This window comes from Cyprinodon variegatus, unplaced genomic scaffold (genome assembly GCF_000732505.1).
Source record: "Cyprinodon variegatus isolate N-32 unplaced genomic scaffold, C_variegatus-1.0 Scaffold360, whole genome shotgun sequence".
Taxonomy (NCBI): domain Eukaryota; kingdom Metazoa; phylum Chordata; class Actinopteri; order Cyprinodontiformes; family Cyprinodontidae; genus Cyprinodon; species Cyprinodon variegatus.
In genome coordinates, this window is record NW_015150813.1 from 48,961 (window position 1) to 100,255 (window position 51,295).

At 38.0% G+C, this 51,295-nt stretch overlaps 2 protein-coding genes across 4 annotated transcripts in view; one reads left to right on the plus strand and one right to left on the minus strand.

Annotated features, from left to right (window-relative positions):
- LOC107091971 (solute carrier family 41 member 1-like) overlaps positions 1-2,238 on the plus strand; it is a 46,390-nt gene extending 44,152 nt beyond the window's left edge. For all 3 annotated transcript variants that reach the window (XM_015386226.1, XM_015386228.1, XM_015386227.1), the window contains one exon: positions 217-2,238. In XM_015386226.1, the coding sequence (XP_015241712.1) occupies positions 217-390 (174 nt within the window). In that variant the 3' untranslated portion in view covers positions 391-2,238. The remainder of the gene's footprint in view (positions 1-216) is intronic.
- A 13,400-nt stretch (positions 2,239-15,638) lies between these two features.
- Positions 15,639-38,449, minus strand: LOC107091973 (carbohydrate sulfotransferase 11-like). The gene is made up of 4 exons (XM_015386232.1): positions 38,180-38,449; positions 20,447-20,523; positions 19,237-19,404; positions 15,639-17,241 (listed from the first exon to the last, which is right to left on the minus strand). Exons 1-4 carry the CDS (start codon positions 38,274-38,276, stop codon positions 16,558-16,560), a joined length of 1,026 nt encoding a protein of 341 aa, XP_015241718.1. The 5' UTR covers positions 38,277-38,449; the 3' UTR covers positions 15,639-16,557.
- Between the last annotated feature and the right edge of the window lie 12,846 nt (positions 38,450-51,295).

Genomic DNA, 51,295 nt, shown 5'->3' on the forward strand with positions numbered 1-51,295 from the left:
TAGCTCATCAACATTTTATATTTGTCAATGATGTTTGAAGTTATTATTGGGTCAAAACTTGAAGCGGTTGAAGAGTAACTACTGTATCTAAGCTTGTAATGTTATCCATTATTGCAGCTGAACACCTCTGTTGTCGCTTACTTCAATCCTCAGGTGTTTATTTCCTAAACATGGCCAGCTCAGGTAAGCTCTCTCTTGTTTTGTTTTTTTGCCCAGGTGGCCATCCTTCTTTATGTTGCCGATCTCATCGTCCGTTTCATGTGGAGAAGAAGTCTGGACCCCGACAACTTCTCCATCCCTTACCTGACAGCTCTGGGGGACCTGCTGGGCACCGGCTTCCTGGCCCTCTGCTTCCGCTGCGTCTCTCTGATCCAGAGTTTGGGCCTGTGAAGTTTTTTTCCACTAATCTCTGAACACTAAGATTCTTATAAAAGTTTTATAGTTTCTTTACATCTTTACCACTGAGCCAGTTCAAACCGAATTGTTTAAAATCCTCGTCTTTATTTTACACTCTAGTACCTCCATGTTGTTCTTTGCCTCAATGCTTTGTTTGACAAAGCGTCTGTCATCGCACTTTTATAAACAAATAGACCTCCTGCTATAAATATTTCAGTTTGGTTTCCTCTGTTTGCCGGAGGAACATCAAGTGAGTCACTACAGTGAGCAGCTGGTGCATTTTTGGACTTTGAAGTTGGCTGCTCAGAAAAGCAACTACTTTGATTGATTATCTCTACATGCATCGCATTTAAACCATATCTACAGGAGGACATACAGACCTATCAGTGAGAGTAGGAAGTTTTTAATCTCACTGGTGCACATCTAATTACTGGAACAGTAGGTAAAGTAGATAGGAGATGTTTGTTAAAGGTTCTAATCTCCTTTCCTTACAAATCCGACTTTATTCACTAACAATCATCAAAACGATCAAATCAAATTGTATCACATGATAAAAGAGACAAATAGAAGAACCAGCTGTTGACCTTAAATGTTTTTTTCATCCTGAGCGGCGACCAGTCGTTCAGAGATTTTAAAACCGAATCTGTTTTTAATCGAGGAACACAAGTTTTTATTATGAAGAATAAAAACTGTAGTAGGAAGCCTATCAAAGCCGACGGCCGATTTGTCGTTTTTCTTCCTTCCGATTCCAGCAGCAATTGCAGCTCACATCCTGATCAGGATTTGGTTTTGATTTTTTTTTTTTATGCAACCCTCCATGAATTTTTTTAATGCTTTGTTTCCTTACCTGCAGTAGACAGATGTCATATCACAGTGAGCTTTTTGGAAATCCTGGTGAACAGCTGATCAGACAGAGAACGCCTGTTCTTGCTCCTCATTGTCATTTAAACCAATCAAATATGAAAATGCACCACTGCCTCAGCAGATATACTCAATCGAGTGTTATTGCAACAGATTTGTATCTTTGATGGAGTTTTTTTTAACCAGCCAAGTCTTTTTAAAGCTTTATCGATTGATCTCTTCCTGCGGTATCGATCTGTCAGATCTGCTGTCCTAAAAACAGAGTAAATTATTCATCGTTTGGCAGCAGCATCAATGATGTTTGAAGGTGATCTGACTGACTTCCAATCAGCTGATCAGTCAGACTGATGTCTGATTAGCTTGTTAGCATCCATCTCCTCAGGAGATACCATTTACCATGTGCAGAAACTTTAAACAATGTTTTACAACATCTTTGTTTTAGAGTTAATGTAATTATCATGATATTAACTTCACAACACTAACTAAGAGCCAATTTAACGCGCTTCATTCAGGCTGCTTCAGAGAGCCGAGCTTCAGCTCTAGCTGCTCGTTTGGCAGCGAGGCAAAATATTTCAGCCTAATATTATGACAGCATTGCTGTTATTTATTTATTCTAGGGTTTTTTGTTTTTTTATTTAGTTTTTCTCTTGAGTGTCCTTTTTTTGCCAATATAGCTCTGGGAATAGATGTCACAGAGCTAGATGATAGCTAACAGCTTTGCTTTCATAAGCAGACCAGTAGGACTGTTACCATAAGGTTCCAGTTCATACTCTTATGTCAAACTTCATTGAAAATTATTTAGGGATTAAAATATAATATCATTTTAAATGGACACAGAGGTGGAAAGTGAGATGAGAAAGAAATAGGGGATAAAAACTAAGGGGATAAAGATAGAGACAGGAAAGAGAGAAAATAAAAGCAAACTGCAAAAATAGACAATACAGAAGATATACAGTAACTGCTAGAAGTCTGCTTCCTGTATGAGACGACAAGGAAAGAAAACATAACAGCGAAAAAAGGGGACAACCAAAGTAAAAACGTTGAAGAGCAGCGGATATCGTTTAGATATCCGCGTGTGCCGAAGTCAAAACCTGTTCTTTTTAGTTCTTAATATGTCTGATGTCAGATCTGGGATCATTAGCAGCCTTTTGGGAACCTCAGAGTTCAAATGAGGGTCAATATTTTCTGCTGTTATTAGTTCTAATCTTGCTAGTCCCCAAGACAAATACTGATGGCTGTATTAAATGTTAAGGGAACTTTTCTGCTTAAAAATCAATTATTGACTCATTACTGCTTTCATATTTGTGTTTGGAGAAATATGGAAAAAAAAAAAAAGAATTCTGAAATCGGACCCAGATTTAGTAGGTGTATCTCTAATAAATGTCATGACAGAAATATACATTCCCTGGGATCTAAAAAATTAATAAAAATAATTTAAAAAATAATCATACTGATAAAAACTAAACTTTTTAGGCAGCAGTTGGATGAGGTCATGGAAAGAGGGAGGAGCCTTTATTGTAGGTAGAAGGATACCTACAGGTTCCCTCACTATCCCATGCAGGGTAGCTGTATATGATGACTGTTATCATGATGAGAGGGCTAAACTGATATAAGATGCAAAGAGGCTGGATGTCATGACATTTTCTCTCTGAAGAGAAAAGCCAAAATGATTTTTAAAGCTGAGAATGTTTTGTAGGGAATTTCATGTCTTCACACCAAAACCTTTTTAAAGATGTTCACTGTTATTCACTGCAGACCATGAACCATCTCAGTATCATGAATAGATGCGTTTATTGTTGTGCCTTTAGCCTCAGATTATCAGGAATCTCACAAACAATGATAACAGGAAAGAGGGCTTTGGTGTTAAGTACAGCTTCTCTGGTTTCTGTTTTCATTGGGAGATTTATTTTATTAAGAATTTCCACTGAAAGTTTGAGTGGTTTAAGATGTTTAGTCTCACATGTTCCCTGAAAGCAGAAGTTGGAAAAGCTGTCAGCTAAACGAAAGCAGGCAGCGTTGAACAGTTTCCTGGAAATCCTCTGATTTTGGAGCAATAAGTGAGAAAGAATCGAATCGAATGGGATGAAAAATGACCATAAAGATCGTTTAATTTCACTGTACCTCTCTAGAAACACTGCTCAGCCATACATTCTTGGTTGTGCCAACTGAGCAGTGCCAAGCTACTGAATATATTTCTATGCTTTGAAAAGGATCAACAGTGATGGTGAAAAGAAAGCACAGCCTCATCATTTTTTTCAAGTAGCAGCAGTCTTTATTAGGTCTTATTTTTTTTATCTGACCTCAGGTGTACACTAATAAATGAGACTCCATCAAGTCATCCATTGTCTATAGCAACTTGTTTTTCTGACGTTCGCTGGATGAGAGGCGGGTAGGCGTACACTCCTGGGCAGGTTGTCAGTCCATAACAGGGCAACATACACAAACACTTACAGATTAGAACAATTTAGGAGAGCATTTTATTTATTAATAATGTTTTTGGACTGTCTGAGGAAGACGGAGCACCCGGAGGGAATCCGTCCACACTGGGAGAACATTACAACTGCATGCAGACAGAGCCAAGGACAGGATTCAGAACCAGATTTAAACAGTGCCTCACCATGCACCCCTGCAACACATCCCAACATGTCTTCATTTAATTACCAGCAGTGAAGGTAAACCCATAAAGTAGAACTTGAGCACTCTATGATTTAAAAGAGGAAGGAGCGTTGGCAGCAAAATAGTTTTTAGGTTTGTGCTGTCATGGAGGACTGGATTCTTTGAGGTATTCAAAGCAATTTATTATTGCATGACTCCATTTTAGCCAAGTTTCAGCAGTAAGACAAACAAGAGTCACTTCAAAGTGGGTTCATTGGCGTGCTCCCAAGAAATTGTTTTTCAATTCCATTAATTGAATCTGCTCCTTTTCAGAGTCTTAAGGGGCAAAAGCAACATCATTGTGACTTTTGCACAGGCTAGTCGGCGCATTTCTCTGTTCCTCTTTCCCATGCAGACATTTCAGGCATTATAAACATGTAAACCTGATTTTAATGTCATCTTTCTTTTGAGTTTTCTATCTACAACTCGCTAGAAATATGTCAGAAAAAGCATTCCAGTGGAATTGAAATTAGTTGCTTTATATTTACTTCAATATTTAAAATAGACACCCAGATGTCTGTTACACTATTGTGTAGATAATAGTGCATAATCTGTTCACTATTGTTATGGTTCTTCAAATATAAAACATCTCACAGTTTTGTGGGAGATCTAAATAATAGTTCTACATTCAGTTTTAGTGTATTTAAGAGTTTATATATCTCAATTTAGGCAAAATATAAGTAAAAAAACACAGAGGACATGACCTGGGTGTCCTGAATGTAGTTACGGCACCAGAGAAAAAAAGTGTAAATTTCCATGTAAGCAGAGGAGCTTACAGTTGAATCATTGAATGCAGGGTAACATTGTCTGCTGAAGAAGCCCAAACTATCACCCCTCCTCTTCTGTGCTTAACCATTGGTGTCTGGTGCGTTCATGCTGAAAGCGTTTCCAGGGGCCAGAGCAAACAATTAACATGTAGGGGTGCGTTCAGGAGGGATGCTATAAAGTGATGGTTGCTGAAGTTTTTTGTTTCTTCTGGCTTCTGGACAACGAATCAGGAACTGTGTGGCTGTGAGGTGAGGGAGCGCAGCAGAGTCGTAGCTGATTTCAGTCCTAATGGAGGATGGAAAATCTAATGTTAATGTAGAATGAAGTAAGAAATGAAGAAATAGATGGTAGTTTTAAAAAAAGGCCACTTTATTTCAGCCCCAGAGGGTCTGCTAAATAATTAGTTACCCATCTCTCTACCTTAGCTCCAGAGCCGGTCCCCGCCAGCGAACCATCAGACGCTTTCCTCCTTTAGCTTTAGATCAGGGCGGAGCCAGCTGGCTGCACTCTCTGCCAGAGTTCCTGCTCTGATCTCCTGCTGCTCTTGTCTCACCTCCTGATCTCTGCCTCATCTTACCTCTGCTGTCTGGGCGATCCTCCCCAGAGGGGGAATAGTTCTGGGTCCTGGTCAGATAGAAACATTGTAATCCAGCCTTAGCTGCTGGAGTCTGAACTGCAGCATCTGGAGGATCTAGTGGAACCAGAGATGCCAGCACCGCCGTTAGGCTTCCCAGCATGAATAAAGCACCATAACTCAGTTGATAAAATCCGCCCCTATTTGATGACGCAGTGAAGCTAAAGGAGTACAGCTTTCTGCCTGCCATATGAACAGCTGGTGAGCGACAGCAGGCAAACGCCATGACTTTGTAGCTGACTTTAGGTTTAAGGTTGTCAGGCAGGTGTAGATTTATGCCAAAACCTTCTAATTTTGAGCATAAGGATGTCCATGGTGAACTGTTAGACGTTTGGTGATTTATTCACTAACTGCCTATGAACATCTAAGATAAAGACTGGAGTTTCTATTTTGTTTTCTATTTTTCATTGTCCCATATAGCGTAGCTACTGTAGCAGTCCATCACCTATCAAGACTCTAAATGGTTTATTATTCTGTCGTTATTGTCTGCATTTCATTTGGATGAAACATTTCTGTTTCCTTCCAAAATATGTCTTTATACTTTCACAGCAACCTCAGTAGATTGATCCATTTTTTCGGTAACGGTTGCCATCCAGGTGTGGGGTATTTTTCATCACTGTTGAGTAAAGTTTTATCCTTTTACGGAAATGTTTATAAAGTCATATCTTAACATAAATATCCTGTCTAGGCTAACACCACAGCATCTCAATTGGTCAACATTTTGACTAGGCCATTTTGAAACATTTTTTAAATGTATTTAAGTTCTTTCGATTTAACCATGATATTTTGGAGATTTAGCCTACTTCCTGTTGTCAAACAGCTTCTATTTAGGTGAATAATTATTTCCCAAAGTTTCAGTTATGTCAGTGGAATCCAACTAAAATATAGTCAGGATATTAAAAAGGAGACATTTCTCCTATTCATTTTATTTTTCTTTGCAAACAGTATTTACTCAGATTATCTTTGTCTCCTATTGGAATCAGTTCAATAATCTAAAATGCTTTTTATTTAGAAAGTAAAAACAGAACAGATCTGTATGGATCAAATGCTATTTAACCGCTCTATATAGTGTATTTGCACAGCTTTTAAGTCCAAGTTATTTTTGTAGATCTCAGCCTCTGAGTGGATCCTTTTACTTTGCCTCTTGGTATTTCCTTCCTGTCTCTTCTTTGTCTCCTCTGTGTATTTATCAGATGGCTCAGCGCCCTGGATGAATTAATAAAGACTTGAATTAGATTTATTTGAACCAAAACTTTAAATAAGAAGAAAACTTATTAGAACTTATTGTTTGATTCTCAGAATCTGAAACTTCCATTAAAGGTGAATAAATATCTAGGATGAAAAAGGAGAAAACATGTAATCTGTAAATTACTCTATAAAAGCCCACATGGAAACAAAATGCCATCACAGTTTGCTGATGTGCTGCAAAGTAATTGTGCACGCTTTAATCTAAACACAGGCGCTAAAATGAGACCAAGACCTGCATCACATCCTGTCCTACCTGTCGACTGAAGGTTTAAAATGAGATGTTTATCGTGCTTTGCTACAAGCTTTTAGCGTGACACAGATGCACCCAATGTGCTGCTGCTATATATTTCACCTACAGCGTGACGTCTGTCTGTTAACTGTGATAATTAGACCACAGATAAGGATGTATGAGCACAAATATGTCTTCATAAGCAGAGCTGGATGATAAAAACCTGAACTGTAGAGCTATCTGCTGCCAATTACTAGTCTGTGTGTTGAATCAGATGAGTTTTTACTATCAAACTGTTTTTTTTTCTAATAAAAGAAGTATCGTAGAGTATTGTATCGCCTGAGTAAATATTCATACAGCTAATTTGTGAAGGTCACAGTGGTTACCACAAGAACATTTTCTCCTATCGCTGCTTTTTCAGACAGAATACAGATAATAAAACATCACCAAGAATTGCTTCATTTTAATTCATGCGGATTTTTGGAATATTGCTATTTTTCGGATGGAATTTGTGAGATTTGATCCTAAGATCTGGTTACAAGTATAGAGGAAGATAAATGATTATATTCAGCTTGATTAGCACATTTTATGATTAAACTGAAATTATTTCCTTTCACAATTTGTTGCATTTTCCACCAATATAGTATAAAAGAAATACCCTTATCCCCACTGGGGCACTAGTTGTGCAACTGGAGTGTCAACATTAGCTGCTTATAACGAGAGGAATGCTTTTAAAACAAGACCAATAAGGAAATAAGAACCGCTGCTGGTGGGTTGTTTGAATACAGCTGACAGCAGGTAGAAGTTTACATGTTTACTACAGACCGATGAAGATGACAACGGCGGCTACTCGGAAACACAAAGAATACGGGTTTCAATACAGAAGCTGTGGAAGGGATTAAGTTTTGAAATTACTTTTTTTAAACACCGGCATGAAGAGGAGCAAGCCTCCCGCTTTTTCTCCCTGAAAGATTTCTAATTCCTCTTTTAGACAGATCAAACCTCGGTCCATCAAATAGGAGCCTGTCACCATTCAGTATGAACTGCCGATTTGTTAAGAAATGTGCAAAGTTAGAATTCAGGACCAACATCTTTGAACAGTACAAAACTATCGGCATGTTAAAAAAAAAGTTGAATTGGTAACAAACAACTAACCTGACTCCGCCAGATGGATTTGCTCTGCATATCCATCTGGAAACCTTCCGTAGAAGTAATTTTGGGAAGGGGTGAAAATACTGGTTAGCTGATTGGCCTATGTTGGTGATAGACGGGCCAAATAAACCAATCAGATCAACGAAGCATATGACGTAACAGAGCGACGACGAAAAGTAGCCAATTGATAGATCAAACTCTTGCCGAAACCAGACGGGAGAAGAGCGTCACACCTCAACCCGCCTGAAAGCCAACACTGATTGGACGTTCGTTTGGTGAACGGCTCCAAATTTTCTTCAACGGAGAGTCTCCAGACTGATTAGCGAGTGAAATCTTGAAAGCTATCAAGATCAGTATGGTCACACGAGGCTAACAAACAACTTCATACAGTTGAAATAAAAATCCAAAAATGAATCAATTCGTGGCTATCCAGATCATCTGTCATCTGTGTGGAATCACAGCAAAAGGGACACTGCAATAAAGGCTCCCTGGTCGGAGCAAACTTAAAAGTTTTTGATTTATATGTAAAAGATCACTACAGCACATCCCCTCTGACTCACCAGCCCTACAAAGAAACATGGCGGCTTTGGTAGCATCATGCTATGGGAACGCTTCGACTTCAGACTGGGGTGGACGTTTACCTTTAAGTATTACAACCATTTTAAACATACCACTAGAGCTATAGAGGATGGGTGTAGTTTAGAGCTGCACAGTTTATTAATTAACGACCATCATCAAAATATGAATTAGCGTAAAATCTCTAACAGAAAGGACGGCTTGGTTATAATGTGTGGTCGGTTATTACAGCTAAAGCACCTTTTCATTCTCTACTGGCTGCTGCTGTATTAAAGCTCAGGATCGATAAGAAAACGATGGGAAAGATAGAAAATAGGTAAAACCTGAGAGAAATAAAAATAACAGCAGAGTGTAAAACAATAATTTAAAGAGGCCATGTTTTCTAAAGTGTTGCAGTTTAAGTTTAAACCAAAACCCATTTGAGTTTTAATGTCACAGTTTAACAAAAGTTTAGATAGATATGAAAATCGCTGTTTGCCTTCCGTAGATAAAAGCTGAATCTCTGTCAGATGGGTTAAATATCAAAGATGTGAAGCAATCAACAAGTTTTAGTCACAACTTCAAACTCCATGGATTCCAGGATTGAAAACAAACATACACCACACTTTTCATTTTATTAGGTGCAACATTTAAAGAAAAATACGCTTCCATTTTGATCGTAGAAACTCTTTATGTGTGAAGGAATCTAAAACCTAAATCCAGAAAATGACTTTTATCTGATTAAGTAAATAAAAACTGAAGCAGGAAAACCTGCAAATTCAGTATTTTATAGAAAACTGGTTTTCTTCATTGTATCTTTTCCTGGACACTTCAAAAATAAACAGATTTACTGTTCTGGCAGAAAATCTGCTAAAATGTATGATAAAAAAAAAAGAAACAGGAAGATTATATAAAGTGTTTCTGGGGTGAGTTGTTTGCAAATTCATGTCATCTAAAGTCTGTGACTCGATGCCCTTTTACCTGATAGAGGTCAGAATGTCAGCAATGAAAATGTTCTGTAGATATCTGCTTCTAAAAAATTAAAATCAGGTGTTTTCCTAATATTGAGCAGACCCGTTTAGTTCGAATCTTACTTTCTAAAGAATTGTTGCTCTGTGGCACAAAGAAACTCAGCTTTCACATGGAATAAATCTTTTTCTTTTCCTAATATTTGAATAAAACTAAACAAACTCTTGAGCAAACCGATAAATGAAGCTAATGTGGCTGAATAAATGCAGGAAAAATAAAACGGAAAGCTGGAGGGAAATATTTACAGTATGTCACAGCCAGCTATGATGTGCTAACCCTAAACGTTGTTGAGCTGTTTTATCAAACTGTGTCTAAAGCAAAGCAAGCTCTTCTTTACATGCATTTTTTTTTAACCTTCTGAAATGCAGTTTATCATCCAGCTCTGTTTCTTACAACAGTGAGTGTGTTTCTGTCAGATTTAACTTGCACATTTGTTTCCGAAATGTTGATGCACCAGTCAGTCTCAGCAGATCAGCCTGATTTTCCCTGATTGTCTCTGTTCAGGAACCGGCAGTTTAATTACCCCTACTGGAAAATATGAATCACAACGTAAATAAACAAGCTTTCTGTATTTTTTTGTTTTGTTTTCCTAAATCTCAATTTGTCTGTATGTTACTGTATTAATTGCAAAAAAGTAAAAAAAAAACAAACCTACTGGACGTTGTTTTCCAAGTTAAAAGCCGTTTCGCTTCCCATCCAGGAAGCTTTTTCAATTCAAAATTCAATTAATTTTGAAAATTTCACTTTTGAATTGAAAAAAGCTTCCTGGATGGGAAGCAAAACGTCTTCAAACTTGGAAAAGAAGTCCAGTGGTTTTATTTTATTTTTTTTACTTTTTTGGAATGACTGAGAATCTTCTCCAGCATCTTAGTTTATTAACAACAAAGGTTCATTTATTCATCAGAATGTTTCCTACATGAATGGAGATAATTTTGCAATTTTCCCTTCATCCTCTGTTGGACTCATAGCCACTACCTCTATAAGGGACAGTTTTTACTGTTATAATCAGTGTTTTTTTTAACATTACAATACTGATTTCAACAAGGTTTACTCAAATGATTATGTACTGTAGTCCATCAGAGGTGGGAGGTCAGGGGTCAAAGGGAAGGAAATGATCAGTGTTCAGCAGTCAGAGCTGCTCCGTGTATCTTTACTCATCAGTGGCATAAAGTTGACTTGACATCAAAGTGAATGTTAACTGTTTCCTTACTTTCATTTCCTTTAGTTAATGTTTGAAATGTCACTAATGTAATGTTCCTGTAGACATAACCTGTACTGCATTGGTTGTTAACACTGCCATGTTATGAAATAAAGTCCTTTTGGAAGGCGCCGCCTCAGCGTCTACACCATGCTGTTTTATGTCTTACCTGTAAAGAGCTTGGTTATAATAAAAGCAGCTGGGTGTGCTACTTGGCAACCATCATCTTTATGAGTTAAAACATGTGAAGAATTGCAGAAAATGCACATTTTCTCTGCTAAACTTATTAATTAAAAGGTACCTTTTGGTAAAGGTCAAGTTTTTGCTCTACTTGCATCAAATGCATCAAATTTTAGAATATTTCTTCAGTTCTCCTGATTCTGTATCCTACATATTTGATTTATTCATATTTGATCTGTTTTGTCTCAGGTAAAATTATTATTTTTAGATCCAACAGAATAAAACACAAAATTAAATTAAGAAAAAGGTTCTGTGAAAGAATAAAATTATTTAATTAAGGCAGCTGTTCTGTTAGATGAAAAAAATAACATTCTAAGTCGTTATTGCAGCCCGTTGTTTTGTGAGAAAGCTAATTGTCTCCCTAAGACTAATTTTTAAAGCATCTCTGATTCTGTGTTCAGGCTAAACTGAGTATCTCCACAGGAAGCAGTATCTGTTAAATCATTAGTAAGGAAATCAGGAATCCAGACTTCACTCTTGTTTTTCTGCTGAGAAGAGAGGCAGCTCCAGTAGTTCTACCTGAAAACTTAAGTTAATTTCAATGTTTACAACTTAAAACTGAATTCTGGTCGTTTCAAAGTGAGGAGATGTTTGAAACCCAAATATTAAGCAAATAGTAACTCAGAACATAAATTAATCCTTATATCTTTTTGGATAATTTTATCATTCCTTCTTCAAACGTAACTCTTAAGCAGAAATGATTGATTTATAATCATAAACTTAACATTGATTATCTGCTACAGACATGACTGAGTATCTTGAACCCCGTCCACAAAGTTCTGCTGATATTAGAATAAACGCCTCCCTACGGCCTTTTTCTGGGCTAAATTTTTATATTGTTGATTTGATTTTTCACCAGTTAACTGTTTTATCTCCATCATCTTCTAGTAATTATTTCTTATTGGTCAAGCATCGTGGAAAGGGAAATGTAAGTAAATGGATAAATATGAAGTTCCACAGAGACACTGTTAGTTGTGTTCTATAAAATAACAAATAAATCTACTGGACTTGGTTTCCAAGTTTGAAGACGTTTCGCTTCCCATCCAGGAAGCTTTTTAAATTCTAGTGGATTGCGTTTTTTTTTTTTACATTTTTGGAGTGACTATGACCTGGATAATAAATAATGTAATGCTTGTTATTATGGGAAATCCCTCAGCGCCAAAGTTCCTCCATCATGTAATACTGAAAGTAGAAATCTCTGTTCCTCTGTCTCTCTTCCAGTAAATATTTGGAACTCTTTGAAGTTATTAAAGGTCAGCTTTCTCATACCAGAAATAAAGAACAACGTTGATATAATAAAATAGATCAGTTCTCCAGTAAAACCAGGATAAAAGCTCACTTCTCCATTTTGTCCTGAGTTCAGACTACTACATGAATCTTTAGCTAATATTCAAAACAATTTTAGAGAAGAATGTGGAACATGACTATGAATTTAGAACTGAGAGGAGGAACTGTTACAAAGGGGAATTCTTAGAAGATGATTCAGGAGGGAGGCAGACTTTTCTCCACTGATGCTGCTCAGCCCAGTGGTGTGAAAAAGGTTTACTGGACCTGCAGATATAAATGATTTCAATAGAATCTCTATAAAGGATTAATAAATTATGAAAAAACCCAAGAGTTTCAACTTTCAATCTGGAAAGGGTGAAAAGACATTCTTAAGCCTTGAAACATAATTATACCAAATTAAGAGACTTCATGTAAAGTTGGAAAAAACACGCCTTAGTGGTGAACCTCTGCAGAAGAAGACAGTAAAACTAGTCCGACTTAACTAAATTAAGGCCAGAGTTTAAGATTTAACGAGGCAGAGCAGAATGCTGTTAATAGGAAGTCTTCTAGTGGAAATGACTTAAAGGTCAATGTGGGGATTTCGACATAACTTCAATCATTCCAAAGAAATATTTGTCTAAAACACTATTTTATTTAAAGGCGATACAAACAAGCACAATGACATCTTCCTGCAGCAGGGCTGAAACATCAGAGACACTCAGTCTCACTGCAGCGCCTCACTGCTGCTGGAAGCAGCCAGCAAACATAAGCAATCATCTTTTAAAAAAGAAAATGTCAATGTCAGGTGCTGGCTGCGCTAATACTACAAGCTAATGCTAGGACACTGCTCTGCAAAAAATCTAAATCTCAATAAGTTTTTTTTTCATAATATAAGTGCATTTTTTCTTGAATTAAGGAACTAAGTGAGACACTTTGCCAATGGAGCAAGACTATTTATTATATTATAAACTTATTATAAACTATTATATTGTCTAATTAAAAGTACATATTATAAAAATACTCATTCCATCTTATTTACCTGCTCATATTAAGGGTAAATACAAATAATTTAAGACATTTTTACTCATTTTTAGGTCATTTTTGCAATGTGATGTTTGAAAGCAAAATTAAGTCGCCCAGTAAAGAAGGCGAGACTAAATCTGGACTGAAATCCAGATCAGATGCTCTAGTTCAACCTGAAACATGTTCAGGAGAGCGAGGCCAAATTACTGAAGGTAGCAAAGAATCAATGGCAGCTGCTGTTTAAGCTCAACTAGTTACTAAACCTAAGGGACAAACACCATCTCACATAGATCATCGTTTGTAAGGCTTTTTTTCTCTAATAAAAAAGAAAAAAAATTTTTCCTGCTGGAAATGAACCAAAATAAGGAGTGAAAACACTTTTCCACAGCACGGTCCATGTTCTCTAGGTTGTAAGCCTCAGTGGCTTTACCTGGTGGGATGTTACCCACGATGCATCTTGATGTGACATCAGATCCACCTCAGCAGGTGTCCAATCCTCCGCCCCGCCGTCCTGACATTTACGCCGTCCCAAACATGAAGCCTTCTCTGTTTACTGAGGACTGCAAATGTGACCTTTCTTTATTTAATTTATTTTAAAGAATATTGAAAACAGCAAGGGTTCATATTTTAAAATGACAACCACAACAGACAATATACAACAAAGAACATTTTAATGAAACAAAGCAAACAAACCAGAAAACATTTAACAGCTTCGACAGGGTCTGTTTGATTTCCTGTGTTTAAAATCAGAGAATATCGTCACACAGCTAACATTCTGCATAACGACAGCAGACTGTTACATCCTTGGACTACAGTTACTGACGCTTTCATTAAATGCTAATCTAGTTTTCTATACTCTGTGGTTTGGGCAGCTTAGTTAGAAATTCAGCAATAGATCCTTAAAACTTCATTTCCTTCTATAGTCACTGCTGAAGCCAAAAAATGTATCCATTCAAAATACATGTTTTACCATAAGGTTCATTCTGTGCTTTTTAAGGCCAAAAAATGGATTCACCTCAACCTCATGTCACAGCTGGACCAAAGGGAAGAACCATTTGTCCCAGGAGCTTTAGAAAGTAAACAGAAGACCGTAAGATAGTTTTCCTCTTAACCTGCCAAACTAAGGGCAACAAAAAATGAACAGAACTTAGGTGAGCGCTGCTAAAAGCATGAGCTTCCTGTTAATACAGTCCATCAGCTGATAAATGAGTAAAAGTGGCACTTGGATCATCTGGTAACCTCAGAACACTTTGTCTTCTTCTACAGAAACAACAGTTTAAAGGGATGTAAAGATGCAGCGTCAAGATGATTGTTGCTGCTGAACCACCTTAGTGACAAAACACTTCCTGTTCTGGTAACCTCCATATTGCTACATCAGAAAAAAGTCACATACAGCAAGATTTCCTTCATCTTTGACACCTGATCTTTCCACTCAGAAGTCTCACGTTTCCCTTTTGATTCATTCTTATGCTACGTTCAGACCGCACGCAGCAAGAGCAGCAGAAACGCGCATGCTGCTTCATTTTTGATGCTTGTACAAGTTAAGTTCTGATGCGCAGCTTTGCTGCTCTAGCTGGTTGGGAGGAGCTACCCTATCCTTTCTTTGCCTGTAAAAATGGCAGCTATATTTGCTGTGATCAGTGGGTATAAAGTAGTTTTAATATGTTTTTAAGTGATAAAATCCACCTGAAAACTTCATCTGTGCTGTCAGTTCATCCAGATTACCATCCTGCCTTCAAATATTATTTCTGTCAGACCCCCACATACCGGCGGTGCGCAGTCACTACCGCGAAGAGGCAGTTTTCATTTCCGTAATCGGTTTTCATGTCCGTAATCCAAACTACAGGCACCAGAACAATGAAAGAGAGCCTGTTTTTAACGGCAGATTTCGGCATTTTAAGTTAATCTAGGCGTTAATAAATGTTTCGTCGGAGTGATCACAGCGATCTGCATCAGCAGCGATGTGTCTGTCTCCCTGCCCGCTCCCAGATCAGCTTCTCTAAATGGTAGACGTGGCGCGTCAAGCAGCAAAAGTTCAATTTTTCTCCAGCAGCTGTTGCTTCTGAAGTGCGTCAGATACTCAGAAGCTCACGACGCGCTTCTTCAGCTGCTCAACCTTTTGCAGGACGTTTTGCTGCACCTTGATGCACGTTAATCATTGACTTTATATGTAAAGCAGCTGCTCCTGCTGCCTTTGCTGCTTTAGGTGAGAACGTAGCATAAGACCTCTGAGGTTCAGCAGCTGAAGTAGAAAGAACCAAAAGTCTCAGTTAAAGAGCTTTCTCTATGGCCCACAATGCATCTCCATAGACAAACTATAAAGTACTGGAAGTTGTAGTTTCAGGTATAGTGATAACTCTTCTTAGAAGCTTTAATCTTCCTTATTTTTCATGAGCTGTAAAATGGAACTCAAAGACCCAGAAAAAGGTATCAAGTTGCAGAATTTTCCTCTTTTGGACAGAAGACAGTAAACTCCTTTAATAAATCTTTTCCTTTAGTAAGCTCCAAATTATTCCTCCCAAAAATTCCAACACGTTTGCTGAACAAGGCGGCGCAGTGCAGATGGCTGTAGGTGGATTTAACTCTTCGTTCCCATTAAACAAGGACAGCTCTGACTGGGCCGGACCCGGCCTCCACCACAGCTATGTGCTTGTTTGTTTAGCCTACAGGCCTGCAGCTAAATACAGGCAGTGGAAGATGCTGGAAGGCAGGATTTTAATGAAATGAAGAAGACTATCAGAAGCTGATATCAGACAGAAACCATCCAGATTGTTTTCTTTTAATCCCGTTTCCAGGATTTAGTAAACTGGCATCAGCTGATGTAGTGAAACTGAGCGAGGAAGCTTTAATATCCTGCCTGCATGTTTCACAACTCACTTTTTAGAACAATAAATACTCTGCTGACATACGTTTATAAATAAAGGCTTTCCATAGGCATTCTGAAACAGTCCTCTGAGGAAAAACTTCACAGTCAGCACAATGGCCAGCAAGAGGAGAACCTGCTCCTCTCAACCCTGACGTTCATGTATGGCTCATTAATTCCCATAAGAAGAAAAGCAATAAGAGGATTATCACTGTAGTGGGCACAGCAGGAACGCTGGTGAGCCACGTTTCACCACGAGTCAAAGCAAACTTTGATCAGGAGTCCAGAATCAAACAATGCTGAACAAGTTTAGGAATCTCCTACATCAGTCTGTCGGTTCTGGAACAGTTCAGACGCAGGATTTCTTGTGTCATTTCATCAGAAACTACAAAGTGCAAACTTTTCATCACTTTAAAGATTGAATGGAAAGTGATTCCTGGTCATCGAGTCCTTAGATACTCCGGTGTGGAGTAATTGAAGAGTAAAAAGTCCATTCTATAAAGATTGAAGAGTTTCTTCTGGTAGAAGGGGCTGATCTGCTTAAAGAAGCGTTCTGCCATGCTGCTGTCAGTCGTCGTGCTCTTGCTAGATGTCGGAAAATTCACTTTTCCCTCAACGCCTGCTAACCTCAGCACGGCATGAGCGTCCGGCTCCAGAGTCTCATACTTCCCCACCACGTCGTAGTGGATCATGCAGGGGTGGCAGAGGGAGTGCACCCGCTCCCAGTGCTCGTTAAAAGGCCCTTCCCTCTGTGTCCGAGGGTCTACCAGATACTGGACAAACTCCCGAAAAGAGACATCGTTTCCTTTCTCCAGCGCCTCGGGTTCAGGATTGAGCCGATGGCGACGGATGATCTTGGTTCCGTAGCGTTTATGGAAGGCAGTGTTGAAGCTACGGGTGAACTTGTTGCGGTAGGCCGACACCAGGCGCTGGAAGGGTTCCCGCACGAAAATGAACTTGAGGTAGCTGCGAAGGCGCTGGTTGATCTCCGTCACTGAGAACTCGGAGAGCGTGCGGAGGTTTCCCGCCACGTGGGCCTCGTTGGCAGGGATGGCCAGAGGGTCAGTGTAGCGCCCGTTACTGGTGAGCACCATCAGCACACGCTTCCAGTTTGTACAGGCCACCTGGAAGTCATCAGAGACAGAAACGCATCAGGTAAGGAAAGTGTTTAACTCATCACCCCATTGGATTTAATTACCTGGACTTAGACTAAGAATATCTATAGTGTATTATAAAAGTATGTGCACCCTGCAAACTACTTCAATTTACTGCAACTTCATGCTGCAGACCAGAGGTGGGCAATGCCAGTTCCTGGAGGCCTGTATCCTGCAACTTTTACACCCGTCCTTGTTCCAACACACCTGAAGAAAATGGCTGAATTATCTCCTTAATATGCCGTCATTTCCTCCATAGTCCTCTCAATCATCCAATTACTTGATTCAGGTGTGTTGAACCAAATGCACATCTAAAGGTTGCAGGATACCGGCCCATCCCTGCTGTAGACCAACACAATTTGGTGCAAAGTTATAAATTGCAATTAAAGATGCATTCAGCATGTTTGCTCTGATTCTAGCCCAATGGTTTGTATTTAATTCAAACTCAGTATAAAATTAGCTACTCGATGAAAAAAACTATGCAGACAGGAAGCTATGAACAGCAATGAATTGTATATTTAGCTATAGAGGAAAACAGACTGTAGGGATGATTCCTATTAGCTGGGAGAGAGAAGCAGAAAGATGATGGATCTAAATACAGAGAAACACTGGAAGGAAACCTGCAGTGGATTAGAGGGGGAGGTCCATCAGAAAACCTAAACATACAGCCAGATCAAGAACTACTGAAATCTGACAATGGCCTAGTCAAAGCTCAGTCAAAGTGCAGGAAAACTGAATTAAAAATTTGTGGTAAAATCTAAGTATTAATATTCTCTGCAGGTAAGTATGAATGAATCAGAAACATTTGCCAACAATGAAAAGGTTCAGGAGCTTGGCAGAAACAAGTGCATCAACTGACTTGATTTTAAAGTCGTAGGGAAGCGGCTGTTCCAAAGGTTACAGTTCCGAATTCTCCCGAGTGGTGCTGGACTTTACACGAGTGAATAAAGAGAATTTGATTGGTCGATTATCAAGGTTTTTTTTGTGGCGGAAGGTTGGCAGGCAAGTTTGGTTGTGGCCGGTTTCTTCAAAGCATCTTGCTAACCAGTTAGCAACTTAGTGTTAGTAGGTTCCCAATGGGAAATTACATTGGGACCAAGTAGGAGACTTAGAAGTGACACTGTCAAGGAACGCTATGGACAGTGGAAACATGCAAGGGAGGAGAGTTTTGTGTCGGAGGTCATGGATGAGTCTCCTCCATCATACATTTTTTATTTAGAGGAGGAAAGTGGGGATAAAGATGTTGTGGAAAAGGACGACAGGGCGGCAGAAGCTTGGTTTGGTGTAGAAGGCTTCCAGCCGTACATGTTTGAGCCCTTGCTTCGCAACGCTGCCAGCCAGAACACTGGGATGCAACTCAATGATTCTTTATTAACCGTTGCATATAATAGCTGGGACATTTGAATCAAGACGCTATGGCAGAAAAAATTTGATTGACAGATGACCGTTGATATATGATTGGTCGACTTTAGGTGTACAGGCTGACATATAACTAACTGGTCTGCATAAGATTTGTTTTTAAATAAAATTTTGGGACAATATAGCCTGATAAAGAGTACATATATATAAATGTTTAAGCCAGAATGATTTGAAATTTAAATCTGACTTCCCTTCGACTTTAAAAAGAATCAAGGTTTGTGAAAAATCTCTCTGTTCACTCAGCTTTTCTTTCTCTTCAAGTTGCAGACTCTGCTATTTAGGAATGCATTATTATTTAAATGCTGAATAAAACTGTTAAAAAAATGTAATTATGTAGACAGTTGAACATGAAGGAAGTTATTAAACTAGGACTAGAGAAATATTCCTTAAGGACTAAAGACCATAATATATCAGCCTCAGCTGATGTCTGTCTGCTCATACAGCCTCTTCAGTCCTTGATCCTCCACCCAGATGGTAAACTCTCCCTCTCAGCCACAAACCTGCTGCCTATAGCTGCAGCCGGGGATAAATCCTACAGAAACCAACCTTTGGCACGTAGCAGTAAATAAGGCCGTGTTTATCGTCCACAATGAGGTGCTTGAGATCCTCTGGTGAAAGAACTCTGCGCTTCTTCGTGTGACTCAGACACGCCTGCTCCAACACCTCCCTGCGGCCTTGGAGGGGCTTCTGAGCTCCAGACAGCTTCAGCTGCTTCTGATGAGGAGCAGAAACATAAACAGGAGCTTTTTAACTCCTCATTGAACTAATCAAATTGATGACAGAGTAACAGAATATTTGTTGATTCAATTACTGAGTTTAAGAAGTCAGAAAAGTTTCATAAGACACATCAGATAAAGCTTCAGTCTTGAGGAGGGATACAATTCGAAATTTGTCTAATCCTGAGTCTCTAAGTCTAAGTCATTATTTACAAACCAGGAGGCTTTGTGGATGAAAAATCCAACAAAACTGGAGACTATTTGTAATCAAATCCCTTTCCTCATTTAAATCTTTAAAATAAAACACCCTGAGAAGTCAGATAATTAGGAAATTGACTCCATCAGTCTAATTACAGCTGCTGTCAGGTGTCTGTAGACTTTTTCCTACTTTCTAATGAAGCATTTCTTTGTGTAACGACAGCATCTCTCTGATCATATGACAGAATATCCTCCAGACATGTTTTTTTTTTTTTTTATAAACTTAAGATCTTCTGAGTCTAATAACACAGAACACTAATTCACTGATATAACTGTGGTCTCTACAGAAACTATAAAGAATTCATATATTAATGTCAAATAATAAAACAACATATAGGCGTATGTCACATCGAACAAATCGTTTCCATTCTGATACTACGTATTATTTCAACATTTTTTGCAACCAAAAAATATTTCATGCCTTTATTTCTCATCTAGGTGATTATGGCTTAAATAAAATGAAAGCCTAAAGCTTCAACACAATAAAAGATCCAAGTAAAGTAATATTTTAAAGGAACTAACGAACATCTGGACGTATGAAGTATGTTTATATCAATGTCACCGTATTGGGTTGTTTATATGCAGAGGCATATAAACACATAAACAACATGGCAGCACATAAACAATGCTTGATATATTTCACTTACTGTAATTCTTATAAAGCTACACTTTCTAAAGGCACTGATACAGAAATGTGATCTCTTCATGATACTCTTATTGTTTTAGATGATATGTGGTGAAAAATGTCCAATAAAATGTAAGAACTATGTGTTTGTGCTCACCTGGTCTCCTTTGTAAAAAGTTTGCAGAGGACTTCTTCTACTCTTTCCAGGTCTGCTGCCGGTTTTCTGAGCCGTTTCTAAAGACCACAAAGAAAGTGATTGATTAAGCTCTTAACACAATCCTTTGATCTAAACAAGAATTTTAAATTTATGTACTAGAAAAGTTCTTATATTAATGCCACCATTATTTCATATGATGATTCTAACAACTCAGTAATCATTTCTAAGTAAAAATGAAGGAATATTCCTGTAAATCTCAACAGAATTTTACATCAATCAGGTACAAATTAAGAGAAAACTCGATGACCTTATTAAAAGAAAGAACCATTGTAGACTCCAGGCATGACTCATAGTCCAATACCAGGCCAATACCATCCCCAGAGGGAAGCATGGTGGTGGCAGCATCATGCTATGGGATTATTTTGCAGCAGCAGGTACTGACAGTTTATTTAAGATAAAGGGAAAGATGAATTCCGTAATGACCTGAGAAACTGTGGATGAAAACCTGCGACCGGACAAAAACCCAAATCCCACAGCGCAAGATGAACAAAGCAGAATGGGACAAACTGCCCAAATGTGGCATCATATATTTAGAAAATACTTTAGGCTTCAATTGCTGCAAATGACATGTTTTATCGAATTTTGCTGAAACAGCCAAATTTGATAACACTTGGAATAAGGCTGAATACAGTTAATAGGGTCCGGATGTTTGTTCAACAGCCTTAGAAATGAGCCTGGATGGAGGAAAAGGTTCTTGGTTAAAACACACTTTAAGTAAGAAAAGGAATTTGTTTAACAGATGTGACTCAACAATATGAGATGATTGTATCTAACAAAAACAAGGAGTCAGACAATGGTAAAGGGAGGGGGGAGGATAGCTTTAAGGCACAGCAGCGTAAAGGAAACTATTTGATTATGATGAAAATGTTGAATATATTCTTAGTGAAACAATATGTCATTAAACACAGTCTGTTACATAAGCACAGCATTCAGCTCATGCTGCGCTCCCCGCTGACTCTACAGGCACTCTACTGGAGTTCCTGTTTTATTGCCTGCAGAAGTATACGTTTGTCATAAATCATTGTTTTAAATTTAAATTCCTGTGATCATAGAAACTCGTCCTTCTTTGTGTGATTTACAGCTTCGATTCAAGCTTTAAATCATAACTGCTTCCTTTCTGTCAGAGGAAGGGGAAATCAAAAAAGCAGAACAACAGAAATCAATGGTGACACAGCAAATATCCATCTGAATACACAAATATGTTTATCAGAGTCTTGCTGGACGGTTCTTAAACTTTACTGTTTATTAAACCTTTTTATAAATAAAAGACATTTTGGATGTTTGGGGAAGAAATTGTAGTCGTAGTCACATCTTTATGGCCTTCCTCACTGGAAAAACCATCTCGAAATAAGTAAAAAAATCTTAAATTAAGTGTATCTATCCTTAATTTGAGTAGGTAAATTAGATAGTTTGCCAATGGAATGAGTATTTTTACTCTTAAAATAAGTTAATTAGATAATATGCACTTGAAATAATTCAATGCAATTGTGTTTTCTTATTTTAAGTGCATATTGTCTTGTTCCATTGGCTAAATGTCTCTTTTACCTCCTAATCCAAGAACAAATGCACTTATTTTAAGAAAAAATGACTTATCTAGATTTAAATTTTTTCCTGGGCTTTTACAAGCTCCATACTTGTATTCACAGGTTTCCCATTATCAGACAGACAAATCCAAGTTACAATGCAATGTTTTCTGCCATCCAAGTTGTCTGCAGAAAGAGCCGCAGCTCAAACGGCCTTCCTCAGGAAGCCAGAAAGTAGGTCAGCAGACTCCTGCAGAAGCTCTGCCTACTTAAATACCATACATAATAATTTCCTAAATATATGAAAAAGGTAAATTCTTTAAGTCGCTTAGATAAAAAAATGTTTTAGAATATCAAGCATTTAAAGACATCATCATGAATTGACCACTGTAGTGAAGGAGGCAGAAACAATAATCATAATGGAAGATAGAGAAAATAATGCTAATTAAAAAATGGGGAATGCTCCTAAAAGGTTTATAGGTGGCCTTTTAAAACAAAGTTTTAATTTAGCCCTCGGACTGTTTCTTCATCCTACCTCCAGCATAGACACCGACCAGAAGTCGCCTGTTCTCCCTGCTCAGGTTATCTGTCTGCCAAGCCAGCAAACTCCACTGTTCCCTAGCTGTCATTCTTCCAACTCCAGCAGTTAGCCTCTAGTAGTTATCTTTGGCTAGCCGCAGCCTCTCTCTGCTCATTCTTCCTGGTGGGCTTCTCCAAAGTACCTCTGTACTAATACGGGCCAGCAAAAACATGTCCCCTGCTTTCAGAGTTGTTTTTCCCCAGCAGACTTATCCAATCCTTCATCATGTTCCTTTGATCCTCCACAGTTAAACTAACTAGCCTCCGTCAGATGCAGCTTCTCCCCGGCGTGGCGCTGTTTCCCCAGGAGACTTCTCTGATCTACCACTGTGCTATTTCACAGTAAACTAGGCCCACCCGCCAGTCGCCAAAATCATTTTAGCCTGCAAATTTGATCTAGCCTCGATCAAAGCCCTAGAACTGGCAGGCCAATCACACCGCAGAGATGTGTTTTTAATTTCTGGATGCAAAGCAGGCGGGGTTTTGAGGGCGTGACGACAAAGCTGTGTGACGCTGGAGAAAACACAACAAGGAAGATGGCAACAACTATTGAACAGTTCTCGTTGCTTTGGAATCAGTTTTGGAAGGATTAGACTTGGGGTTTTCCTTGAAACGTGAGCAGGAAGAGGCTCTACGCTCATTCCTTTTTAAGAAGGACGTATTCGCCATTTTACCGACAGACTGTTTGTTTACACTCCCCCACCAGCTTTCTGTTATGCTTACTACGTCACAGTCAGTTGCGCTGATTGGTCAGAGCATTGGCCAATAGGCACAGACATGATTTGAAAAACAACGGGTTGTTCTCATCAACAATCTTCCGATGTCTCATTCATCGGGGCCAGACTAAATTACACGTTTAATCTCACATTTAGTCTGGTTTATCAGGTTATCTCCCCACTCTGGCACGCTGTCTGCCCGGTGGGCTCCTCCAATCAACCGCTGTGGTTCCTTAGCTGCAGAGCATAACTGGCTACCTCGTCCTGGTAATGGATCTCTCTCTGCCATTGTTCTCACACTGATTCCTTGCTGCTTTTCTTTGAGCTCAGAATTTCCACTTTCCTCTGTTGTGTGTTTAATTTGTCCCCATGATGGGAACTCTGACCAAAGCAAGCATAGACCAAAAGTAGGAGAAAGATGTGTGTCCCCTCATAGAAAAATAAATCAGCAACGCAAGGTTAGAGCACTTAAAATCGGTGGTCTTCATAATGACCGGTCGTTGGTTTTAGCCGATTGATAATCAGCCAAATTCCAAGCACTATCGATTGAACACTGCAAGCGATTTATATATTTTATATATTTTAAACTTATTTTGATTAATAAGGCATTGCTAATATGTAAAATGTTTCTGTGTTGAGTTAGGAAAATAAATGCATCAAAACTTGAAAAACTTTTTAGAAGCTTTTTGTTCAAACATAAAACGTTACATAACAAATAAAGTCAAGTATTTTTCAAGATTATGAGCAAAATAATCTAATAAAAATGTATTAAAGTACTAAATTACATCATGAATACATCTTAAATAATAAAGAAAAAAAACAACAACCAACATTAAATACATAAAATCATTTCTCCACGTGGAAACCGCATATATTCCAGTCACTTCTGGTGTTCTGGTTAAACAGATTCACTTTGTGCAGAATCACCTCTTGTACAAGATGACTTTCTGAATGAGTTCTTCCCACACTGATTAAATGTCGACGTAAGATGTTTAGCAGCGACCGTGAGTCATTTCGCACCCTGCTGTTCCTCCACTCCTCTTTTCAGTGCTGACTTTTCATAAGAAACACCAAATAAAGCTCGAGTTCAGCCTCAGGGTGAGGTGGAAATGTACGTCAGAAGTGAGACATTACCAGATAAAAGCATACATGTAAAGTCGCATAAACTGAACCTACAACGTAAAAGACTACAGCTTTTTGACAATAACCTTCTTTGTTATTGATTGGACGGCAGATTAATTGGAGAATCCTGAAGATACATAGAAGGTCAGGAGACATTTGAACAGTTTTTGAGCTTCTTAAATCCTACTGGTTCATAACACAATATTAAAAGTCCCTGGTGTAAACGAACATGTCCTGCAGTGCTCTATAGAAAATACTTTCATTGAAACAACCATTAAGCTACCATCAGTGCTGTGGTCTGTGGTCCTGTCAGAATAAGGTTGTTTACTCTGAGATGGAGCCATTTTGTGGACCCAATATCAAGACAACTCCACATTGGTTTTGAAAGTACTGGTATAAACCTAAAATCATCTATCTTAAAAAAATTTTTATATATTTTTTGCCAATAGTTTGATGTATTGTGCAAGCTTTAAACAAGAACCACGTTAAAACAACCACTGGTACAACAGACAATCTACAACTTCATCTCACATGTGCTACAACTTTTTTAACCAACTTATAGCATCTCATATGTTTAAACAATTATTTTTACATACATTTCCAGATGCCCAATTTCTAACATTAGTGTGTTAATGAAACACTTGAGGAGGACACCACCACATTGTGATTATCGTAAACCGCATCTCTTTCAGTCTGATCTGTCGTGTCACATGTATCAGAAAACCACTACTTCCTTTCACGGGAAGGAAGTGACAAAATGCTGCCTGCAGAAGAGCCTCTATTTCTATTTGGCCTCATCTTAGCGGGTCCATTTAGAAACTGGATCATGGATTCATGTCAGGTTGTTGTTTTTTCTAAATAGATAACAATGGCTCCATTAATCCTTCCAAATATGAAGACAACTATAAACACGGAGCACTTAACTCAACTATTGAGCAGAGGAGGGAAAGTAAATACGCTGTATAAGTGGGTGTGTGTTGATGGTGAGGAGGTTTTGTTTAACTTTAAAAGTGAAATGAGCAAAATTTCATTATTTTAGATAATCAACTCTGAAGAATCAAAGGTATCCTTCCAGGTGGACTATGGTAAAACATCACACCCATACCATCTCAGTGTTGTTCTCCAGTCTCTTGTTTACATAGCCAGGCCGACATGTGTGTGTGTTTACATGCCGTCAGCCGCCACTCAGGGCTTACCAACAAAGTATACATTAACAATGCTTTTTGACAACAAAAGTCTGAGATAAGGAAAGGGACAAAACAAGGATTAACACTGGCCTCACGTTTCCTAGTTGGAGTGCACCAGAAGCAGCTCCAGTTTGACTCAGAGCTAGTTTTTCTCCTACTGGACTGGTGACTAAAAGCATGAGGGAAAATGTTTGTTGTTGTTCCGTTAATTGAATGTAATGCTACATTTGTGGCCTGTGGGTTTGTTGTTGGAGCTTGATCGACCATGCACCCCACATTACAGTTATGTGAGGCGAGTAGCTAACAGTTAACATTCTTTAATTCAGCCTGGTGGGCTTGTAAGCTGTCCTCCCTGATCCTCACATTCAGGTAATTTTCTCATTTTGACAAATAATCAAGATTGAAACAGATAACTTATTCGAGTCAGTAGTGTTTTCTCTGCTCTGTGTATCCTGTGTTATTAAGCGGAGTCTTTACACCCATAGCCTGTTTTATCATAAAACAAAATGATAAGTGGAGGGAAACAATAGATATCAGATTGTAGATCAAAATAAATGAAAAAAATACATTAATGCAATAAAGGGAGTATTAGGTTATTCAATAAGCTACTAGTCAGTCTAAATTTTGCAAGGGGATTTTGATTAGTACAACCAAATCACCTCTTGTGTCTTATTATTGAGCTTAATAGAAGGTGGAATCAAAATGTAGTGTTTCAGTCTACAGACAGTGGTTAACAGCGCACAGGTGGTGAGATTTTAATTATTATACCTCTGCAAATTTCTTTTGTAGACACTCCTGAAAATATGGAGCATAGGTAGTAAATGTCTGACAAAAAACAAAAACTCAAAACTTACAGATTAAGTTTTGATATCTACAAGAAAAAAAACCTTAGATAATCCTAATGCTGAAACATTGATGTTGAAACATCCATCCATCCATTTTCTGTCATAAGCTTTTTTTCATTTATATAAAGGTAACATTTACGCCATCTTAAAATGAACAAGCTACTTTAAGCATCAGTAATTAATAGAACCAATACTGCTGAGCCAGACTGATGAGTGACAGAGCTTCTGAAGTCGTCAATCGGAGCATGTTGGACATGTTGGATTTGATTGGTTTTAAGCCAGACATAAACGATATTTTTAATCCTCCCACTGTATGACCTGACACTCTGATGCCATCTACCTGCTCAGACTGCACGTCCAAAAACCACATGTCAGACTGAGTGCCGACAGATGGCGCTGATTGGACTCGTCTATCTGGAAGAAGAAGAACACCCTTGTTTGCACATGCTCAGTGCTCGAGGTTCTGGTAAAACGACTCGTATTTACCAGAACCCACAAGAGTATTTCTCTTGTGTAACGTAACTCTGCTTCAACAGCAGGATTTGGTCATGAACACCTTACGACGGCAGACTGAATTTCCAACATGTTTGATTTCTCCCGACCTTACGATACCTGATCGGGAGGTGATCCTGAGAGGCCAATCTCCCCTTGAAAATCTCTTGCACAACCGGAGAATCGGCCGGGAAAGAGCAAAAAAAATCATTTCAGTGTATGACCAGATTTAGATGAAAGGGCTAAATCTCTCCCTAGCTGTAGCTGTGCTGTCGCCAGCCTATTTCTCACTGCAGCAACTCTAGAAGAACAAAGCCTACTGCATCTCTTTAAAATGATGCTGTTTATCCAACTTTTTTTGATTTACAACAACTTAATAGCTTACATCTACATTTTAATGGCGTCTTCTAATACAGCATGATGATTATTTTGTGGTTTGAAGCCCAGGAGATCACAACAGTTTGTTTAAAGGCAGCAGCAATGTTTATGCTATAACTGAGAAGCCACAACCTTATGAGAAACACAATCAGAACCCCACCCAGCTACACTGTTCAGATTAAAGTATACAAAACATATGCAAGGGTAGCTTAAGTGTTTTTGCTGTTTTTATATGTCAAAGCAAACATGCTTTTAAAGCTGGTTCTTAAAAATAGATACAGTGCTTACAGGCTAAGTATTATACAAAACAGATCCTGTTTGTCTTTTCCCATTTAGTCAAACTTTCTTTGTATGAGAAATTTGGAGCAATAAAACATGTCTATGCTTAATAACATGTTGATTTGAGATATTGTTAAAACTGCAGGTTCAATGTGTTCAGATGACAAAGATCATCTAATTTATTCAGTATGTGAGGATCAGTGTTGGCAAAAAAAAAAAAAAAAAAACAGAGCCAGAAGAGGAAGAATAGTTGGCTAAAACAACATGACAAACTGTCATCTATCTCTAGCGGTTTACTTGTTCGTTAACATGAGGTCTGGATCTGGCCAGTCAACATGAAATGTGTTAGCAGTTACAAAAGACCACAATAGATGAACCTGAAGATGTGTCTGGGTGGTTCATCTCTGAAGATCAGAAAACTTTGGAGTGTTTACAAAGATAGGAGGAAACAAAGAAGAGTTTTCCTCCATATAGAAAGGGAAGAAAGTGGCACCAATACCATGAACAGTTAGATGAATATTTGCTTTTTTTGTGTTCTCAAACATGTTAATAAGAAATGTACCAGTTTTTCTGTTGTGCAACAGATTCATGTCTCAGATATGATAGCGGTTATTTCTTTAGAACTTCTTGTACTATTCTTTAATGAGGGGAGATGTTGTCTATAGCGACTCATTCATACGATGAAAGGATGCTGCGCTGCAGCACTGCTGAGTCATTTTAACCACATAAAAGAGCTCATCAGTAGGAAAAGAGAAACAAGGAGTTTTATCGTTAGCCTGTTTCTTTCAGAAAACCTGCGATATTGCTACAGTGTTGAGGCATATTGCAATAACAATACGATTTGTAATTGTAAATATATTTTAAAAGTCTTAAGCTGTTTTTGCTTTGGGTTCATGGAAGAATCAGACTTCAGATAATGACTTGTCTTTTCAGCTTGAAGCTAAAAGGAAGTATGTTTACTTTCATTTACAAGGCTGGTGTAAAAAGGTTATATATAGTACATCCTTGTTGTAGTATATGGAGCACCTCGAACTACTTTACTAAAGCCTATTAAAGTCTTTCTAGTCCTTTGCTATTTGTATATTGCATACAGGGTTCAAATATTGAATTATATATATATATATATATATATATATATATATAGCAATAAATGCCGTGTTTGTGATTTCCTTCAGATGGAGTCTGCAGGATAACGGCTAAAATGACAAAAACTTAACATAAAATATCACATGTCAATGCCATCTTAGCTATCAGAGAATCTATACGATTTTATGCATTTTACACTGAAAAGCAAGAACTGTTCCTACTAGAACTGAAAGAAAGACAGGATTGTGACTAGAGTAGTAAAGTAACATAATCTAAAATATTTATTTAATCATTATGATATAGTCAAAAACATCAATATAAAGTTAAAAGTAGTTTTTAAATTCTTAATACACATGATATAAATTCAAGCAGTTATTTTTTTTTCATTGTAAACCAAAAATAAAGTAAACAAAAACACAACAGTATTTTGTTTTATTGAACCGAAACGAGACCACAGGTAACCGACTTTTATCGCATATTTTGCACGAAACAAAAAATGAAAACATAGATACCAAGCACTACTTTCTGTTATTACCGGTATATGTTTTCTGAACCAGGGGTGTAGAGGCAAGTCCAAAATGAGATAAATTCCTTTGATTTTTACTCACATGCCGACTTTCTTTGGTCTGCACTTGAACACACACACACACAAACACCCCACACCCCCCCAACCTGTCGCTGATTAGGTATAACCAAGGTTTTCAGAGCCACCAACATATTAACATTTTAAAACTTTGATGTACTGTCTGAAAAGCTGTACTAAATGAAATTTCATTTTGTATAAAATGACAGTTTACGATTTGTTTACAAAGACTGTCTAAAGTCTACTGACATTAATAACCTGCCATGCCCATCCTGGTAAATTTTTTGCAGTTTCTCCAGCATGTTTTTAGCCGGAAATTAAGAAACAGTTTATGGGAGAACTTAACTCAGACTAGCTGTTCATCTCAGCCCAGCAGTGAAATTACACTGATATTACAAACCTTCCAGCCCTGAGCTGGTCGTAACTAGCAAGCTGGGAGAAAATATCTTTTTCCTATTTCTAAAGCCTGTCTCAGTATGAAAAACAACAACTTAAACATGTTATGAATTTGGATCTGTGATAAAAACATTTTTTTAAAAGACAAAAAAAGGAGAAAAACTGTGAAAAAAAAGATTAGTCATGTTCCAACTGTAAGAATTTAGGTTTCTCTGTATTTTAGATCATGCTTAGTTTAAAAAATGGAATCAAAATATTGTAGGAGGAGAGATAATCCAGAAAGGTTGGACGGTGATTATGATAAAAAAAAACAAAAAAAACAGGAAGGTAGTTTGATCCAAATACAGGCTGAGGCTTTGACTGTTTTAGTAATTGCTTAATCTGTTGATTATTTTATTTTTTGTAATTGGTTATTAAGAGAGGCACCTTTATCACACACATTTATAAATTTAACAAAACAGGACTCCATTAGGTAACTAAATAACTAAAATGAAGAGCATTAAATGTGAAACTCTCTTAATACTCCCTGAACTGACATATAAAAATCAATTGAATTCAAGCATTTATCAGATCATATGAACGATCAGTACTATGGATCACATCTTCATCACCGTTTTAACTACCTGTTGGATGCTTCTTTAGTTGCATCAAAAATAATCTATTGCATTCCCATCAACCAAATCAGGGCGTTCCATCTGTTAGCTGGACTGCTTTTGTCAGGACGAGTATCAGGAGGAGGAACCAAACTAACGCTTGCATTTCTTCTCCCTCTGACACAATGATTGCTTCAAAATGGTAATTAAAACTGCCATTATTCTTCCTTTTGCAATAGTGTTGTAAAATTAACAGCTTTAAAAGAACTAAAGCAGCCGAGACAAAAAAGAAACCAACCTTAAAAAAAAAGTCTAAATCAGATACCATCTTTACCATAATGCTGGCAGACATTCAAGCATCTGAATCCGTGGGAGAAATTCACTACAACTGTTTAGTAACATGTCAGAGCGTTCTTCTAGGTCCAACAGATATGTTTGAGAAGCAAATGTATACGGTTCATACTACGGTGAATGTTACCACACTCATATAAACTTAAACTTCAAAACAGATGTATGTAGAGCAACACATAAGATCCTAATTGAATACAGGACAGGAGTTTTGTTTCTTTCCTGTGAAATAATCCTTCAGTGTTGCAGCAGGATGTTAGACAATGAAAGCAGAACAATAATAAGCAATGTGCTTCCTGTCCCGTATTCAACAGTTGTACTAATTGGCAGCTACAGTAGAGCTTGGAAGGAGTAACTGCATCTCGTTTCCTATACCCACTTGAATTTTGTGTGCAGAGGCAGAGCGCAGCAGAGCTCAGAGGAAAATCGGGTCAGCATGAGTTAAACTTAAAGATCACAAAAAGACACGAGATGCAGACCAGCAGCATGACCGTTCAGCAGAGACATAGTTCACGAAGATTCCTCCACAGCAGCAGTGATGAAACATCAACCACGCGATTCAGCCAATAACTGTCAGGACGTTTTTTTTTTGTCATTTTCCTGTTTCTATCTAAATAATTGGGCAACATAACTGAAAGTGATTTCTTATCTGCCACAGCAAAATGTTGGCTGGTGGTTCAGCTGCAGTGTTTTCACTCACCTTTGCCCCTATCAGTCTGGTTAGGTTAAAATCCAAATTTCACAGATGCCTGGAAAAACTGACTATAAGTGACGATGTAGATTAATGCTATTTTCCATCCGCCTTCTGCAGTGACTGGTGCTTTAAACAGTTGCTGCTGCTGGTTTCCCAGCCAAACTTAGCAAGCTTTTGCTGTGGGCCAGAAAGATGCCAACCTAATGGATCACTGACGTGCTTGCTGATTACTTTTCTATAGCTAAACCATTGGCTTCCTGCGCTTGAAGATCACGGAGTTCACATTTCAGGCCCCAGTTACAAACCAACAGATTTCATGGAATATTTACTCTGTAAAATGGACTGTTAAGCTGAAGAAAAAAATGTCTGGGCTTGACTGAGAGGAAAGGCCCTGTAAAATACAGCCACCAGACTTCAAACAGCTAAGACACTAAATACCAATCATCTAAAGCATAACCAAACTGGTTCTTTTCTAAAAAACAAACAAACAAAAAAAACAGGATAACCTTACATTTGAAGTTTTTAACCAAAAGTCCTGTATAAAAATAAACTTGGATGGTTTATACTTTAATGCATAACAAAATAATTTACCTTTCTCATTGCTCATCTAAAATAGGTTATTCTGAGATATTTTCAAAAACTATGCTGCAATATGTTTATTTTGCTGGAGGACATAGGGACCATTGTTTCATCATTCTGCTTCATGCTATCTATATTCCGAACATTCTGTAATATTTCTGCAGTAATTAGTTCTACCAATAACTTAACGCTCTCTCTGCTTTTTCTTGTCATAGTAGCTTCATCTGGTCCGTTCCTGTTTGACCGTGACTCCATCCTAGATTGAAATATCAGCTGTGCTGCTGCCATCAACAACGTTATTTATACATGTTAGAGGTGGGCCTATTTTTCAGTCTAGTCCTGTTTATAATTGTTGTAAAAAACTGAATGTGCTCAGCTTTCCTGTATGTGCCCGTTTTTGTGAAGTGGCCGTAGCCGTTCTGCCTAGACCACCTGTCTTTTCTGTACAGACCACCTGTGGAGCTAATTAACAGTTACTAACTTCTTTATCTCTGCTTCTTTTTGTATCTCTGCTTCTGTCTCCTTGAACCCCAGTCGGCCTCGGCAGATGGCCGCTCACACCGAGCCTGGTTCTGCTGGAGGTTTCTTCCTGTTAAAAGGGAGTTTTCCCTCTCCACTGTCGCCGAATGGATGCTCAGTGTGAGGGACTGCTGAAGAGTCAACGACAAAATGCAAGCAAAAATCGTCACCAAAAGCTCATCGAGGAGAAGCATGTCTTGTCGGTCTATAACTCAGTGCAATAAACTTAACTTAAATATTTATCTTACTGAGATTGCAATAACATCCATTGGCCACCATTAAGTTTCATTATTAAAGTTGGCAGTAAAAAGTTTCTATCACATGAGCTGTGAATGTCTTCTGCTTCTCTGAATGTAAAAAGAGGCCTTTGACTGTCTCTCTGACTGAAGCTCTAACAATCTATAGCAAGTTTATCATTTATCTACAGCAGAGATGTGCAGAAAATATCATTACTTTTTAACATTAGAATCCACATGAATGAAAGCTAAGCTCATTATGCAGGAAAACAGAACTTCTGGCCACAGTTTGCTAAATTTTGCCAACTTGTGTCGAGCAAAAGTGACATTTAAAAATTAGATTATCATCCCTAAAACCAAAAGTACAACGTTTAAAACAGTTTTCACAGCAAAACAGCAAAAGTTAGATTAAGTTCACTCTGGTAAACTTAACTTTTCACAACAGTAGAATTTTGGCCATGTTTGATATGCACATAAAATCTATCATAAGCCCCGTTTACGCTACCCTTTTGAAACCGTGCCAAGATTAGTAACCAGGATAACTGTTGAGTGTAAATGACAAGCACAACTCAACCGGGCCGTGCCAGACACAACCGAACCGCACTAACATGGTTCATCAGAAGGGCTCTGCGCGGTTCAGGTCTGGCTCGGTTCTCAGATAACAAAGTGCACATGAGCAGACAGTGTCATCTTCTTACACTCAGCCTCCGTAATCATGAAATTTCAGACAATCAAAAAAATAAAAGCTTCCCTACCGTGCCACACAATTTCCAGCGAAGATTCTGCTTAGCAGGGTGATGAACCTCAACTCCTCTAATTGCCTGCTTCAGCAAGACCCTTAACCTCACACTGCTCCCCGGGCGCCACACAATGGCAGCCCACTGCTCCCCAACAGGATGGGTTAAATGCAGAAGTAAAATTCTCCAGTGTGAGATCATCCATCCATCCATTTTCCAACACGCTTATCCCAAGACGGGTTGCAAGGGGTGCTGGTGTCTATCTCCAGCTGTCTACCGGTGAGAGGCGGGGTACACTGGAAAGGTCACTAGTCCATCGGGGCAACTCAAAGACAAACAGGACAAACAAGCATTCACACTCACACCAAAGGAGAATCTAGAGAAGCCAGTTAACCTACCTTTTGAACTATGGGAGGAAGCCAGAGCACCCGGAGAGATCCCACGCATGCTTAGGGAGAACATGCAAACTCCATGCAGAAAGGCCTGGGAATCGAACCCAGAACTTTCTTGCTGCAAGGCAGCAGCGCTACCCACTGTTCCACTGAGCAGCCCAGTGTGAGATCAATAAAGTTCTATTATTATTATTATGAAAAGCAATGGGAGCGTTCAAACTGCCTCAATAAGGCAGCAGGAGGCTTCCACCCATAATTCAACTCAGTTATTTTTCTTACATCTACACCAGTCTCATTGCAACAACAGGAAACTGAAGGAACACAAGATCTGTAGATAAAATTCACTCAACAACTAAGTTGATAAAATCAAGAGACACAATATCTAGAACTACATCTAAACATCTTTGATGTCTAAGCTGATTTTTGTTTTGAAAAAACATACAGATGAAATCCATCAATTCGATTCAGTTTATTCATATAGAGCCGAGCTGACACGTCATCTCAAGGCACTTTATCACAAATATACAAAGATATACAGCTACTTTTCAACTCTGCACTCATCCTTTGTTGAACAAAAGGATATCTGGATGCTCACAATCTTTTTTAAGAAAAGCAGTTTTACATCCTTCTTCCAATTGTTTTGGTCTCACTTCTGCATGACCTGTGCTTGCTTCCTGGAGGCTAGGAATGGACACGACTAGATTTAAACAACAAACTACCAACAGAAACCCTCCACACACACACATCTTTATTTTCATGACCCATGGGGACATTTCACTGACTTGCATTAATTTTATATGGCCTACCCAGACCCTTATCCTAACCCTAACTATTGCCAACATATTCCTAACCCTAACCTTTCCTTCCTTATGTCCCTAACAGAGCCCTTTGCTCTCAATCTGCAGGTTTACTAGAGGTTCCTAAAATTTCTAAAAGTAGAATGAGAGGCAGATCTTTTAGTTATCAGGCTCCTCTACCGTGGAATCAACTACCAGTTTTAGTCTGTGAGGCAGACACCCTGTCTGTTTTTAAGGGTAGGCTTAAAACTTAAAAGTGGCTCGGGTTATCCTGAGCTATCTCTATAGTTATGCTGCTATAGGCTTAGACTTCTGGAGGACATAGGGACCCCCATTTCATCATTCTTCTTCATTTTATCTCTATCCTCCCAATCTGCAGAATCTGTTAGTTCAATCTCTAACGTAGCTAGTAGCTTCACCTGGTCTGTTCCTGTTTGGCTGTGACACCATCCTGGAGAGAAATATCAGCTGTGCTGCTGCCATCAACACCCTTGGTTATAGACCTTGGAGGTCGGCCTGTTTTTCCAGAGTAGTCCTGTTTCTCTGACTGTTACTGGCTGGATGTGCTCTCTTCATCCTCTGATATTGGAGCTGTCTCGGAGCTTGTCTGCCTGGCTGTGTGTTTCCTGGACGGGGCCACCTTTTCCAGCTGCTTTTTGTATCTCTGCTTCTGTCTCCTTGAACCCCAGTCGGCCTCAGCAGATGGCCGCTCACACTGAGCCTGGTTCTGCTGGNGTCCCTAACAGAGCCCTTTGCTCTCAATCTGCAGGTTTACTAGAGGTTCCTAAAATTTCTAAAAGTAGAATGAGAGGCAGATCTTTTAGTTATCAAAGTTATAAAACTTTGAATCAATTTGACTGGATGACCTGGTGAACTGTAAAGTGCCCTGAGATGACATGTGTTGTGAATTGGTGCTGTGTAAATAAACTGAATTGAACTTTAACTGAATTCACACCTTGGTCCTAAACCTAGCCTCAACTACAAGAACAGAACTTTATCACATGGGGACCAGTTAAATGTCACCATATCTGTTAGTCCCCGCATGTAGGATACTTTACAAAATACTTCCCACACATTGTAGGTAAAACAAGACCACACATTCAGTTATACTTTTAGATCTACTGCCTCTAAAATTCCTGACTGGGTGTATGGCGTAAATGCGCTCCAGTATATTACCACTGATTAGAAAATAGCATCTATACATGCCATAACTGCTACAAACATCACGACATTCACAAACATTGTGAAATCATTTAACTTCCGTTGTTACTCACATGCACCGCAATGTGTTTGTCTCTATAAATCTCAAAAAGATGGGTCAAAGCTGTGGTTGTAAAATGATAAAATGTCCATTATTTCATTTACATGCAACAACTTAGAAGTAGTTACTAAAGCGGATTATCAGTCTAGGTCAGATGATATCAAATCTCTGACTGCAGTTTCAAATGTTCGTAGCTATGTCTAGCAGGTGTCACCTACTGCAGTTCAAATACGGTAAAAAAAAAAAAGCAAAGAATAACTAAGGAAATGCAGAACAAAACAAAACATAAATGTTATCTTCATTTTCCCTTTCGAGTACATAACCAGTAATTAAAGAAAGCCCATGATTTGTTGACATCCTGTGAATTAGTCCTGTGTAATGTGGCTCCAAGGAGCTTTACATGTGGCTTTCGTTGCAACAGGCAAGCCTAAACAGGCCCGACAGTCAGGGCGCTCGGCTCGTGTGGAGGTGGGTCACTGAGTGTATCGTTTGTGGGGTCAGAAACATGTGCATTGTGTGTCAGGTTCTTACGGTAATGAAACTGGAATCAAACCATTCCAGATATTCTGAAAATGATCAGGTGTTGATCATCTTTTAGTATGTCTAAAGGTCCTACATCATGAATTGTTTTATCACAGTAAAATGTAAAACACAGAACCTAGTAGATAAAAACAACAACCTGTTGATCAACTTCTCCACCTTTGTATTCATTCCTCTTCTGCTTTCTCTTTCCTCTTATTTCTTTAGCAAACATGCTAAAAAAAATCCTCTCATTACTCAGCTGATATAAAAAGTATAGATCAATCATCTCACTGCGCCATTTCCACCCTTTTTCTACCTAATATATGAAAAAATCCTGCTGAAATGATGTAGCTAACTGAGCTGAAAAGGTTCGGCCTGAGATAGAGGAGTATGAAGAGGAAGAAGGGATGCAGGCGTGGAAAGCAGGGGGTCTCCTGGAGGGACGGAGAGGGGGCTTTAAAAACATTCCAGTCTTCACACTGGGCCTATTCATATATCTCCTCATTCACTTTTGATCAAACCATCTGTTTTACACCCCTTGCTGATCCTCCTATTTGATTTATTTTTCTTAAAAAACGAAATCCAAGCAAAACCTGCACACAAAAGAGAAACAAAAAACACATTAAAGACCTCATTCACCTCAGTGAAGCTCCTTTGAGCAACATCTGTGTTAGGATGGTGATAGTAGCCATCAGAGGATGGGTACATTGTGGTCATGGGTGTCAGAGATGCTTGGTGTGGTATGCTGTGGTTATGAAGGAAGACAGACTAAGCTTTAATGTCCTCCATTCTAACTCTGCAAAAAAATAGAATTAAAAACAATCCACTGGACTTTGTTTCCAAGTTTGAAGACTTTTCGTTTCCCATCCAAGAAGCTTTTTCAATTCAAAATGTCAGGAATTGAGTTTGAGGTTTAACTCAACTGTATTCCTTATCTGGGTGACTGAGAATCTTCTCAATTCTAACTTGTTTAAAGTCGGAGGAAAGCGGCTGTTCCGACCGTTGCATTTCCGAATTCTCCTGAGTAGTGCATGACTTTACACAAGTGAATAAAGTGAATGTGATTGGTCATTTATCAAGAGGGCGGGATTGTTGTGGCGGAAGGTTTGCAAGCAAGGCTGGATTTGGCCGGTTTGTCAGAAACATCTTGCTAACCAGTTAGCAACTTAGTGCTAGTAGGTTCCCAATGGGAAATTACATTGGGACCAAGTAGCACTTAGAAACGATACTGCTAAGGAACACTATGGACAGCGGAAACATGCAAGAGGAGGAGAGTAAACCGCTGCGTATATTAGCTGTGACAATCAAGTTGCTATGACCGAAAAATTTGATTGACAGATGACCGCTGATATATGATTGGCCGAATTTAGGTGTACAAGCTGACGTATAACTAACTGGCCTGGATAACATAACGAAAAAAAGAAACAGATTTTATTCCCAAAATTTTGTGACAATAAAGTCTGATAAAGAATACATTTATATACATGTTTAAGCCAGATTGATTTGACATTTAAATGTGACTTACCTACGACTCTAAATCAAATTAACTTGTTTATTGTTCTGTAATTTGTTAAACAACTACAGCTTGATGGACATTTCCGTGAAATGTGAAATTTCTGTGAGATTTTTTTAGGTTATGTTGTTCCATCCTCCTCTTAAAGTAACGGAAAAAAGTTATGTACTGTTCTTTTTTTTTCTTTTTTTACTGAACAAACTCCCATGTTATCTAGTACAGCTTTATTACGTGATAAAAGAAAAATAACCACGTGCCTACGGACAGGGAATCATTTCTAAAATGTGATGTCTTACCTGGTTTAGTGATGCTCTGAAAGTAAAGAACAAGGACGAAGAAAGAGCAGAGGCACGTCGCCAGGAACAGCCGTCCTCCCCTCGGCATCCCCATCATAGTCTGGCGGAGCCTCCAACCCTACGACTCTTCCTCACCGCGGTCAGCCGCCAGAACAGAGGCTCTCTATGCTTCATCTACCGGAAACAGGGCTGAAAAAACACACAGCGGCCGGCCGGGGCTGGCCTGCTGAGCGGGGATGTGATCTAAGGTCCGTGAACGAGACATAAAAATCAGTCCCAACTGCGAGCTTTTTTTTTTTTTTTTTTTAACAGCGTTATTTCTAACAATAAAACGAACGGATACGACTGGTAGTAAAATGGAAATAAAAAAGAAACATTTAACGGTCTGGCCTGAACATTTCCTCCGTGACCCCCTCGTTCACAGTTTGGTGTCTGAAGTTTGTCGAAGCGAAGCGAACTTCTCCTCCAGACATGTACGGGGCACTGTGCCATGACGTCACACACCCCCACCAACTCCCCCTCCCTCGCCCCCTCTATCATCTGAGCTGCCTTCAGGGACTGTCGGTACTCAGAAACTCCACTCCCCCCTAATATTCATTTTGATATGTTGGAGAGCTGTAGTCAATAAATGATAATACTCGTGGACATTTCCACAACTGAACGTCAGTGCAGGAACCTATGACAATAAATTACAGACAAGCCAGCCGTTCTTTAAAGTGTAGCTTATTGCTCTGCAAAAACTATTGAAGGCAGCACCTTAGAAAAAAACCTCAGAAGTGGTAACCTTTGAATAAAATCGTATTATTTATCGAAATCATTATATAGTCTTTATATAAAAGTAGAAATGCATATATTGTTACACAGTTGAGAAATTTACAAATATACAAAAGACTAAATATGAAAAGGTTAAGATTAAAGACGACCAAACATCTTAGAAATAAAAAAGGAAAGCGTTGATTTGAAATAAAATGGCATCCTGTTTTGGGGTCTTTCTATACTGAGTTTAGGTTCCCCCCAAAGTCCAACATGACCTTTAGGTCAACTGGTGACTCTAAATTGCCCTTAGGTGTAGTGATGGTGAGATGAAGCCTCATGAGGCATTGAACTGTTTGGGCTAATGGCTTCAACAATCCCCTCAATTCATAAAGCTTCATGTGAACATGCATGTACGTGCATAACTACAGTTAGTAATATAATCTGTAATTTGTTTTGCAATTGTTTTTCTTGTTTATTTTGTTCCATCTAAGTTCCTTTAAAATTGTTTATGATTGGTGTGTATAATACAATGTTTTGTAAGTTTTTTTGAGTGTAAAATGTCGTAGAAGACAACAATAATTAATGGTACACTGTGTTTCTGCCATTTTAGTGAAATAAGCTCAAGCAGACAGTGAAAATGCTTGTGAAAATTGGGAAATGATGAGCAAAATTAAAATTTTAGTCATTTTTATTCAAACATAATAGTTTTTACACAGTCCTTGGTTTTAATCTGGTTGGAAGTTATGTGTTCAACCAATCAACCAAATGGATGAAAAGACTTTGCCACAAGCATGATTGTAGACAAAAAATATTTCCATAACAGGTTATTAAAAACAAAAAACAAAACTCTCCAAATATTCATTATCATCAGGCAGTTAAAGCCACTGATTATAAAAACACTTTTGAGTTCATAATGCTATGCATAAAAAAGAAATTATTGATCAGATAAAGAAATTGCAACAAAAAATTTGTACCATAGATAATTTGGCAATCTATGTTACAGCTATATTTTACAGAATGGGCTCTCCGGCTTCACAGAAGCCTGATAATGGGAGAAATTCTCAATAAGTGATGATATTTTCATTGTAATATTGCTGTCTCCCACTGCCTGTACTGTGTGTCATGGGCATCCAAGGTTCTAATGAGTTTAGTCAACCACTTCCGCTTAGCTGCAGATAAACAGCTTCTGGAACAAACCACACCTCAGAAAATTACTGTGATTCCACCACAGTCAATGAAGGTCCTCATGTGGTTTTAGGAGCTTTAGGAATTATTTCTTAGAAAATGTTACTTTGTCCCCTCCCAGAGGCATAATGATCTTTAGAGGGCTTTAGGTCATGCACAAGTGAAATAAACTGACATAAATCTTTCAAGGGTTGAAGAATAAAAAAATAAAGAAAACAGAGACTTGGCAACAAAACCCTTGTTGCTATTTAAGTACTTTGTTTGCTGTGGATTCAAACATCGTAGTCTGCAACACCTTTTATTTTCAGCACCATTTAAGTTAGAATAACTCGAAATTGTTGAAAGTAGTTATGTTGTTTCATGAGTATCTCTGATGTATTCGCTTGTTGCTATCTCTCCTCTTGCAAATTCTGTGTTAAATATAAAACAAAATTACTGCACTTAAGTTTCCCATTTTAGCTTAAACCGCATGTGGAATGCAAGCCTGCAGCTCTACAGCTATATTAAGACTAATTAGCGCTGAAAGGTCAACTTTAGATTGAAGTAAAAAAAAAAACACACATCAAGTAACCAGATAAAACAATCCCACACACACCCTGATAATATGAATGCTTATATAGAAATGGTAAAAAAGAGGATCTACTTCTTAGACAATAAGCAATATGACAAATATTCTCAAAGCAGGGTCTGGCATGACAAACATGATGTGTACAGGCTGGTAAAATGCAAAAGAACAACCTAAACAGCAAACGATAAAAAAAAAGATGACAGTCTCAAAGGATTCATAAAAAGACAGATGTTGACTCTCCCTACAACTAATTTGATAAAATCTGTGCCCAGGGATGAGTGTGCTGCAAAGTCTATTCTATATTTAGAAGTTGGATTTTTTAATAGTTTCAAGATGGAAAAAATCAAAATGTAATTAACTGTATTTCAATGGTCATCTAAGTCCTTAAAACTACAGTCCTGTCATATTTGATCAATTTACCCCCACACTTTTTATTGAATAATTGAGACTCTATATGGTGGAACAACACCAAGCAACACACACACCTCAGTACTAAGTTACAAATGTATGGTTGTTATAACATTTTTTAGAGATTCGTAAAGGTTCACAAACAAACCAATTCAAATTTGAATTGAGAAAGCTTCCTGGAAGGGAAGCGAAACATCTTCAAACCTTGGAAACCAAGTCCAGTGGATTGTTTTTAAACTTTTACGGAATGACTATGACCTGGATGACTGAGAATCTACATCAGCATTGTTCAGGAACTCAAACTTTCTGACTCAATATTTTGGAAAACTACAAAATCTGATGTTTTTAAATCTCCACCAGCTTTGCACAAGACATTGTTGCCCCAATTTTGTTTTCTTGTTGTTGTTTTTCAGCAAAACAGGTTGAGTTCAACCAGAGTGAACTGAGAAAAAAATATTCCCACAGAAGGACCACCATGTTAAATCGATGTCTACTTTTGGACAGATCTGATGAGAAGAGCTTCAGCATGTTTTTTTTTTTTTTTTTAATTCCCTTTGTCACTTGAGGTAATATTTCTTTATTAGCTTCTTCAACAAAATCTTTCTTTTTCCAGATGTGGTGATCAGGTGCTATGATGTGCTGTGGGTTGGCAGGTGTATGTGGGAGCAAAAGCATTTTTTTCCTCAGAAACATCTCTGGTAAATGACAAACTAAAGATGTTGTGTTAGGTTGAGTGGTACCAACTACAAATAGTTGAAATGTTACAGGGAGTACTACGTTGGTACCATTGGAGTGGCAGACTGAGGCTCTGATTTAAAGCCAAACCTCTGGAGGCACTGATCGTCTTTTTCCCCTTCCCTTCATGTAGCAGGAAAGGCCAGGCCCAGGCAAATCCTGCAGTGGGTACTTCAGGCACACCTCTGAAAAGAAAACAAGAAATATGAGTAAATAATCGGGACAGCTGTATTCATTCTTTATTTCTAATTTTATTTTGAAATCATTTAACAGTGATATTAATGTTTTAGCAAACAAAGCTCTGGTATTGGAAAATGGTATTGGGGTCTGTAGATATCCAGGGTATTAAGTATGGAATTAAACCTGAGAAGAAATATCAGTATAGGTGTATCACTAGTGTCTTCTTCATAAAAACTGATAGGATGGAATGGAAGATGACAGATGAATTCGGAGTTCATCCTTTTTCAGGAAATAGCTTCTGGCTGGAGAACCCCATGAAAACCACGAAGCAGCTGGAGGGACGTTATTTCCTGTATGGTCTGGAAACGTCCTGGGATCCTCAAGAAGAGGTTGGAGAAAAAGCATTTCTGGATGGTTGGATGGATGGATGCATGGACAGATGGACGGACATTGTTTATCTGACTTATTAGCAATAAAAAATAATTATGATATCATCAGTAGCAGAAGAGTAGTAGTTATAATCACAATAGTAATAGTGGGGTTGGATGCAGGAGTTCACCCTGCAAACAGAGGGTTGTGGGTTCAATCCCTGACTCTGGCTTTCAGTGTCGTTGTGTCCTTGGCCAAAACACTTCACTTGCATTCCCTACTGATGGGGGTCAGAGGGCCTGGTGGCAACCTTGTATGGCAGCCCCGCTTCTGTTAGTGAGCCCCAAGGCAGCTGTGCCTAAAATGTAGTTTGCCACAGTGAGTGTTTGCATGAATGGATGATTGACTGAATTTGGTGTAAAGCTCTTTGGTCAAGTCTTCTGACTTGAAAAGTTTAATTTTCCCTTTTATAGTAATAACGTTTTTAGTAGTAATAGTAACAAAATGTTTTTTTTTCTATTAGTAACAAAATAAATGGTATTAGTAAGTAACAGTAATTAGTAAGTAACAGAACAGGCAAACACAAATAAAACAACTTAAATATAATAACTGCTTGTAGAGACTAAAAGTAGAGAGTATAAGATGTCACAGTCTTGGCTCTGTTATGTTTTCTTTTGGGTATTCAGCTTTACTTTGCTCCATGTTTTATTGGTTTAATTCCTATTTTTGTTGTGTTTTGTGGTTATATTTCAGTTCTTAGGTTTTTATTTGTCGCCCTCTTGTGTTGGTCTCCTTTTTTCTAGCTCCTTTGAAGACTCCTTTCTTCACACCTGCTCCCAATCTGCTCGTTAGTCCTCTCTTTGTTCAGTCTCCCATAAATACTCTCCTTGTGCAGCTCCTCAGTGCCGGTTCTTCATCTAACTCTGTCTTACTTTGTCTTACCTCGTCGTGATTGTATTCCCCTGATGTCTCCATGGTTCTGGTATGTTTTCCTTTTTTCATGTTGGATTGTTGGATTCCTGCCTCAGTTGTTTGTGAACCTCTCATTAAATCTAATAAAAAAACTCACCTCTGCCTCCCAGCCTCTGCATTTGGGTCCTCAAACATCAACCAAACCCTGACATAAGGAAGGATTTGGAGGTATCCTTGAAGTCATTGGCCTAAAGAGCTTCTTGTTGCTACAGTTCTTCATAAAGACGGTCTGATGGGTTAAACAGGATACCTTGTTTTTATTCACCAGCCTCTTCTTAAGGACTAAACTGTGGAGTCTCACATCCAGCACAAAGAAATCTTTCCTCACCATTATTCTGTTGGCCTCTCAAGCCTTGATCTCTCTTTCACAGCACACCACAGCAAAAAATTCACTATGCACACTAAAAGACTTCAACTATCCCAGAAAGAACAGTCAGCTTTTTATTTTTTATTTTAATGTGCTTACAGTTAAGGCGCAACCCAAAATACCTGTAATTGTCCACCCTCTCTGCTTCCACTTCTTGGAGGGAAACATAAGGTATTCTATTGTTCTGCATGTCTCCAACATGCCCACTGGCCTCACTGATGCCAAGCTTCAAAGAGTTTTTGCTTCACCATTTCATAAAATTAGACTTCGGTACTTTTCCCAGTTTTCATTGTTATGCGATGTCAGAAAACTTCAAAGTATGTCAGGAAGAGGTGTATAGATGGTGCAGCAGCATGCTGTAATACAAGTAGAACATCCCCGAGGTACAGCGATGTCAGCTAATGGTCTGTAGTTATTTAGACTTCTGTCTTGACTGTTCTTTTTTTGCATGGGTACGATGCAGGATGTCTTCTAGAGCAGGTGGGACCTTCTTCAGCCTCCAAGAGATTGAAAAGGTGCTGATCCATGGCCATGATCCAGGCAGTGACCATTAGTATGAGTACAGGTTAAACATTGAATTGAATACGTAATTAATTTATTTAACACAATTAACTAAATGAAAGACGTAATATATATTTAATATATATTAATTACACAGTGACTGATGTTTTCAAGCATCTATTTTATTATGATGAGTCTCCAGCCAATGAAAACACACCATCTAATACTAGAAAATGCACTCAAACAATAAAAAAGTTATTTTATTCAAATACTGGAGCCTAATAAAAAGCATAATCTTATTTTCAAAAACAACTTTTAATTGAACTTACATATTCTAATTAATTAAATATATGTGAGTTGTATATCCCTTCTTTTAAGCAAGATGAAAAAGCACCATATTGTATGACAGAACCTAATTTGAGTATTCATGCTGTGTTTCTCCTCAAAATTCTGCCCACATTGCATAGTTACAGGGCTGGACTGAACCTGATTAAAGTCTAAAGACGTGGCAGAAAATGAGGAGCTGAGTAAGTGCCATGTCAGCGTATGAGCAGTGCAAGCACACATGCCGCCATATCTGAGAATGCTGTAATTACACACATCATTAGACCCACAACACCATTATTAGACCTCCAGCATGCACCGCCTCCTGCACTTCTTGGAGGCACTTGACAGAAATTTCAGACTTGCAAATGAGAGTGATAGCTAGGGATGAACAGGAAAAACTATGTGGTTGTTTGGAAAATGTTAGCATTTATCTCACCAAAGGATGGTTTGCTGACCACCCATAAGGCTCATTTAAGTTCAAACCTCTGGTAATCTCATCTCGCCAACAGAATGTGAGGTATCTTCTGACTCACTCCCTACTGATGCTGATGTTGGAAACTGCAAATGAGTCAACCTTTTGATCTTTCCGTTTTCATGCCCAAACCTAAAAGCCTCTGATTTGGTAGAGGAAAAACTGATTATTTAGCAACCCTTTTTTTTTTACTTTATGAGAAAAAAAAAAAAATTAGTTATGCATATGTTTGCTATAAACACAGTTGACTTGCTTTGTATCACAGAAATAAGATGTAGTTGTATTTAGGATAAGGACATGTTCCTAAATGGTGCATAAAATCATATTTTTTCGCACCCTACTTGTCTGACTTTGAACATGTTTAATGTGGTGCACAATTCAATTCAATTTCAGTTCAGTTTATTTATATAGCGCCAAATTCACAACACATGTCATCTTAAGGCACTTTACAGTTCATACAGTCAAATTGATACAAAGTTTTCTATCTAAGGAAAACCAGTTGATTGCATTGACTCATTGACTCAAATACAATCCCTCACACTAAGCATGCTTGTAGCGACAGTGGAGAGGAAAAACTCCCTTTTAACAGGAAGAAACCTCCAGCAGAACCAGGCTCAGTGTGAGCGGCCATCTGCTGAGACCGACTGGGGTTCAAGGAGACGGAAGCAGAGACACAAAAAGCAGCTGTAAAAGGCGGCCCCGTCCAGGGAAACGCACAGCCAGGCAGACGAGCTCCAAGCCAGCTCCCATGCCAGAGGACGAAGAGAGCACATCCACTCAGTCACGGTCAGAGAAACAGGACCACACTGGAAAACAGGCCGATCTCCAGCATCTATAAACAAGGGTGTTGATGGAAGCAGCACAGCTGATGTTTCTTTCCAGGATGGAGTCACAGCCAAACAGGAACAGAATAATTTGCTTTGCTTATGATTTTTTCACCTTTGCAAGTTCAAGTGCACTGATAAATGAAAGTTACATTTCATACATTTTTTGTGCAAAGTGCTTTATTATTTCCATTGTGTTAGCATGATCATTTTAATTGTTTGTTAGTTATAATTTCAGGTTTCTTTAAAATGTCAAAATGTGGTTATTTTGAGGATCAGTACTAACGTCCTCAGAAAGTGGAAGGTTTTCAGCTAATCAAAAAGAGCCCTCTGTCAAACCACAACTCAAATTAAAAATGTTGATATTGCCACACAATGCAAAATTTACCATTTTTTCTTATAAACCTTAATAAAGTTGTGTGGGTTTTCTTTTTCACTCAAACAGCTTCTTAATAACTAGACTAAAGTCACACTGGTTTAGCAGCTATAACAGACTGTCATTTGTGACTTTGCTTAAGATTAGCTGGTAGCAACCAGCAGGGTTCACCAACATTATTCTGCATATTCATTTGATAGATTGGATTGATTGGTTCAGTTGAAAAAAAAGTCTGTTTTATTGCATTAGAGCCCGTGCACTTAGATGTTGTTGTTTTTTAATTACCTTAATCAATTTAAGCAAGAAGCGTCCTTCTCTAGTCTATGCTGGAAAAGTTTAAAGATATTAAAAGAATATTTTCTAAATCCCCATTTAAAGAAAATATTAACACTTATACATAGAAAATTGTTTCAAATTTAAGGTTTAAATTATAACAAAAAACAAAAAAATCAACAACTGAGCAATTAATTTATGACTTTACAGAATAGGATGTTCTTTAAAATGTTAAGCTTGGGGCATCCATGTAATATCACAAGGAGATAATATTGGAAGTATTGTTTGCTTTGTTTTAAAGTCATGTACAATGGTGTAGTTGGTGGGACATCCCTATGGTCACATTGTAAAGTTCCTGCCCTCACACCTGTGTCCTGCGACTTCTTGATTGATCTCTGCTACAAAACACCTGATTTCCATATATGACGTAATTAGCCAACAAACTGTGCCTTCAGACGACACAGCCGCTGAATTCAAACACAGCACTTGACTGCATGCTAGTGAGGTAATTTAGGAATTTGATAAATGCGTGTAAAGCAAAAGACACACCTAAAAGTTGCAGGACACTAGTCCGCCAGAATTTGAGTTTGAGAACAGGGATCCAGACCATATTATTATTATAAAAACAAAATTTACCATCCATAAAAAACCTTACATCTTTGCACACTAAAACTAACATACCAGCTTTCTTTTACTCATCGTTACTTAACATTACCAACATTTAAGTCTTCGATAAACAGTCAAATCAAATCTCAAGTTATTAGGGCACAAGTCTAAGTCTGTTATAAATAAGTAGGACTTTAGTCATAAATTGAAGCCACCATTTCTGTGAGCGGTCCAGCCTAGGGCTACTGAGACGTAGGATCAGAGAAGCTTTCTGATATTGTCATGACCCCATGATCCAGTATGGCTGCCCTGCAAGAAGAACTAAAGAATGGGTGAACTGTGCTTACTGTGGAGGCTTGATATTTCAGAGTTGAACATTTCCCTTGTGTTACTGAACCATTAGACAAGGAAGAGGAGCTAATTTCTCCTGTGGCTTTGGAAAAAAAACAAAATAAAAGAAAACGTACAGAGTGGCTGTGACACTTTGTATCCTGGGAACTTGTTACTAGGAGCAGTTTGTTGCAGCCAGATATTTTCTGAGCCCATTAACAGCTTAGTAAGAAAATGTAACATCTACAGTTTATAAAGGTTTTCTGACACATTTAAGTTAATTTCTTCAATTCTAAAAACCATTATTACAGGAATGCTAAAATTAATATTTATACTAGTTTTTGAATACAATGGTAAGGTTGGTTTATCAGCCTATTAATAAACAGATCCCAACTGTTTAATAATAGTTACAGCACCAAATCCAACGGTTCTTAAACATAGTTTAGCTAAAGGACACGTCACGATCAGTTGTTCATATTTACTGTATCTTTTAAAAGGTTTATGACCAGTAATACTGAGGCCAACAGAGGCAGTAATGTAAAAAAATATTAATTTATTAGTGATTTATTTTGAGATCTTATCTGGTTTAAAATCATTTTTCTAGACTTACTTTGATTACATACTGTCACAGTTTATTCCAGTTATGTCAAAGGCTTTTATATGATGTTTTTACTAAGCCAGCTTTTCAGTACATGATCTCTTATGTCAGATCATTTCTTAGTTAAGCCCAGGCTTTACACAGGTCTTTGTGATTAAATCCACGTATTATGATACCAAAATGCTTCTACAACCTTTGTATTTAATCTTCGACACGTTTATTCATCTATTTTTGAGTATTTTCAAAAGGCTTTTTTTTTTTTAGATGAAATGCAAACATTAGGATTTCCTTTTTGAAACATTTTGTTCTTTTTGTATGTCTTTTTTGGAGTTTTTCTATTTGATCTATAACTTTTATTGAAATTTCCCTTCAAACAACACCAGTTTTTAATTCAGCCTGATGAATACTTCATCCAATATAACTGCTTGGTCATTTAACCATAGTCTGTATCAGACCAGGCTGCTCAGATACAGAGGAGCAGGTCATTGAAAGACATTTTCCATCATAGTAATCTGTTAACTTGTATGATGCCATGTCAGCTCTCATGTGACATGAAACCACTTCCTCACTCTTCAAGGTCTCATAATCAAAATTATGAAATAGTACCTCCACCTCTTTGACTAAGAATGAGAACAAAAGAACAATCAGTTCAAAATGCTAAGACAGAAACTACGATGATCCCTGTATACTGAGAATTTCAAAGGTTTATTGTCATATCTGCGTGTTGCAGCCTTTCATTGTTCTTAAAACAGAAGTCTGGAGGTGAACCTGAAGACAACAATATATCTTTGCAGATAGATTCGTATATAACGCTTCCAACATGGTGTTGCTGCTGTCAGTCTCTGTACTTCAAAGACAAACCTTAATCTAAGTCATACTCAGATGTTGTGTTATTTGACATCATGCCCTTATTCAAAATACTGTACGATGGTCTTCCAAAACCTAATAAAGGTATTTGGATGAAATATTGCTTTCCCATAAGGGTTCCTTTTCCTTCTGATTATTCAGGACATAACCTTCAGTCACTAGTAACATCATTGGTTAGCAGCTTATTCCAATTAACTCTTTTCTGAATAGTGGTCACTGCTCTCCACAGTTTTAAAAACAACATTTTCTTCTTTATTTATGGATCATAACTGTGCACAGTCCAATAAAGTTGACAATGATGCATTAAGCAATACACTGACAACTACTGGTCATTCACTGCAAGTGCAACTAAATTTCCTCTACTCCAAGATGGAAGACATAAAGCAATAACATATCTTGTCAGTAAAAGTACAGGACCATTGCAGGTAGAGAAAAAAATACGGCAGCATCTTGTGACAACTAAAGAGTATTGGTTACATCATTGGTTGGTGAAATATTGGTTAAATATTTTCAGAAATATGCTTTATTTTTTAAAGAAAATTACAATGAATCACTTAATTGTAATAACTTAATGAACTACATTTGACATCATGCATATGGAACCCGTATCTGAGTTCCTTTTATTGCTCTGACTGTTTTTCCAGAATATGAGGGGTTTGTAAACAAACAAAAATAAATAAATATATAGATACTGTGCTTATAAAAGCATATAAGACTCAGTGAGGATGAAGAAAGTGAAAGTATGAGTGATTGCAACTATAAAAGGAACTAAGAAAGGCTTGAATTTTATTTTGGATTAAATAGAATTTAAATGAAACTCCTGGTTTCAGTTCAGTAAAGTTTGACCTAGTTTTTTTCATATAGCTCCTATTCAAAACATTTTTGTCAGAGAAATCTATATGAAAAAGTGAATTTAAAAGAATCATACAGAGATTAAATTCACACATCCCGAAGGATCCCAATTATGATGCAATCCAGCTTCTGACCCTGACTTGAACCCCTGATATTGAGAAAGCATGTAGCCACAGCGGAAAGGAAAACTCCCTTCTATAAATATCACTATCAATATGTGTGTATATATACAGTGATGAAAATAAGTATTCGAGCATTTTGCAAGTTCAAATTATGTCTCTCACAGTGGACATGCACCTGCGATGACAATTTCAGACCCTACATGATTTTTAAGCAGGAGAACTTGCAAACAGCTGGATGTTCAAATACTTCTTTTCTCATAGTATGTATACGGTATATATATATTTTTTGATTGCCTTTATTGATCTCACATTGGAGAAATGTACTTGATGCATGTACCAAATACTCAAAGAAGAGAATGTGCATATGATATATATAGTATATACAGTTCATCCACATGTATGACAGCTTTTTTTTTTTAAATAGCAGGATCATATACAGGGTCATGCAGTGTCAAATATAGAGGAGCAGGCTATTGCACAGGGTATCAAATAATAATTTCCTGAGGATTATATTGCTCAGTTACATAATTGCTTAAGTGTCAAGTAAAATACTGTTGTAATAACATCGGGGGCTGAATAAGAGGGGGGAGTAAATTACACTAACACCCTATATTCTCTATATTCAAAACCTAAGTTGTTGTGGACATGTCAAAAATTTCCTGATTAAATTAAATCCCACATTACTTTGTATGCAATAACAACTTCGGAAAGAAATCTTTTTTTTTTTCCTCAAAAAATCTGTTTATTGTCTTTTATATTTCAAAAAACACAAACAGACAAGTAACTCACAAATGTATAAAATACCAAACAGGACGGAAAGAAACACATCAACAACTTAAACATTCAAGGTGACAAACATTAGTTGATTGCAGTGAGACAAAATACTTCAAGTTTGACATCTCAGTGGGGTATGTTGAGATCCAGTCCAAGAGATCTAATCACAGTCTTCAAGTATGTGGGTTGATGGCATTGTCCCTCCCAAATCCAAACATCATGACTTCAATGTGTCAGGAAAGAAATCTTAACCTTATTTCATGCATGACAAAATTCCCCTGTTTAATGGCTTAACCAGAACCTGCTGCTCCCCAATGTACCTTTCTTCCCAGGATATTTTAGAACCAAAAGGAAGACAGTTTAAAATTACTTAGATTTCTCAAACCATTTCCTAGAATTTTGACATCTTTATGCTCAAGGTTAAATTTATTCTACTCTAGACTACCATTGAATTCTTTTTCGTTTGCATTTTCTACCACACTGAAACACAACACAACTTTTTTATGTCCTACCCTGCTAATATGAAACAATTGTATTAAAGTATATGCCAAAAACGGTTGCAATATTTTTTTCAGTGCATATATTTCCTCTGAAAATACGATGACAGTGCCGTAGTACAATAGTAACAATTGGATGGATGGATGGATGGATGGA

Excerpts from the sequence above, each read along its gene's own strand:
- LOC107091973 (XM_015386232.1), bottom strand. The coding sequence starts at position 38,276 with ATGATGGGGATGCCGAGGGGAGGACGGCTGTTCCTGGCGACGTGCCTC. Across the intron at positions 20,524-38,179 it reads TCAGAGCATCACTAAACCAG|AAACGGCTCAGAAAACCGGC; the intron begins GTAAGACATCAC and ends TGTGGTCTTTAG. Across the intron at positions 17,242-19,236 it reads TTTACTGCTACGTGCCAAAG|GTGGCCTGTACAAACTGGAA; the intron begins GTTGGTTTCTGT and ends GATGACTTCCAG.